Genomic DNA, 72,089 nt, shown 5'->3' with positions numbered 1-72,089 from the left:
TACCATTAAGGAGGTGCGAAGAGTTAAGTTTTGAGAATCAAGGAGTCTTGGGAGGCGAACAGTGGCGACAGGGCCGGAGCTAACGAAAGTGCAACTGCATCTAAGGTAACCAGCGCTGATGATTTGGAGTGCTGATACAACTGGCGCCGACCTTGAAGCAAAACAACCGACGCTAGGGGTTGGGCACGAAACCGACATTGGCCTCTGGAGGACCCAGCTGGCGCTGACTTCAATCGGTGTTGATCAGCGCATGAGGCTTATCACGATGCGAAGAATGACACTCGCATGTGTCAGTAAGTCATGTGCGGGGTTCACGGCGCTCGGTGATGAGCTACGTACGACGATGTTCATGGGCTGAAAAAGAGTGGCAAAGGATGGGGCAAGGCTTGTGGAACCTTTTGGAAGCCAAATCCTCCAAATTGTGGAAGGGCATCCACTGTGAACAGGGCATGCTTTTCGTCATAGGCCAGCTCCTTGCCAAGGCAGCCCCTTTTATATGTTTGATATACGCGTTGAATGGATCCTACGTCGTATGTTTGACATACATGTCAGATGAGGTATCTGGCTTGTATGTTTGACATACACGTCAGATGGATTGAGGCTAACATCTTGGAGTGGCTCTGCTTTGTCTTCTGGCCTGTAACCATCCTCTTACTCGTCAAATGAATTAAAGGTAACGCTCCAAGTGGTTTCACTTCTTCTTCATGAGGAGGTCCTTCCTTTTGTGGGTTTACTTCTTCCTCATGGGACAGGCATTTGTTTGGCCTGTAACCGTCCTCTTACTCTCAAATGCAAGAGCAAGAGTACAAGTTTTGATTTGTAACCGTCCTCTTATCCTCAGATGCAAGAGGCTTGTAACTTCCCTAGTAATGGGTTACTCATTTTTACTACAATATGAATTAAAAGAGTTAGCGTTTTGTTTGGACTCTCTTGCTTGTTTTTAGGTTTGAGTCCCTTTCTTTTGAATATAGATCATTTATAATACTTCTTTAGGTATCGCCCATTAATAGGGGGACATTACCTCTTCCCCATCAGGATGTGCCGATATGTAGGCTCTGTTGGGTGAGACCTTTTCTACTGTAAAGGGACCTTCCCACTTAGGCTCAAACTTCCCTTTGCGCCAGCCGTTCATGACAATAGGCCTCTTGACAACTAAGACTAGATCACCGCGGGCAAATGAGTGGATCTTGACAGACTTGTCAAAACCCTCTTCATTCTCCCTTGGTTGATTTCAAGGTTCTGTAGAGCCTATAGCCTCTTTCCCTTGAGTTCATCCAATTCTTGATACCGGAGCTTGATTCTCTCATCTTTGGTTATCCCTTGGTGAATAGCGACTCGGAGTGAAGGGCTTTGTATTTGGAGAGGCAAAACTGCTTCACCCCCATAGACCAGAGCATAAGAAGTGGAATTAGTAGAATTTGTTGTAGTGGTACGATAAGCCCGCCGTGCTTCAAGAAGCTTCTCATGCCAGTTCTTCCTTGTTTTTGATACCGACTTTCATAGAACATTGCACATAGTCTTATTGAAAGCCTCATCTAATCCATTTGCCCGAGGGTGGTACAAAGTCGAGTATCTCCACTCGAAACCGAACTGGTTAACTAAGAGATCAATGTGATGACTCCTAAATTTAGGGCTGTTGTCAGATATGATTTGGTTAGGCACTCCGAAGCGATATATGATATGATGTCGAACAAAGTAGGCCACTGCTATCCCAGGAACTTGCTTTAGGAGTACTGTTTCAGCCCATTTAGAGAAATAATCAGTTGCAGCTAGGATGAAAACATGGGCCATTGTGGAAGGAGGGTCAATAGGCTCTACGATGTCCATACCCCATTATGAGAAGGGCCATGATGCAACCGTAGGGTGTAAAGGCTCTGGAGACTGATGAACCAGGTTGGAATGTATTTAGCGTACATGGCACTTTTTAGCATAGCTTAAGGAATTGACTCTCATGGAAGGCTAATAGTATCCTTACCTGTGTATTCGTTCATAGAGCTTGGGATTCGATTGGTGTAGTCCACAGATGCCTGAGTGGACTTCTAACACCTCGCTTGCTCCTTGGATATCGACACATCTAAGAAGAATGACGTCAAATGACCGTCTGAAGAGAGCATCTCCTTCGAGGAGGGTATACTTGGTGGACATTTGACGTATGCTATTACGTTAGGCATGATCTTTCGGGAGCCTGCCATGTTTTAAGAAATTGGTGATGGGCTCTCTCCAATCTTCCACCCGCTCAATTTTGCGCACATTGGGTCAAAGAATTTTGGTCCCTGATATTGACCTTTACCTCCTTGACTATGTGCTATTGCATGTTCAGTTTTGATTACTTCTTTGGCTGATAAAAGTGCTCGAAATGGATAAGGGAGACACGCAGGGAAGATATTTCTCTCGTCATCTGCATCGACCTCAGTTCTTAGTTTGATGTGTCTCCATTTTGCCACCCAAACAAGCGTGGGCCCTGACGAGGACAACTGAATTGTAGCGTCGGGCTTTGCGAGTGCGTTGGCTTGTGAATTTAGCCTCCTGGGGATGTGACTCAGGGATACGTCTTCAAACTGGGCTATAGATGACTTTGCAGTATCATGATAAGGCTTGAGGTTATCTTTTCTCACATCATAGATCCCTTTGAGGTGCCGGATAACCAACTCAGATTGGCCATAGATCTTAAGATGCTCCAAGTTGAGATCGAAGGCTATCTCGAGTACGATTATGAGGGCTTGATATTTTGCTTCATTATGAGAACCGGCTTGAGCAAGAGAGAAAGATAGTGGTAGTACTCCTCTCGGAGTCAGGAATACTCTTCTGGTTCCTCCTCGATCTGATTGGAAAGCTCTGTTGAAGTATAATTCCCACTTATGAACAAGGTCAGCATAGAATACTTCTTCATCAGGGAGGTCACTTGATAAAGGAGATTCTTCTGGTATGGGGAGTGTAGAGAGAAAGGCCGTCATGGCCTGGCCCTTGATGGCCTTCTGCTGGACATACATGATATCGAACTTCATCAGCAATAATGTCCACTTTGCAAGGCGTCCCGACAAACATGGGCATGTCATGAGAAACTTTACAGGATCAGCTTTTGATATAAGTGTTACTTCATGACCAAGCACTTAATGTCAGAGTTTTTGTACTGTGAAAATTAGGGCTAAACACATCTTTTTTATTGGGGGATAATCCTTCTCGGCCCCTTGCATCCTGTGGCTGAGGTAATATAACGCAGTCTTTTTTCCCTCTTCATTGTTTTGTGCCAACAATGCTCCGAGTGACTCATCTAAAGCAGTCACATATAGAATGAGGGGATTTCCCAATACTAGTGTAGAGTACTGGAGGGTTGAGTAAATAATGCTTGATGTCATCAAGGGCTGCCTGACATGCTTCATCCCATATGAATGGTGTATCTTTCTTTAGCAAGTGTGCAAAGGGTTTACAACGACCTGATTGGTTCGAGATGAACCTGTGAATTTATGCCAGTTGCCCATGGAGGGAGCGCAGTTCTCGAAGTGAAGTCGGCGACAGCATTTCTTGGATTGCCTTGATCTTAACTGACTCAACTTCAAGCCCACGATGTCTGATGATGAACCCCAAGAATTTTCCCGAACACACGCCAAAAGCACATTTCAACGAGTTCATTTTTGGCTGATGGAGATGCAAGCACTTGAACAACTTTTCAAGATCTCTCATATGGGCATCCTTCTCTTCGGATTTTATCACCAAGTGATCCACATAACACTCCACCTCTTTTTGCATCATGTCTCGAAAAATGGCTCATTGCTCTTTGGTATGTGGCGTCGACATTCTTTAATCCAAAAGGTGTCATTGTGTAATGGAAGACCCCTTTCGGAGTTAAGAATGTTATGGCCTCTTGATCCTCATCCTTATCTGATTATACCCGGAGTATCCATCCATGAAGGAAAAGATTTGACAATGAGCTGTGGAGTCGACGAGCATCTTGGTGAATGGTAACGGGAAGTCACCCTTGGGAACAAGCGGTATTCAAATCGTGAAAGTCCATACAGACCCTGATTTGACCATTCTTCTTTTTAATCGGAACGACATTTGATAGCCATTTCGGGTACTTGACTTCACGTATGAAACCTACTTGTCTAAGTTTGGTTATCTTGGCATCTATTTGCATTTCGAGGTTAGCCCTAAACCTTTGTATGACCTCAAATGTAGAGACCCATGATCCTGATATCTCTGCCTCTGATAGAGGCCCAAAGTGGATTATAGTTTTTTCATCTTTCCCCATTTAAGGAAGGGAAGGGTCTTCCATAACATGGGTTGTTTCTCGGACTGCAGGAGTTCGTCTAAGAGATCGCAAGAAATTTGGGTTTCAACGATCGTAGTGCGAGAATATGCCAATTCAAATCACTTGGCCTTTGAGCAACTATCTGCAGTGTTTGGTCCACGCGAGTTGGTGTTTCACAGAATTGTACCATGTAGCAAGTTTCCTGAGAGTAGAAACTTTGCCCCCTCGACTCCCTTAATCTCTGCTCGAAGTTGGGCTCAAGGGGCCACTGGGGTTTCTTTGGCTTCGACTTCTTGCTCTTCTTTGTGGTAAGTGATTGTGCCTTAGCTTTAGCTGCTAGGGCATCATCAGTAGTTAAGAATTCTGCTGCTCGGGCCACGGTCTTTCTCAATCGCTTCCGCTGCGTATTACTTATATTGATTCCTTCGAATTCCTCGTCGAGAGCCTCAAAGTTTAGGCACAGTCATACCTACAGGAGACATAGACAAGGAAGAATGAGAAGCAAGAGAATAAGGAGGAGTAGGGTTAGAAGGTGGGGGACTTTTAAGGTCATTCTCCTCATCAGACCGATCTGAGCAGCTTTTTATGTCATCGCCAAAGTTGGACAGTTGCATGGGATCTTTTAGGTCTTTCCCTTGTTAGACCGTTGGGGAGTGCTGTTAATATCATTACCCTCATCAGAAGTGTGCAGGGGGTCTTTTAGGTCTTTCCCTTGCTTAGACCTTTGGGGCGTGCTTTTAACGTTGTCACCCTCATTGGACAAGTGCATGGGGTCTTTTAGGTCTTTCCCTTGCTTAAACCGTTGGAGAGTGCTTTTAACGTCGTCACCGTCATTGGATGTGTGCAAGGGGTCTTTTAAGTCTATCCCTTACTTAGACTGTTGGGGAGTGTTTTTAACGTTGTCACCCTCATTGGACATTTGTTGAGTGGAAAATGGCACGGGGACGTCTTCTTGACAGGATGAAGTCCAGCAAAGTTGACAATGGAGGAAGGGGCTTAAGAAATTCCTGCTTGACTATGGGCAGAGCGGTCTTGTTTCTTCGGCAAGCAGCCCTAGGTGCCCGTCTCTTTCTGGTTTTCTAAAGTGATGTCTGATTCGTCTCACTGGGATGGCAAACAGCTCTAGCTTTGCGAACCGCTTCTCGTCTTAAGGACTTGAGCCTGCTTCAGCCATGGTAGGTCATCCATGGCTGGGACGTTGAGGGTTCTGCAGAGTCTGGGTCATTGATTGGAAAGTCCTTCCTTGTAAGATCTTCTTGCCCCGATGAGGAAGTGATTTGGGGATCACTTATGGGGAGGTTGTAAACTTCTTGACACTTCTGTATCTTCTTTGCGAATATATCAAGGAAACATGTGCATTCTGACAAATAATGACCTCTTATCTGATGGAATGGGCACCAACGATCTTCAGTCCCCTTAGCAAGGTGACGAGGTTCCCTTGTCTGGTTTAGTGTGATTATGCCTTCCGGAAACATTATAATGAAGAGGCCTTAGAGGATACCTGACATTTCGTCCTCCTCTTGAGTTGTTACGGCATGGGAGGCCTCAGCTACCCCGAAGGCCTTCTTTAAATCTTCAAGCTCTATCTGACCTTTCAGAATCAGGACCTCAATGGTATCCTTCAGTGTGTTGCAGTCATCTTGGGGATGATTGATCCTCCAATGGTAAGCACAATAATTTGCTTGAGTACTAAGGCCAGATTGCTCAGGGAACATGGCTTCTGGAAGCTGGATCATATTCTGCTCCAATAATAACTGGAATAGCATAGGGACATATTCCTTCTCGAAGGGATAGACCTTATTCCTATGTCTGGTGAAATAATCACTCAGATCAAAGTTGGCTGGTGGAGGTACCCAATTGTACGATTGTTGTTGCTTGCCAGCCTAGGGTGTTACCTTCGTTGTGCTTACCTCTTTAGAGAGGTCCAAAGTTTGGGAAGGAGCCTTCTTTGAATCAGTGACCATAACGGCTGCACTAATTACCCCGTTATGTTGGCTGCCTTGTGTGTTATTCTGAGCGCTACCATTGCCCTTGTTGTTTGTTGAACTTGTAGATGGTTGTCGTGTTCCACCATGATGGCGTGACGAACTTTCTATGCGAACTGATTTAGAGATCAACTTTGACATGGAGGTTAGATTAGAGGCCTCGACATGCGGAGCGATTTCAGGTCGCATGTTCCACACGCAAGTTTGGACTGCTTCCTTTTTGAGAATAGGATTAGGATGGTGGGAAGCCAAGTTTCTCCATCTTGATATGAATTGAACTATGGCCTCATCAGGGTCTTGAGTCAAGGTGAGAAGCTTGATGGCTTGAACTTCTCTCTCGACGTCATAGAAGCATTGATAGAACATGTTCTTCATCTCCTCCCATGTATGCACCGAGTTTGGAGGAAGTCAGGCATACCATTGGAATGCTGGGCCATCAAGGTTCTCAACGAACTGGTGGAGAAGAAGTCTCCCATCAGCTGCTATTTCCCGACATGCTGCCTGGAAGTGGGTTATATGTTGGTTTGGGGAGGTGGTTCCGCAAAAGAGAGGAAACTTCTGTTTCTTATAGTCTGAGGGGAATGGGACCTGATCAATATAGGAAGGATATGGTCTTTGATAAGGCGTTGCACCCTGTACGCCTGGAATTTGTCTGTTCTTTAGGTTATGAGTGAGCATAGCATCAATATCTGACAGAGAAACCGGATGAGGGATAGAATTGTCCTGTGACGGAGGAAGCTGCCGTAGAGGTACACCATCAGAGTGATGGGAATTGGCCTCATGGTTAGCCGACTGGCTTGCAGCGCCAATACGATCGACCTTTTTCATCATCTCGCGCACCATATACTCGAACTTATTCATGCAATCCTCCTGCGCATCACCGGGCTAGCTTTCAACCATTACGCTGAACGTTTCTCTAGGGAGGTCAACGTTAGTGGCAGTTGAAGGCATGCGAGCTTGACGGGTCGTACGTGGTAGGTCAGTCAGGGGTTAGCATGCCTTGACTGAACTCGACTTTTGTACACATATCGCGTTTGGACCGGTTTTCGACGGTCTTGGGACCGTGACTGAGGAGCCGGTTCATGACGGTCTTAGGACCATGGCTGAGGAGCCGGTTCACGACGGTCTTGGGACCGTGGCTGTTGAGTGGCTGGGTCTTCTTCTGCGACAATAACCACAGCACACGGCTCATTGGGCTCTTCTTCAGCTCCATTGTCTAAAGGGGATAGAAGGGATTCAGGTGTGGCAATGGATGAGGGCCAGGAATTGGAGTCATCTTGGGCCGAGGAGGATGAAGGACTCGATCTTCCGTGGGGTCCATGCCTTGAGCTCTCATATGAGCTTCAGAGACATGACTAAAGTGTTGGGGCTAGTTCAGGATGTTACTCTCAGGAAAAACCTTCGAGTACCAAGGCTGAAGGTGCTTGTTCGATGAAGGAGGAGCAGACAGGAATAGGGTCGACTCATGTGGAGGCATGAGTTGAGGGCGAGGGGACACCTGAGATGGTGACGCATGTGGGCCCTTTGAAGAAGGATTACGGGAGACCTGAGGGTCAACCCTAGCTCGTGTAGGTAATCTGGCCTTAAGAGGTCGAGAACTATGAGCACGTACTTGTAAGAGAACAGGCGCAAGCTTGCCCCTTACAGGGTGCGCTTCTGTGTGCATAGGAGAAGGACGAGAAGGTCGTGTCCTACGTACTCGGGTTGGCACAATAACGGCTTTGCTTCGAGTAGTGAGATGCACATGAGTGGCGTGCGCAGTATCTGGCCTTGGAAGGTTCAATCTTGAATATGGACTCTAGGTAACAAAAGGGTTGCCTCGAGGGGTGACTCGAGTGGGTGACCCATGAACCTTGTGGTGTGTGCGAGGGATGGAGACCGTAGGGTTTCCTCCTCGATGCATTGAGCCTCTAGGGATAAAGACCAATGGTGTAGAAATGTGGGGGGTAGCCCTATGGAGATCCACATGAGCAATGGAAACTTGCATTCCTATTGTAGAAAGGGATTGGGCAGCCTTTCGGCGTACCTCAGGAACTCGACCGGCAAGTGACTTGCCGGTGGCTGGGTGCATACTGTGTGGGGAAACATAAGTGCAGCCTTGGTGGAGTTTCCGCCAGAGAGAAGAGATGGGGAGTGAGGGACCTTCAAGTCCCTCCTCACACCAATCCAGGTTAAAACCTGTGAGCTATATAAGGGGTCTTTGCTTAAGAGGATGGTCGGGAACGAAGTTGAAGGACCATGTTCCCTAGGGACACTCTCGAATAAGGGGATAAGAAAATCCTCGATCTGGATAAATGGGTTATAGAACCCAGCAGACATAAGTGAATGTGAAAAGAGAATGGAAGCAGATAAAGAAGAAACTAGCCAAACAAGAACGGTCCGACTAAGGGGTAGTAAGTCCCCGATGGAGTCGCCAAGCTGGTTAGGTGCCTCCATCTTGCCCTCCGAATCGCTGGAGGATCGGGCAGCATGCGACTTGGGTTTTGGGAGAGACCAGAGATATTTATCTGATCGCTCTCTCGGGAACCTCATTCGAAAGTGGGGGCTTGTGTTACCAACGGATGAGAGAGGAATTTAAAGGTGGATTCGGGACTTACACGGGCCGACTCACGTGGGTGCCCTCTAAAATCACGAAGAAAGCCTCCAGTGATGAAACTGGTTCGGAATCGCCTCCCTTGGTTCATTTTCTTCTTATTTTCTGCTTTCCTGCAATTACACACATATATGGCAAAGGTTATGGGACATGTAGGTCAGGCCTCACCCTTTTCCTCCTTGATGAATATACGCAAGCATGCGTATTGAAAAAGAATAAAGAAAGACGGGGGGGTGGGAAAAGAATTCGACCGAGTGAGAAGATCAGAGCAGTGACTAGGCTGGTGGATGATTTGTGTAATGTAGTGGCGAAACGGGCTCCATAACTGAGACCGGCTCATGGGATCGCTACTAAATGTTATTGCCAATATTGACTAGCTAAGCACGATGGTCGGTCTGGTGTGGCAGTAAAGTGGGCCAAGCGAACCTTGCACAACAACATTACGGTTAGACGACAGGACCTCCATGAGATGCTAACTTCAATCCCTCTTGGTCGAACAAAAGAGTAGCAGAGGAATGGTTAAAGTGAAGAAGGGAATAGACGGAAGGAGAGAGATGTAGGAAGAGAGGAGGGGGACCATTTGGCGCTAAGTCTCGCCAACTGACAGAAAAGAGAGGGAAAAACCAGTCGGCGCTAGGTCTTGCCGACTGATAGAAGAGGAGAGAGAAGACCAATCAAAGCTAAGTCTCACCGACTGATGGAAGAGAAAAAAGACCAACCGGTTGGTAACACCTACCCACGTTTTCGAATGAGGTTCCGAGAGTGCGATCTCAGAAGCGTCCCATGTCTTCCCTCAAAACTTGAGACGCATGCCGCTCAATCATCCAGGATCTAGAGGGAGAGATCGAGGCACCTAACCAGATATGAGGACCAGAGGTTCTCAGTTCCTGGAGGCAGGAATTTGGGCTGCCTTGTCGGCTTTAGGGTGATTTGTCCCTCTTCCAGCATTATGGAAAATAGTAGACGGAGGATAGCAGGTGCCCCATCATCTTCTTGTATTGTAACTATGTGAGTAGCCTCAGTTGCCCCGAATGCTTTCTTTAACTCTTCAAGCTTTATCTGACCCTTGTTAATAAGGGCTTCGATAGTATCGTTGAGCTTATAACAATCCGGAGTGGGGTGACCTACTTTCCTATGATAGTCATAATACCTCTTGGGTGTCTCATGTCTAGCTTGTTCTAGAGTGCTGACCTTTGGCAGCTGGATTATGTTTTTCTTCAGTAGTGGTCAAAGCAATGCAAGGACCCACTCCTTACCGAAAGGATAAACCTTGTTCTGGTGCTGCGTTTAGAAGTCACTTCAATTAATATTTTTGGAAGGCAGGGCCTTATTATAGGACTGCTGCTTGCCCTAGGCCTGAGGCGTTTGTGCCTTAGAGAGGTCCAAGGTTTGAGGGGCGACGTTCTTAGTGTCAGTCACAGTGGCAACCGCACTGATCATTGCTTTCTGCTGGTTGCCCCGATTGTTGGAGCGGGAGCTCGAACCTGAGGGTTGCTGATGAGATCCACCATGGTGTTTGGACAGACCCTCAATACGAACTGCTTTACATATGGGATCTGACATGGAGGGGGGATTGGAGGCCTCGACATGCAGGGTGATCTTGGGAAGCATGTTCCGTATATAGGTTTAGACAGCTTCTTTTTCAATCATGGGAGTAGCATGAAAAGTTGATAGCTCTCTCCATCAGGCTAGGAACTTGTCAACTGGTTCACCAGGGTCTTGAGTTAGAGTGAGGAGCTTGATGGTTTCCACGTTCCCTTGCACTTCGTAGAAGTATTGGTAAAACAATAGATCCATTTCCTGCCAAGTGTGCACCGAATTTGGAGGTAGCCGAGCATACCATTGGAAGGCTGGCCCTTCGAGAGTCTCGACGAATTGATGAAGGAGGAGTCTCCCGTCAATTGCCGTCTATCGATAGGCTGCTTGGAAGTAGGCAGTATGCTGGTGTGGGGACATAGTACCTTTGAACAGGGGGAGTTTCCCTTTTTGATTGTTTAGGGGAAATGACACTTGGTCGATGTAGGAGGGGTACAGCTTCTGGTAGAGCGGTGCCTCTTGCATGCCTGGGACCTTGTTCTTGGGGCTATGGGCCATCATGGCATCTATCAGTTTGGGAACCCCGCGAGAAGGAGAGCTATCTTGGGAGACCGGTGGGGGACTTTGCCTGGGAACTGTGCCTTTGCCTGGCGAAGAATCGATCTCATGGTGGGAAGAAGAGGACCTGGGGCTTCTAGACATTTCACCTTTTCGAGTATGGACTGCATCATTACCTCAAACGTGTTCATCCTCTCTTCTTAGGTGTCATCCAGCTCGTTAATGGAATAATGGATGGTCAGGGTTGGCGAGTCATGCATGGCAAGTCAGTCTGCAGGGGCTCAATATACCCCGACTAGACTCGAGCCTTGTATGCCGACCTTGTGAGGACCGGTTCTCGACAGTCTTGGGACCATGGCTTCTGGAAAGTGATCACGGAGTAGTATTCTTGGACTCGCTCAGGCTCAGGGATTCGCATGGGGAAGAAGGGATTATGAGGTAGGAGGTCACCGAAGGTGGTGACATCAACTACCTCGGGTTCTTCTTTAGTCAGGATCTACAAACCTTTCGTTTGCTTGATCTTGAGGCGGCTATGGACCTCACTCAAGAATTGAGCCTACGGCTTGGACTGCCCCACTTTTCTTGAGCATGCGGGGGCCGTGTCTATGAGCTGGAGGAGAGAATGGGGTCCAAGGACTGCGGGTAACCTTGGTCACTACCTTAGAGGCTGGAGGCCTTTGTCTGACATCATATCAGTTCCCCGAATTCCTTTGCGGGGCCCAAGTGCACGGCTGATCTGAGGCTGGCTCAAGATGGTGCACTTAGGGAAGACCTTTAAGTATTAGGTCTCGTGGTGCTTGCCTGGTGAGAGAGCAGTGATAGAAGAAGGAGCTGGTTCATGACTCCGCTTGAGCCGAGATCGGGGAGGAACCTACAAAGTTGGTGTGTGTGCACCTTTAGGCATAACCATCCTGGTGACTTGGCAGTCAGCCTGGGTTTGCTCAACTGGTTCGACCTTAGGAGGTTGAGACCCACAAGCTTGTGTCTGTGAGGGACCAGGTAGAATCCCATCTCTCACAGAGTGAAGCTATGTGTGGTGAGAGGGAGGATAAAGTGGTCGACCCTCATGTGCTCGAGCTGATGCAGAACTGGCACTACCCTGAGCTGTGTGGCACGCATAGGGTTTGGCCCGAGAGGGCTTAGCGCTTAACACGAGTTTGAGACAGCATGAAGGTTGCCCCGAGGTGTGGGTCGAGTGGTTCAACCATGAGCTTTTAGGTGTACGTGGGGTGGAGATCCAAGAGTTTTCGACTTCGTGTGCCGAGCCCCAGGTATAGAGTTTTGGGGTAGTGAAGGAGTTTGAGGCGTAGCCTTGCGGCGACCCTTAGAAGTGATGGCAACTTGATTACCGTTCACGAGAGTGGACAGGGCAGCCTTTCAGTATACCCTGCAATATGACTGGCAAGGGACTTGCCAGTAGCAGGGTGCATGCTGTGTGTGGTGGCACATGTGCTACCAATGCAAGGGCTTGATGGAGGGTCCACCAGGCCGAGGAAGCAGGGAGTCAGTGACCTTTAATTCACTTCTCGCACCAACTCAAGAAAGAACCTAGGAACAAGACTGTGAGTCCTGACTCAGAAGGCTTGTAGGGAAGGAAGCTTGAGTAGTTCGCTTCACTGGGACAGTTATGAGGGCAGGAATAAGAAAGTCCAAGACTCGGATGAATGGGTTGAATAACCCAAGTGCCATAGAAAGTAGTGCAGAAAGTAAAAGATGATACTGATCAAACAAGAGCGAACCGACGAAGGGGTAATAAGTCCCTAGTGGAGTCATCAAGCTGGTTAGGTGCCTCGATCTCGCCTCCCTGGATCTAGGTGATTGGGTGACGCGTGTCCTGGGTTTGGAAGATCAGGGACCTGAGATCGCTCTCTTGGGAACTTTGTTCAGGAATAAGGGTAGGTATCCAACTAGTGAGAGATCCAACTAGTGAGAGAGTAATTTTTGATGTGAGGTGGGGACCAACCTCACTTGGGTCCGTGACTTACTCGAGCTGACTTGCGTGGGCACCGATTACAATGGAAAGCCCCTCAACTGCTTCAGCTGGTTTGGAATGGCCACCCTTGACCTACAATCTCCTTGTTTTCTGCACAACAGTACTATGGTTAATTTGCAAGACAAGTGAGCCGAAAGGCCCACCCTTGTCTTAAGGTAACGCGCATTCGCATTGCTAAGAATGTAGGAAGTTAGGATGATGAAGTGGAAGGTTTGAATGAGAGGAGAAAAGAAAAGGGTACTCGACAAAAGGATGAGGCTAGCATGATAGCTGGACTAGTGCAATGACCGACCTGGTGTGGTAGCAAGATGGGCATGACACTATGGACCAGCACAACGACAATATTACTCGAAACCACGGTCGACATGACTGTCCTAATTTGGTATGATAGCAAGACGGGCATGGTAATTGGGACGAAGGAAGTTTGTAGACGACGATAGGCACCGTGTGTGTGAAGGAAGCTTGCAGATAGCGATAAGTGTTGTTACGACCTCCCGTGGGCGGCGATGTGCATCACCGTCTGCGATTGGTGTGCAACAGGGGGATACCCCTACGAGCGGCAATAAGTTTCACTGTCTATGTTCTTCACTGAGGCATCGAGGATACATCTGCAGAAGTTGATGGACAGCGCCGTCAGTAAGCCTCGCTGAGCGATAGAGGGGGAAAGGAGCTCGGGCATGGCACTGCCATCGCCATGCGTGACCTGTTAAACCACCAGAAGGGGAAAAAGAAAAGAAAGAGACATGCACGACATTGGCACTGCCGTGCATGGCGTCTGAGGGAGGCTCAGACGAAGAAGAAGAATACGAAAGAAGAGAGAGAAAATTTACCTTGAGCCTAGGGGTTCCCATCCAAAAGTTTCTCTCGCCTTGCTCTCTCTCTCCAAACGTGACTTCTATTAAGTAAAAATTATCATTTGTGAAGGGTTTCAAAGCCCTTATGTACAATGATGGTACGTGGTATATATAGAATTGTGCCCAAACATGGGTGGATTGATCAAAATTAAACCTAATTGGTGAAAATTAAGATTTAACTGAATTAAAAGAAATTAGAAAATAGGGTGTAAAATGAAAGATTTGCCCCTTCTTAACAAGTTGTGGAATTTCAAGACAGTCCCTGTGTTGCCCTAGAACGTGCATGATTTTTCATGGATGATCCGGGGTCGTTCTGGTGCCTGTTTGATCGAAAGATGGTCATTTTCTTGTAGGGCTCGGCATGGTGATTGATTTGATACTAACTTTGAGCTATGGATCGTGTTTTTAGGGCACGATCATGTGACTGGAAATTTGAATGCATCTTGATACTTTGGATGGACTGTGTGCTCGTTCCATAATGTTTTTCTGTGATTTCTTTGCTGGTTCACACTGAGCATGTCGTCACGATCATGGGGCAACAAACACAGCTCGATTCTGTGTCCAGATGAAGATTTTACAATTTTTAAGTTTTCATCGGAATATGGAATTCTGGCGACGAAATTTGCAGTCACTTCATCGACTTTGTGTGTGAAATGCGACCGTTCATCATGTGCGGGGTTCTGATTAGAGATAACCCTAGACCTTACGCACGAGGGAATTGGTTTCACGTCGATCTGGCTCGTGAGCTACGTGACTTAGCTGCTCGAGCGAGGCATGACGCTGCTGATTTTCGTGCACTTTCTTCAAGGATGAACAACATCTCTCTAGCTTTTCTTCATGCTCGATCATCGTCGCTGGGCGTGCCACATATCAAAACGCTCGTCTTGACGATTCAAACATGCTCCATCAAGTTTGAGCACGATCCAAACTTGGACAAGGGAGATATAATTTTCAAAAGTCACGGATCATGGCTGCCCCTTTAATGGAGTGAGTTGCAAGGTGGCCGCATGAGAATAGCCTGTGGCTCCTCCTGTTATGCTCTTTCACCTAGAAATTTTTCCTGGGATGTCCGATCAAGTTGAAATTTGACCCTTGGGGGTTTTCAACTGTGACAGATCCAATGGAAATAGTCCCATAGTAAATTGAGACACCAAAAATATAGCTCTAGTATAGGGTCCATTTCAGGGTGCTAGAGGCTAATTCTGTCGAAACTATTTCTCAGTTTGTGCTACCTTAGACATGTCAGAATGCGACGAAACTTGGCAAGAGACTTTTGAGAGTCCTTATGAAGATCTTGGCCATTTCAGAGGCTATTCTGAGATAGTTAGAATTTCCACTGTTTGTTAGGCTTTATTAACTGGGGACCAAGGTGCTGAAAAATGTCTTCAAACAACCCTGTTGGAGCATCTCCTCGAACATGGCTTGCACAGGGTCTAGCTCAGCACTTCCTCAGGCTTTTGTTGGGAGGTCTTGTTGCACTAGCAAAGCAGGGTCTTGAGGATACTTTTGGGCTATCATGAACTTCTTGATGCTACTGCATCTTCTTTGCCAATATCTCGTGGAAGCCAGTGCATTCACTCAGGTCATGGCCTCGTATCAGATGATACGGACACAAGAGATGCTCAGTTCCTAGGGGCAGGAACTTGGGCTGCCTTGTCATCTTTAGCGTGATAAGACCTTCTTCGAGCATCATCGAGAATAGTGCACAGAGGACAGCAGGCGCCTCGTTATCCTCTGGAATTGACACTATGTGGGAAGCCTCAGTTGCCCCGAATGGTTTCTTTACCTCTTCGAGCTTTATGCCTTTGTTAATAAGGGCTCTGATAATGTCTTTGAGAATATTGCACTTTTGAGTGGGGTGGCCTACTCTTTTATGATAGGCGCAGTACCTCTCATGTATCTCCGGTCCATCCTGTTCTGAGGTGTCCACCTCCGACAGCTGGATCATGTTTTTCTCTAGTAGTAATCGAAGCATCGCCAGAAGCCACTCCTTCTCAAAGGTTACACCTTGTTCTAGTTTTGGATGAAGTAATCACTTCAATTTATATTTTTAGGAGGAGGGACCTTGTTATAGGACTGCTGTTGCTTACCTCCAGCTTGTGCCTTGGTTGTCCCTTTAAAGAGGTCCAAGGTTTTCTTAGTGTCATCCATCGTGACGACCGCACTAATCACCTCTTTTTATTGTCCTGATTGTTAGAGTGAGGATTTCCATGGCCCCAGTTGTTTCCTGAGCTAGAGGGCTGCTAATGAGATCCACCATCGTGCTTGGACAGACTTTCTATACGAACTGCTTTAGAGATGAGCTCTGACATTGAGAGTGGATCGGAAGCCTCAACATGCAGGGCAATCTCAGACAACATATTTTGTATGCAGGCCTGAACTGCTTCTCTTTCAGTCATGGGAGTGTCATGATAGGTTGCCAGCTCACTCCATCGAGCGATGAACTTACCAACTGGCTTACCAGGGTCTTGAGTCAGAGTGAGGAGTTCGATGGTTTCCACATTTCTCTAGACTTCATAGAAGCACTGGTAAAATAATTGCTCCATTTGCTACCATGTGTGTACCGAGTTTGGCGGCAGCCGAGCATACCACTGAAAGGCTAGCGCTTCGAGAGTTTCGATGAACTGACAAAGGAGGAGTCGTCCATCAGTTGTCGTCTCTCGATAAGCAGCTTGGAAGTGAAAGGTATGCTGGTGTGGGGACGTAATACCATTGAATGAGGGGATTTTCCCTTTTTGTTAGTTCGGAGGAAATGACACCTGGTCGATATATGAGGGGTACGGCTTTTGGCTGCCCCTCTTGCTTTCCCAGGACCTTATTCTTGAGACTGTGGGTCACCATGGCATCTATGTCAGTTTGCGAAAGCATGTGGGGAGCAGAGATATCTTGGGAGGGTGGTGGGGGAGTTTACTCGAGAAAAGTGTCCCCTCTAGGCTGGGAGTTGCCCTCATAGTCAGGAGGAGAAACACGGGACTTGGACGCCTCCAAGCGATCCATCTTTTTGAGGATGGACTGCATCATCACGTCGAGCCTGTTCATCAACTCTTCTTGGGCGTCATCTGGCTCATTGATCACTATGATGTTGACTATTTCTTCTAGAGGGTCAGAGCCAGGTGGAGTAGTGGATTGCTGAGGTTGGAAATTCGTACGCGGCAAGTCAGTCTGTAGGGGCTCAACATGCCCCGACTGGACTCCAACCTTGTATGTTGATCATGTGAGGACCGGTTCTTAACGGTCTTGAGAGCGTGATTTCTTTGCAACTCGTTCTTTTGCTGTGACGGTGACCACCGAGAAATCTTGGACTTCTCGTTCAGGTTCGGGAACCCAAAGAGGGAAGAAGGGATTGTGAGACAAGACATCATCAAGAGTTGTAACCTCAACTTCCTTAGGAGTCTCTCTAGTCAGGAGCGGCATGCCCCTCTTTTGTTTGATCCTGAGACTGTAATAGATTTCAGTTCAAAATCAAGCCTGTGAATTGGACTGCCCCGTCTTTCTTGAGCATGTGAGGGCCGTGTCTAGCAGCAGAGGAAGAGAGTGCAGTCCAAGGATAGAAGGAAATCTGGGATGCTGCCTTAGGGGCTTTTATCTGCCATTAGACCCTTGGCCTGAGTTCCCTTGTGAGGTCCGGGTGTGATACTGACTTGAGCTGGCTGGCTCAAGATGTACTCTTAGGGAAAACCTTTGAGTACCAGGTCTCGATGGGCTTGCCAGACAAAGGAATGGTGGCAGAAAAAGGATCGAGCTCGTGACTCCGCCTGAATGGGAAGTGGGGAGGAACCTGCAAAGTCGGTGCATGTGAACCTTTAGAGTTAGTTGTCCAGGTGACTTTGGATTCAACCTGGGCTCGATCAGTCGGTTCGACCTTAGGAGGCCGATACCCATGAGCTCGTGTCTATGAGGGACCGAGTTGGGGCTCATCTCTCACAGGGTGAAGTCGTGTGTGTTGAGAGGGAGGACAAAGCGGTCGACCCTTGTGTGCTCGAGCTGGCGCAGGATTGGAGCTACCCCGAGTTGTGAAAAGAAGATGCATGGTGTGTGCAAGGTTCGGCCCAAGAAGGCCTAGCGTTGAACGTGAACTCAAGGCCACATGAAAGTTGCCCTGAGGTGTGGCTTGAGTGGTAGGACCACGAGTCATCAGATGTGTGCGAGGGGTGTAGGTCGTTGGATCTTCGCCTCTGTGTGTCGAGCCTCTAGGGGTAAAGGTTCGGGGTGGTGAAGGAGTATGAGGAGTGGCCTTGCGGCGACTCTCAGGAGCAATGGCAACCTGCATGCCTTTCGTGAAAGCAAATAGAGAAGACTTTCGGCGTACCTTTGCAATATGATCGGCAAGGGACTTGCTGTGGCAGGGTGCATGCTATGTGTGGTGGCATGTATGCCACCAATGCGAAGGGCCATGGTGGAGGTTCCACCTGGGCTATGAAGTGGGGAGCTAGGGACCTTCAAGTCCCTTTTCGCACCAACCTAAGAGAGAACTTAGGATCCGGACTGTGAGTCGTGACTCAAGAGGAGTGTAAGGAACGAGGCTTGAGAAGCTAGCTTCCCCGGGACGGTCACGAGTACAGGGATGAGAAAATCCCCAGGTCAGATGAACGGGTTGAATAATCCAGATGCCATGAAATATAGTGCAGAAAGTAAAAGGTGATGCTAATCAAGCAAGAACGAACCGACAAAGGCATAATAAGTCCCCAGTGGAGTGGCCAAGCTGGTTAGGTGCCTCGATCTCGTCTCCCTGGATCTAGGTGATCGGGTGACACGTGTCTCGGGTATGGAAGACCCAGGACCTGAGATCGCTCTCTTTAGAACCTCGTTCACAGAACTAGGAAAAGTGTCTAATTGGTGAGAGAGGAAGTTTGAATGTGAGGTGGGAACCAACCTCACCTGTGTCTGTGACTTACTCGGGCTGACTCTCATGGGCGCCCTCTTAGATCACAACATAAAGACCCGCAATCTCTTTTTTCTGCACAACACTATCATGGTTAACTTGCAAGACAAGTGCACCGAAAGACCCACCCTTATCTTAGGGCAAATGCACATTCGTGAGAAGTTAGGTTGATGAAGAAGAGAGTTTTAATAAAGAGAGAAAAGGGAAGAGGACTAAAATGAACGGACGTGACTAGCATGATAGCTGGACCAGTGACCGACTCAAAGTGGAAGCAAGATAAGCATGGTACTTAGGACCAGCACGACGACAATACTACTCAAAATCAAGGCTGATATGACTGTCTTAATCTGGTGTGGCCACAAGACGTGCATGGTACTCAGGACCAGTACAACGGCATTATTGCGCGACATCCAAACTGCTATGGTAGTGCTAGACTGAGTTTTGCCTTAGTCAAGTGAGAAGAGAATAGAATAAAGAGAAGGCACGACACTGTTGACTGAGGGTGAGCAGTGAACTACAGACGACGCTAGGCATCGCCATTGGCAACACAAAAAGGTAGCACACCCCTTCGAGGGTGGCAATGGCTCCTTGTGAAGCGCACGACGATAGCCTCTTGTAAAGCGTGCGGTGATAGTTCTTTGATGAAGCACATGGCATTAGGTGTGGGACCAAGAGAAGCCTTCGCTCGGTGATACGCACCGAGCGCATGAAGGAGGCTCGTGGACAGCGATAGGCATCGAGCGAACGAAGGAAGCTTACAGACGGATATAGGCACCGAGCATATGAAGGAATCTCGGAGACGGTGATAGGTATTGTCTTGACCCTTCGTAGGCAGCGATAGGCATCACCATCTGTGATAGGCACGCAATAGGGTGAGGCCCATGCGGGCGGCATTAGGCATCACGGTCTGCCTTCCGTGGGACGTCGAGGACACATTTTGCCGACGACGATGAGTAGCGCTGTTTGCGAACCTCACTGAGAGGTAGAGATGAACGAAAAGAAGGAGAAAGAGGCTCACGACATGTGAGACCACGGGAGAGGGAAGAGAGAGAGAGGCATGCACGACACTACCACTGTCGTGCATGGCCTTTGAGATAAGCTTAGATGAAAGAGAAAGAGAAGAAGAGAGAAAAAAGAAGAGAAGAAAGAAGAGAAAGAAGAAAAAAATTTACCTTAAGCTAAGGGGTACCATCCCAAAAGTTTCTCCCTCCTTCTCTCTCTCTCAAGCCACGACCCAACAATGAGAAAAGATGGAGATTTTACTAAGCAAAGTTCGGTCCATGCACAATGAGAGTACGTGATATATATAGAGTTTTTCCCAAACATAGGTGGATTGATCAAAATTAAACCTACTTGCTGAAAATTAAGATTTAATTGAATTAAATTAAATAGGAAAATAGGGTGCAAAATGACTGATTTGCCCCTTCTTAACAATTAGGAAAATTTCAAAACAGTCCCTACTGCTGCTCTAGAATATGTGTGATCTTTTATGGATGATCCGAGATTGCTCTGGCGCCCGTTTGACTGAAGGATGATTGTTTTCTTGTAGAGCTCGGCATAGCGATCGATTTGATACTAACTTCGAGCCACGGATCGTGTTTTTAAGCCACGATCATACAACTTGAAATTTGGATAAATCTCGCAAACTTCAGATCGATAATGTGCTCGTTCCTTGATGTTTTTCTGTGATCACTGAATCGCACTGAGCATTCCGTCACGCTCGCGTGGCAACAACCGCAATACGATTTCGTGCGCAGATGAAGATTTTGCAACTTTTGAGTTTTGGTCGGAATATGGAATTCTAATGTCAAAATTGACAGCCACTTCATCGGCTTCGTGTGCGAAATCTTGCCTTTTATCATGCGTAGGGTTTGGATCAGTGATAGCCATGGACCTTATACATGTGATGCAACTAGTTTTACGTCGATCGGGCTTGCGAACGTTGTGATTTGGCAGCCCGAGAGAGGTGTCTCGCTGCTGATTTTCCTGAAAATTGCTTCACGGATCGGCAACTTCTCTCTAGCTTTTCGTTGCACTCGGGCATTGTTGCGGGGCGTGCCATATATTAAAAGGCTCGTCTTGACGAGACAAATACGCTCAAAACAATTGTGTAAGATCCGACTTCAGATAGGTGAGATATGAGCGTCCCAAGTCACTATTCATGGCTACCTCTTTAATGGTGATTACTTGCAAGGTGGCCGCATGGGAATAGTTTGCGGTTCCTCCTATTTTGATCTTTTACCCACAAATTCTTCTTGGAGTGTCCGTTTCATCTAAAATTTGACTCTAGGGATTTTCAATTGTGCCAGATCCAATGGCAGTGGTTTCATAGCTGTTTGACACACCGAAAGTAGGGTTCCGGTTATAGGGGTCTGTGTCAGGGTGCTAGAGGTTGATTCTACAAAAACTGTTTCTCAGTCTGCATTGCCTTAGACATGTCAGAATGCTATGAAACTTGCCTTGAAAGTTTTGGAGTCCTTATGAAGATATTGACCAGTTCTGGGGCCATTTTGAGACTGTCCAAATTTCCATTGTTTGTTAGTATTTATTGACCGGCTTCTCTTTTTATTCCACATCGGGGATCCGTGGTGCTGAAAAATGTCTTCAAACAATGGATCCACCACCAATGAATTGTGGTCATAAGGATGCATGTAATATATTTTTATGACATGAGTAATGAAAGTACATGTGGTGTGGCAATCTCTTTATCCCTTGTTCACTGAAATTTCAGGCTTTTGTTCTATGTTGAATGTGGATGTTGAGAATGAATGTATGATTCATAATTCTGTAAGAAATACATGTTTATGTGTGCATATTGTGGGAAAACTGTGGCTTTCATGTTCTTTACCATGAGATTGAGGTTATGGAACATGTTCTTGAGGCATGTGTATCATCATTGTGAAATTCCAAGAATATACACATTTTTGTAAGGGCCTTTTGAATAGCCAAACGAGAGTTATGTTTCAAAATATATGTGTGTGTCATTGTTGATCTCTTTTCCTTGATTTATCACTTATACTACTATTGTCACTAATTTTAATTGACAAAACGAAGTCTATTTCTTGTCAAAACACACTCATTTGAAAGGTCTTTGAAAGGGCTAAAAATTGCATGGAGAGATTGTCTTGAAATTCTTCTTAGATTGAAAGTTATATATCATTTTGTGAAGATATGTCACTTTAGACAGTTTTGGTAAAACTAAGAACTATCATCTTATTTGGTACGGACCTTCGAACAACCAAATAGAGTCCAAATGGTTTCAAATTAGCCTTCTTAGAAAGATAAGTATCTTGGATTAAAGTTTGATTTTGAAATTGTCTCGAAATTATTCACGGATTGAAAGTTATCATGGTTTGAAGCAAGGTAAGTCGCTGTCTCCTGTACACAGCAGGAAACAGCTAGTAAACCCTCAACTTCTTGAACCTCTAAGGGGACAAATAGGGTCAAATGTCTTTAAGACACCTCTGTTTGAAACAACTGTGTATCTAGTACAAAAAATGGCTTTGGAACTGTCTTCAAATTCCAAATGGACTAAAAGTTACGACCCTATTTGCAAGCTCATGTCATTGCCTCTAATTGTAAGAAATTAAGATGAAATGCTTAGCTGTGATACTGCCACTATTACTGTGATATTATCACTATTAATGTGATGTTTCCACTGTTACTGTGATACTGTCACTATTACTAAGATGTTGCCACTATTACTGTGATATTGCTACTATTATTGTGATACCGTTATTAGTATTGTGTCATTGTTATTGATACTGTGATATTGGAAGCATGATAATGCAATACTGACCGCTACACAATGGGACACCCATTGGTAGTGGTACTGCTATACTGAGGAAGAACTGATATTGTAAGCCCTTATGCGCTTGACCACTACGTTATGAGACACCCATTAGTAGTGGGAACTATTGTACTATGACACACTGTGAGATATATCATGAGACTGACCACTATAAAATGGGGCGCACCCATTGGTAGTGACATTGTATATCGAGGAAAACACTGTGAAACTGACAAAGTATGATATACTGTAAGACTGACCACTATGCAATGGGTCACCCATTGGTAGTTGGATATTGTATACCGATAATTGTGAACTGTACCTCGACCCCAATGATAAGGCTGGGGTCGAGAAGGGGAACTGAGAAATTGGGTGGGTCTCACCGCTCAATTATTATGGGCACTACGCATTGGGTCACCCAATGGTAATGTAATGCTCTCTCGCCGGAAGGGCATATGAGAGAGTCGTGTCTTGTAAGGCCACTGCTTATCGAAAATCCCAAAGCACGTTGGGGATATGTGTGTGCGTGAGGAAATTATGAAGTGGGACACCCACTTGTCATTATCCTCCCTCTTGAATGAGAGTAGAGGTTTCAAGCTACAAGATTGACTTAGACCTGAGCAATGAAACTTCTATTTCAGGAATAGGCCTCTCTAGCTTTTGCAACTGTGATTTGTTATCCTTATTGCTCTACTGAAAGTGAAGTGACTTCTAATTTATGCACTGTGTATTAAACTATTTTTTTTGTTATGCTGTTAAATACTGAAAGGCTTTCTAGAGGGCTTCCACATGATGTTTTGTAAATAAGTGCGCACTGCTTACTGATTAGGTGCCTCTATCTCGCCATTAGGAACTAGATGATCTGGTGGCACGTACCTCGGGTTTCTGGTGAACTCGAGGTTTGAGATCGCTCTCTCAAAACCTTGCTCTAAAGCAAGGGCAAGTATACTAGCTGATGAGAGAGGAATTTTAGGTGGGTTCCGGACTTCCTCGGGCTGACTTGCATGGGCACCCTCTTAGATCATGAAGAAAACCCCTCAGCTGCTTTAGCTGGTTTGGAATCGCCTCCATTGACTTGTAATCCTCTTGTTTTCTGCACAACACTTCTACGATTAATTTGTAAGACAATTGGATCAAGGAGACCCACCCTTGGCTTAAGGCAATGTACGTTAAACGTAAAGTTTTAGATAAAGATAGAAAATAGAAGAAAACCTCGACGTAGAGGCAAAGATAGCATGACATCCGGACAATTATCGACTCGAAGTGGTAGCAAGACTAGCATGGTCCTCAGGACTAGCACGATGGCAATACTACTCAAAATCGAGACCAAGATAGCGGTGCTAAGCTAGATCTACCCTCAGCCAAGTTAGAAGAGAAAAGGATGAAGAGAAAAGAGAGAGAGATGGTAGAGGGAGGAAGAACTCAGACGGCAATGGGCATCGTCGTTGACAGCATGAGGAGGCAACATGTCCCTAGCGAACAGTGATGGCTCCTAATGTGGCGCACAACAATAAATTCTCATAAAGTCTCGTGGTGATTACTTCTCGTATGGCGCATGGCAATGGGGGCAAGGAAGCACGGAAGAAGCCAGCGTGCAGCGACAAGTATTGCCTCGATCCTTTGCAGACGACGATGGGCATTACCATCTGCAATGGTCACGCGACAGGGTGAAGCCCTTGCAGGTAGTGATACGCTTCGTTACCCATGTCCTTCGCTGAGGTGCTTAGGATATGTCTGCAGATGGCGATGAGCAGAGCCATCTGTAAACCTCGTGATAGAGATAAAACAGATGGAGAAAGAGACACATCCATGGAACTGCCATCACCATGCGCAACCTGTGAGGCTACCAGAGAGGCAAGCATTGCACTGCCACTGCCTTGCATGGCCTCTGAGGAGAGCTTAAATGGGGAAGAAGAAGAAGAAGGAGAAAAAGAGAGAAAAGAGGAGAGAGAGAATAAAAGAAAAAGAAGAGAGAGAAGGTTTACCTCGAACCTAGGGCTACCGGTCAAAAGTTTCCACTCACCTCACTCTCTCTCGCAAGCATGACGCTCTCAAGCGTGACACAACAGTGGGAAGAAAGATAAACTATATTCAGTAAAAATTCTCTCTTTCACAATGAGATGGATCCTATGTGTGTGTCCTTTTTTCTGCTTACAATGGTAGTACGTATATATAGAATTTGCCCCAAACATGGGTTGATGATCAAATCTAACCCTAATTGATGGAAATTAAGATTAAATTGAATTAAAATAAATTAAAAAATAGGGTGCAAAATGATAGATTTGCCATTTCTAAACAATTTGTAGAATTCCAAAACAGTCCCTGTGTTGCGCTAGAACTTGTTTAAACTTGCATAGATGATCCGAGGTCACTTGGTTGATCGTAAGATGATCGTTTTCTTGTAGGGCCAGACATGGCAATTGATTTGATACCAACTTCGAGCCATAGATCGTGTTTTTAATGCGTGATCATGTGACTTGAAATTTGAGTGAATCTTGAAACTTCAGATCGATAGTGTACTCGTTCCTTAATGTTTTTTGAAGATTTCTTTGCTGAAATACACTAAGCATGCCGTTACGATCGTGGGGCAACAAACGTAGCTCGATTCCGTGCACGAATGAAGATTTCGCAACTTTAGAATTTTGAGGGGAATCTAGAATTCTGACGACAGAATATGAAGTTTCTTCATCGACTTTATGTACAGAATCCGATCATTCATCATGTATGGGGTTCGAGACAGTGATAGCCTGAGACCTTACGCCTGCAATGGAATTGGTCTCGCGTCGATCGGGCTCACGAGCGGCGTGTTCTAGTCGCTTGAGCGATACACGATGCTGCTGAATTTCCTGCACTTTTTTCATGGATCAACAACTTCGCTCTAGCTTTTCTCGTGCTGGTTGTCGTCATGGGGTGTGCCACATATCAAATCGCTCGTCTTGACTAGATGAACATGATCAACAAATTTGAGCATGATCTGACTTGGGACAGGCGAGACATGAGCGTCCAAAGTCACTAGTCATGACTGTCCCTTCCATGGCGTAGAGTTGCATGGTGGCCACTTGGGAATAGCGTGCAGCCCCTCCTATTTCACTCCCTGATGAGCCATGTTGAAATGTGGGGGATCATATGAGGCTCTTGCCCCCTGATGAGCCATGATTGCTGGGAGATCTTATGCGGCCCTCACACCTTGATGAGCCACGTTGAAACGTCGGGCATCTTATTCTGCTCTCACCCCCTGATAAGCCATCTGATGATGCGATTAGATTTTGGCTTTTTAGGATTTTAGGCAGACGTCATTAACCAGGATCTTGACTGTTTGGAAACTGAACATCGGCAGCCATGCATCATCCTATCTTGTCGGTCCAAGCGCCCTTTTGGTGGTTTTCACCTGAACCAAGGAAGTGGCACTGTGAAGATGGTTTTTGCCAACTCCTGTTATTTATGGGCTCTTTTACCCATGACCTATGGTCATTTCCACCCTTTTCATCCATTTTTACACATGATGCCCTTAGGTTTTCATTGTACTTGGATTTTGTTTTTCACAGAACTCTCTTACTCATGATTTTGTGACCATGCCCATCCGTCATTTTTAGTCATGGTGTTCCCTTGTCTAGGTGTACACCATGCTCGTTTTCTTGAGAAGGCATGTTTAGGGTCACACATTTGAGACCTGTGTGAAGCCTTTTAACATCATGCGGTCAAGACGTGCACTATAGTTTAGGGTCATACAGCTAGACTGTAGTGGTGATAAATGGTAGTTTGTGGAGGCCATAGAGTGAGCTTGGTGATGACTTTTGACTCATTTGGGAAGATGGCATGAAGTTGCCTTGTGAAGAGTTGATGATTGCTGGATGGTGGGTGAGCAATGGTGACCCACTAGTTGACGGTAAGTATGGCTTGTAGAAGGGTTCACCTTTTGATGAGCATGGGTAAGGCTCTTTGGGAGAAAGGAGGGTAATGATGGTGAAGGTTGTGTGCACACACGAATGGGCTGGCTAAGGAAGGCAGTTGGAAGGTATTTTTCATCAACATGGGGCCCTTGCTCAATAAAGGCTGAGCAAGTAGCGGAAATTCCAATAGTCTCATAACAGCCCCAGAACTGGCCAAGATCTTCATGAGGACTGTCAAGAGTATCCTGCCAAGTTTCGTCACATCCTGAGATGTCTAAGGTAGTAAAAACTGAGAAATAGTTCCTATAGAATCGGCCTCTAGAACCCTTAAACAGACCCCTATAACTAGAGCTACATTTTCAGCATCTCAAATTGCTGTGGGACCACCACCGTTGGATTCGACATGGTTAAAAACCCCCAAGGGTCAAGTTTTAGCTCAAACAGATATTATAGGAAGACGTTGTAGGCGAAAGAGTGAAACAGGAGAAGCCGCATGTTATTCCCGTGCGGCCACCTTGTAACACAACACCATTGAATGGATAGTCACGACCAATGAATTTTGACGCTCATATCTCACCCGTCCTAAGTCAGATGGTGCTCAAATTTGGTGAGCATGTTCGTCTAGTCAAGACGAGCGATTCGATATGTGGCACGCTCTGTGACGATACCCGAGCACGAGAAAAGCTAGAGAGAAGTTGTTAATTCGTGAATAAAGTGCAGGAAATTCAACAGCATCGTGCCTCACTCGAGTGGCCAAATCATGCCGCTTGCAAGCCTATTCGACGCGAGACTAATTCCATTGCAGGCGTAGGGTCTCAAGCCATCTTTGACTCAAACGTCGTACATGATTAATGGTTGGATTCTGCACACAAAGCTGACGAACAACACGCAAATTTTGTCCCCAGAATCCTTGATTCCAACCAAAATTCCAAACTTGCAAAATCATCATTTGGCCACAGAATCCAGCTGCGTTTAGTGCCCCGTGATTGTAGTGGCATGCTCAGTGTGATTCAGCGAAGAAAACACAGAAAAACATCAACGAACGAACACACTATCGCTCCAAAGTTTCAAGATCTACTCAAATTTCAAGTCACATGATCGTGCACCAAAAACACGATCCATGGTTCGAAGTTGGTATCAAATCGATCGTCATGTCGAGCCCTACAAGAAAACAATCATGTTACGATCAACCAGGCATTAGAATGACTCCGGATCAGCCAAGCAAGATCACGCAAGTCCTAGAGCAACACAAGGGCTGTTTTAGAATTCCACAACTAGTTAGGAAGGGTTTTCACTTAATAAAGTTTCTCTTTCTTATCATTGTTGTGTCACACTTGAGAGAGGGAGTGAGGTGAGAGAAACTTGCGACTGGTACCCCTAGGTTTGAGGTAAACCTTCTCTCTCTTCTTTTTCTTTCCTCCTTCTCTCTCTTCTTTTTCTTTCCTTCTCTCTCTTCTCCCCTCTCTTCTCCTTCTTCTTCATCTGAGTTCCTCATAGGGGCCATGCACGGCAGTGGCAGTGCCGTGCATGCCTCTCTCTTGGTCTCACAGGGCACATATGGTGATGATAGTACCATGCGCGAGTCTCCTTCCCCTTCTACTCGTTTGTTTCTTCCTTCAAGTGAGGTCTGTAGACGGCGCTGCTCATCGCTGCTCACAGATGTAGCTTTGACGTCTCGATGAAGAACCCAGACGGCAAGGTTTGTTGCCGCCTGCAAGGGTCTCTCCTTGTCACGCGTCTAGTGTAGATGGTGATACTTATCACAGCCTGCTAGGAGCTTTGGAAACACATATCGCCATCCATGAGCCTCCTCTGCATGCCCGGTGCTCGTTATAGTTCTCCCTACGTCCAGCACCTATCACTGTGTGACCTAGGAGAAACTATTGTCGTATGCCTCATCAAAAGCTATCGTTGTCTACAAGGGATGCATCATCTCCTTGCATTGCCCACCGTGATGCTTATTGACATCCGAAGTTCCCCTTCTCTTTGCCATATCATTCTTTCCTCTTCCTCCTCTCACTTGATAGAGGGTAGACCTAGCCTATAACCGACACATTGACATCGGTTTTAAGTAGTATTGTCACCGTGCTGGTCCTGAGAATCGTGCCCATTTTGCTACCACTCCGAGTCAGTAATTTCTAGTTGTCATGCTAGTCTCACCCTTACGTCAAGCTCTCTTCTCTTTTCTATCTTTCACCGAACCTTGCACTTCATCTCCTTCTCATGGGAACGTGCGTTGCCCTAATACAAGGGTGGGTCCCTTCGCCCCACTTGTCTTACAAATTAACCATAGAAGTGTTGTGCAGAAAAATAAGAGGATTACAAGTCAAGGGTGGATTTCTTCGTGATCTAAAAGGGCGCCCACGCGAGCCAACTCGAGTAAGTCCCGAACCCACCTAAAATTTCTTTCTCATTGATTGGTATACCGTCCCTTGCCCTTGAGCAAGGTTCTAAGAGAGCAATCTTAAATCCTGGGTTCATTAGAAACTCGAGACACGTGCCACAAGATCACTTAGATTGAAGGGCGAGATCGAGAAACCTAACCAGCTTGGCCACTCCACTGGGGACTTACTACCCCGTTGTCGGTTCGCTCTTGTTTGACCAATTTCCTTTTTACTTTTTGCACCTATTTCTATGCCACTTGGGTTCTTCAACCCGTTCATCTAGGTCGGGGACTTCCTTATCCCTGCACTCATGATTATCCCAGGGAAGCGTGTCGCTCAAGCCTCCTTCCCTACTTGCCTTCCAAATCAGGACTCAAGATCTGTTCCCAGGTTCTCACCTGGATTAGTGTGAGAGGGGACTTAAAGGTCCCTTCCTCCCTACTTTCTCGCTCAGGTGGACTCTCCGCCGAGGCCCCTTACATGGGCAGCACTCCTGCTGCCGCACACCCTGCTACTGGCAAATATTTTGCCACTGATATTGTTGTGGTACACTGGAAGGCTGCTCCATCCATCACTACGAAAGGCAAGCAAACTGTCGTCGCTCCTGAGGTTCACTGCAAGGCAACCCCATGTGCTCCTTCACTACTCTGAGCCTCCACACCTGGCGGGTCGATACACAGAGGAGAATGTCTTGAGGTCTTCGCCCCTTGCACACACTCAAAGGCTCGTTGTCTATCCACTCGAGCCACACCTTGGGGCAACCCTCATGTTCCCTTGAGCTCACATTCAGGGTTATGCCTTCTGGGGCCAAACCCTACATGTGCCATGCATTCTCCTTCCACAGCTTGGGGTAGCGCTAACTCTACGCCACCTTGAGCACTTGAGGGTCGACCATTCTATCTTCCCTCCTGGCACACACGGCTTCACCTTATGAGAGACATGCTTCCGTCTCATCCCTCTCAAATACAAGCTCATGGGTCTCAGGTCGAACCCATTGATTGAGCCCGAGCTAACCCTCAAGTCACCTGGACGGCTAACCCTAAAGGTGTACACGCACCATCTTTCAGGTCCCTCTCAGATCTAGACTCAGGCGAAGTCACGAACCAGCTTCATCCTTTGCCGCTTCCCCGACGTCAGGCAAGTACCTCGAGCCCTGGTCCTCAAAGGTCTTCCCTAAGAGTACCATCTTGACCCATCCCCAGGTCAACCGAACACCTAGGCCTCACAAAGGAATTCGGGGCAATGGCTTGATGTCAGACAGAGGCCTTCAGCCTCCAGGACAAGAACCCAAGCTGCCCTCCATACTCGGGACCCACTCCCTACTCCAACTCATAGACCACTCCCTACTTCAACTCATAGACATCACCCTCGATTCTAGAATGAGGTCCATAGTGCCTCAGGATCAAGCAGAAAAGAGGTCTGCAGATCCTATCTAGGGAAACCTTCAAGGCAGTCGAGGTCACCACCCCTAACGACCTCCTACCTTGTAATCCCTTCTTCCCTCTTCAAACTCCAGAGTTTGAGCAAGTTCAGGAATATTGTTTGGTAATCACCACCCATAAGTCACGGTCCCAAGACTTTCAAGAACCGGTCCTCACAAGATCGACATACAAAGCCCGAGTCCAGTCGGGGCAAGCTAAGCCCCTCCAAACTGACTTACCATCCATGACTCGCCAGCCTCGGTAGTCCACTGCATCGCCTGACTCTGACCTCCTAAAAGAAACGGTCAGTTTCATGGTGATCAATGACCCGAACGACGCTCAGGAGGAGGTGATGAACAAATTCGAGGAAATGATGCAAGCCATCCTCGGAAAGATGGAGCTCCTAGAGGCCTTCAGGTCCCCTTCTTCGTCTGATTTCCCGATCGGTGAGGACACTGCTCCTAGGCAGACTCCTCCTCCGGTCTCCCAAGACAGTTCTACTTCTCATGGGGTCTCCCAAAGTGACATAGATGCTATGGTGGCCCATAGCCTCAAGAACTAGGTCCCGAGCATGCAAGAGACGCCACTCTACCCAAAGTCGTATCCTTCGTACATTGACCAGATGTCGTTTCCCCCAAACTACCAAAAAGAGAAACTCTCCCTGTTCAATGGTGCCACATCTCCTCACCAGCATACAGACCACTTCCAAGCGGCCTGCTGGGTGATGGCAACTGACGGACGTCTCCTCTTCTCCTAATTCGTCAAGACTCTCAAAGGACTAGCCTTCCAGTGGTATGCTTAGCTGCCGCCAAACTCGGTGCAAACTTGGCAAGAAATGGAGCAGTTGCTCTACCAACGCTTCTATGAAGTCCAAAGGAAGGTGGAAACCATCGAGCTCCTCACCTTGATGCAAGACCCTGGTGAGCCAGTTGACAAGTTCATCACCCGATGGAGAGATTTGGCGACCTTTCACGCCACTCCCATGATAGAGAAGGAAGCAGTCTAGACCTGCATATGAAACATGCTTTTCAAGATCGCCCTACATGTCGACGCATCCAATCCACCCTCCATGTCAGAGCTCATCTCTAAAGCAGTTCGTATCGAGGGATTTTCAAGCACCACGGCAGCCCTCGTCAGCAATCCTCTAACTCAAAATCTCGCTCCAGCAGTCGGGGGAATTGAAAGGCAGTGATTAGCGTGGTTGTCACGGCGACTGACACTAAAGGCGCAGCTTCCCAAATTCTCAACCTCTCTAAAGCACAGACGCCTCGGATCGGGGGCAAGCAGCAGTCCTACAATGTAGTCCTGCCCCCTAAAATAGTAAGCAGAACAACTACTTGACCTAGCACCAGAATATGGTTTACCCTTTGACACGGAGTGGAACCCTGCACTACTCCAACTGCTGTTAGAACAAAACATGATTCAGCTGCCAAAGGTCACCACTGTAGAGTCATCGGGGCAGGAGTCAAATGAGAAGTACTATGCCTATCATAGGAGAGTAGCCCACCCCATTCACAACTGCTACAAGCTCAATGACACCATCGAGGCCCTTATCAACATTGCTCATAAAACGACGAACCATTCCACAATCGATATTCGCCTTTAGCTAGTGGGCACCACTTTTCACCCACCGTTCATACATCACTCATCGTTCATAAGCAACCTCGTGCCATCTTCCCAAAGTGAGGCGTAACCATCACCACACTCACTCAATGGCCTCCACGGACTATCATTCATCACCATTACTGTTTAGCTCTATGACCCTAAACTATAGTGTATGTCCTGGCTGCATGATGTTAAAAAGCTTCGCACAAGTCTCGAAGGCATGACCCTAAACACACCTTCACAAAATAAATGGGCATGGTGTACACCTAAACAAGGGAATGCCATGAGTAAAAATGATAGACGAGCATGGTCACGAAACCATGAGTGAAAGAGTTTTGAGGAAAACAAAACCCAGGCATGGTGAAAACCCCAAAAAGGGCATCGTGAGAAAAAATGGATGAGAAGGGTGGACATGACCGCAAGGTCATGGGTAAAAAATCCCCAAAAATTAAGGAAGTCGGTGAAAACTGCCTCTACGGTACCACTTTCTTCTTCAAGTGATAACCCACAAAAGGGTGCTTGGACTGACAAAACAGGTTGACGCACTACCACTGCCTCGCCCCACACTCAATTTCTAAACAGTTACAATTCTGGCTAATGAGGTCCACCTAAAATCCTCCAATGCCAACATCCAATCACAACACCAAATGGCTTGCCAGGGAGTGAGAGCCGCAGAAGATCTCCCAATAGCAGCAACACCAAATGGCCCGTCAGGGAGTGAGAGCCGCATAACATCTCCCACATTTCAACAACACAAGAGTCCTTGAGGGTGAGGACGATGATCAAAAGATCCCTCCAGAATGTTAAAGACCATCATAAAGGTAAGAAACTGACGAAGCCAGGGCCTAACCTACTAGAGACTTCAAGGTATTCCTCGCCATCACCGAGATACCTAGAACATCAAAAGAAAACCTGGTGTAGAACAATGTCGACCAAAGTTTAATAGCATTTGGCCTTCAGATAAGCCTGATTCTGTTCGAGGAGGTCCCTACAAAGACCTCATGCTTCAGAATCGCAAATAGTCCCTTGAGGGTGAGGACTTCGACAGGATCCCTCAAAAGAGTTTCTCCCTCTAAAGTCTCCACGGATGGACCTGTACATTGTGTTCGAACATTCGAGCATCCTAGTCATGGCATTGCACGGACCTCCTCAGTGTTCGCGTCGTCCTTGACTAGCACGAGAGAAATTTCTCAAATGATTGCACTTCTCAATTCTCTCAAAGCATAACATTGGGCAGGGCATGCTATTGGAAGATATTTATCATCATCATGGGGCTCCCACTAAATAAAGCCTAGCAAACAGTGGAAATCTCGATCGTCTCAAAATAGCCCCAGAATTGACCAAGATCTTCATGATGTCCCTCTAAGGTATCTTACCAAGTTTTGTCACATTCCGACATGTTTAAGGCAGTGCAGATTGAGAAATAATTTTGACAAAATTGGCCTCTTGCACCCTGAAACGGACCCTATAACTAGAGCTACATTTTCGGTGTCTCAATTTGTTGTGGGACCACCGTCATTGGATCTGACACGATTGAAAACTATTTGGGGTCAAATTTCAGCTTGAACGGATAATCGATGAAGAAGTTCTAGGCAAAAGAGTTAAACAAGAGGAGCCACACGCTATTCCCTTGCGACCACTCTGCAACTCCACACCATTGAAGGGATAGTCATTACTAGTGACTTTTGACGCTTATATCTCACTCGTCTACGGCTAGATCAAGTTCAAATTTTATGAGCGTGTTCGTCTCATCAAGACAAGCGTTTCAATATGTGGCACACCTCGTGACGACGCTCGAGCGCGAAGAAAAGGTAGAGAGAAGTTGCCCATCAATGAAGAAAGTGCAGAAATTTAGCAGCATCGTACCTCGATCGAGAGGCCAAATCACGCCGCTCATGAGCCCGATCTACGTGAAACCAATTCCATCCCGTGCGTAAGGTCTCGGGCTATCTCTGACTTGAACCTCTTACATGATGAAGGGTCGCCGGAATTCCAGATTCTGCCCAAAATTTCAATGTTGTAAAATCTCCGTTCAAGATCGAGATGCGTTTCTTGCCCCGCGATCATAAATTATGCTCTGTGTGATCCAATAAAGAAATCACCGTAAAACATCAAGGAACGAGCACACTATCAATCCGAAGTTTCAAGATCCATTCAAATTTCAAGTCACATAATCATGCGCTAAAAACAATATCCATGGCTCGAAGTTGGTATCAAAACGATCGCCATGCCGATTCGTACAAGAAAACAATCCTCTTTCGATAAACAGGGCATCAGAACGACCCTGGATCATCCATGAAAAATCATGCACGTTCTAAAGCAACATAGGGACTATTCTGGAATTTAACAAATTGTTAGGAAGGGGAAAAGCTGTCATTTTGTACCCTATTTTATAATTTCTTTTAATTCAATTTAATATTAATTTCCAGAAATTAGGGTTACTTTTGACCATCCACCCATGTTTGGGGCTAATTCTATGTATACCACTTACCACCATTGTATGCAAAGAGGCAATACCCACACAGAATACACAAAGAGAGTGTTTTTACTGATTAAAGTTTCTCTTTCTTCTCATTGTTGGGTCACGTTTGGAGAGAGAGTAAGGTGAGAAAAACTTTTGGTCCGGTGCCCCTAGGCTCAAGGTAAACCCTCTCTCTCTTCTTTTTTTCTCTTCTTCCCTCTCTTCCTCTTCTCCGTCAAAGCTCCCCTCAAAGGTCATGCACCGCAGTGGCAGTGTCATGCAAGCCTCTCCTGTGGTCTCATAGGTCACGTATGGCGATGGCAGTGCCATGCGCAAGCCTCCTTCTCCTTATGTTCGTCCATTTCTACCTCCCGTCGAGGTTTGCAAGCAACGAGGCTCATTGCCGTCCGCGGACGCATCTTCGGTGCCTCAGTGAAGAGCGCAGACGGCGAAACTCATTGCCGGCCACAGGGGTCTTCCCTTCTTGCGCGCCTATCGCAGACGGCGATGCTTATCGTAGCCCGCGAGAGGCCTTGGCAATGCCTATCGCAGCCTGCAAGAGGCCTCGGAAATGTCTATCGCTACCATCGAGATTTCTTTGCATGCGGAGTGCTAATCATCATCCGCGAGCCTCCTCAGTGCATTCGGTGCTCATCACCGTTCCTCCTGTGTCCCACACCTACTATCATGCGGCTCATGGGAATTATTGTCACGCACTTCGTAAATGGATATTGCCATGTGCTTCACGAGAGGCTATCGCCGTCGGGGCAGCGGTTCACTGCCTTCTTCTATTGCCAGCGACATTGCCTAGTGCCATCCGTAGTTCCCTGCTTCCCCTCATGCCATGAGCAATAGTGTCTAGCATCGTCTAAGGGCCGTGACACTGCTACTCCACAGTCATGGGTGGCGATGCCTAACGTCGTCAGGACCATATCTCTCCAGCATCTCGTGCCTTCTCTTCATTCTCTCCTCTTTTTAATTGATTGAGGCTTGATCTAGCTTAGCACTGTCATATCGGCCTCAGTTTCGAGTAGTCTTGCCGCCGTGTTGGTCTTGAGTATCATGCCCATCTTGCTACCACTCCAAGTCAGTCACTATTCGACTATCAAGCTAGTCTCATCCCTTCATCAAGTTTTCTTATCTCTTCGACCTTTGTTCGAACCTTCCACTCCATCATCATAGCCTCTCACATTCTTAGCCACACGAACGTGCATTTCCCTAAGACAAGGGTGGGTCTCTTCGATCCACTAGTCTTGCAAATTAACCACATAAGTGTTGTGCCGAAAAACAAGGAGATTGCAGGTCAAGGGAGGTGATTCTGAACCAGCTAAAGCAGCTGGGGGACCTTTACGATGTGATCTAAGAGGGTACTCATGCGAGCCAGCCCGAGTATGTCCCGACCCAACCTTAAATTCCTCTCTCATCGGTTGGTATATCTTCCCTTGCTCTTGAACAAGGTTTCGAGAGAGCGATCTCAAATCATGGGTTCACTCAAAACCCGATGCTGCCTGATCATCTATATTCGGATAGTGAGATCGAGGCACCTAACCACTTATAACTACCTGCTGTGAAATCTGATAGCTTGAATGTGTCACAAATTTTGAAAAATTCCTTTTGAACTTCGAGCTTGGTGAATGCAATATATATAGCCACACCAATTTCAAATCCAATGGTCATGATGAATTGTGACAACCTTGTAACAATGGTACATGGTCTCATTGTATACTTTTCCTATACTTAGTGAGATAGCTCTTTGACTCTACGTAGACACCCTCATGAAATTCTGGCTAAGGGAACTCCTAAAAACCTCGATTTTGGTCCTAAAGGACCATACAAACCCTAGTAGACTATAGGAAACCATGACCCAATTTAATTGCTCCAAAACTACGCAAATCTTATCCCAACTTGAAGAAGAGCCTAAAATCTTTCCAATGGTCTAAGAATCGCCTCAATCGGACCTACGGATAAAAATAAGTAATAAATAACAATTTAGTCCTTGTAAGACCCAAGGGTAGGGCCACAGGCCAGTCTGTAACAAAATTAGAAAAATTACCGAAAAATACCCAAAATTAAGAAAAACCCTAACAAAATTCCAAAAAAATTAGGAAAAATCCCCAAAAATTAGAAAAAATATCTAAATTCATATTCAACATCTGGAGATCCCAAAAATCTTAGAAAACTTGTGACAACCCATACTTTTCTCAACCAAATAGAAGGTATGGCGGGATCGGGAGGCTGAAGTTGAGAGCCAGCACCGGGTGAGTTGAAGAAAAGGCCAGCGCTAATTGGAAGTGCTAGTGCTGGGTGAAGATACCAGTGCCGAGTGAGTTAGAGAAGAAGCCAGCGTCGGTTGGAAATGATAGCGCCAGGTGAAGTTACCAGCGCTGGGTGAGTTGGAGAAGAGGCCAATGCCGGTTAGAAGAGCCAGCGTCGGGTGGATTTGTGTGCAGCGTTGATTGTGTTTCTGACATGCAAGAGTTGTGTTTACCACTTGTCAAATGCATGCTGATTGAGTGCCACATGTCCAGATTTTACAGTGTTTTGGGGACACTTGGCCAGCCACCTCAACCCAAGAGTACTTAAAACCCCTTCCTCACCCGTGCCACTCATTCTTACCCCATTTCTCTCTCTAAGACACAAGGTGGAAAGAAGTGGCTTTTAATGGGCAGCCATTGTTAGGTGGGTGAGAGCTGTGAGAAGGGGAGTGGAGAAGACACCCTTGTTGTTTAGGTAAGTGGATCCATCACCATTTCATGATAGTTGCAAGGATACATGGAATTTATGCATGTAAAATGAGAGTGAAAGTGTATGTGATGTAAGAAAATCCTTACACCTTTTTATGTAGAAATTGGGGCTCTTGTCTTATGATAATGGTGAATGTCAAGAATGAATGCATGATTCTTAGATTATGTAAGAAATGCATGTTATGCCTGTTTATGTGTGTGTTCACATTGTGAGATAATGGTTGTTATTATGTTCCTCACAATGAAATGAAGATCATGGAATGTATGCCTGAGACATGTAGTATGCCACTGTGAAATTCCAGAAGTTTGCATGTTCTTATAGGCGGATTTTGAACAGCCAAATGGGGTCCAATTGACCTCAAACCATCCCAGTGGAAAGATATACAAATCTAGTAAAATTTTTGTTTTTGCCCATTTCTGAAATTATTTACAGAAATGAAGTTATGTTTCAAAAAGTGAAGGTATATTTTTATTGACTGTTTTCCTGGATTTTTCATTTATACCACTGTGGTCACTGATTTTAGCTCGCCAAACGAAGTTCATTTCCAGCCAAACCATAGCCATTTGAAATGTCTCTGAATTGCATAAAATTTGCATGGGAAACTATTTTGAAAAGCTTCCTAGATTGAAAGTTATGCTTTGTTTTATGAAAGTATGACATTGTGGGCAGTATTGATAAAAATCAGAACTAACGCCTCGTTTACCATGAATTTTCGAACCATCAAATGGAATCCAAATGCTTTTAAGTTCGGTTTGTTAGAAAGATATATGTCTTAAATTAAACTTTGATTTTGAAATCGTCACAAGTTGCTTTATGGTTTGAATGTTATAATGATTTGAAGCAGGGCACATTGCTGTCCACTGTACACAACAGGGGATAGTTAGTTAACCCTTATTTCCTTGAACCTTTAAGAGGCCAAATGAAATCATGTTGTCTTTAAACCACTCCCAAGTAAGGGATAAGTGTGTTTGGTAAGAAATTGATTTTGGAATTATCTTTAAACTCTAAATGGTTCAAATGTTAGGACCTCAGTTGTGAGTGCATGTACGCATGCATGATAATGAAGTTCTGCTTTGCTATGACATGGAAGCATGATTATGATGAATGCCCTATTGCGATATGAAGTTCATGATCTTAATGATGCTTATGCTATATGTGACTGGATACCTACTGTGTGAATAATGGTATCATAATGCTTATGCGATATGTGAATGGATACCTACTGTGTGAATGATGGTAACATAATGCTTATGATATATGTGAATGGATACCTACTGTATGAATGATGGTATTGTAATGCTTATGCTATATGTCAATGGATACCTACCTTGTGAATAATAGTATCATAATGCTTATGCTATATGTGAATGGATACCTACTGTGTGAATGATGGTATCATGATGCTTATGCAATATGTGAAACGACACCTTCTGTGTGAAGGATGGTGCTGGCAGCTGCGATTTTTCCCTGACTTCCCATGATAGGACAAGACTCAGGATGTGAGTAGTTGGGAGGGTCGCACCCCCCAGATCTATGTGGGTACTACACATTGGGTCACCTAATGGTAGTGTAATGCTCTCTCGCCAAAAGGGCACAACGAGAGGGTAGTGTCTTGTAAGGCATCTGCTTATCGAAAACCCCAAAGCGCACTGGGGATGTGTGTGTGTGTGTGAGGGCCTTAAAAGTGAGTCTTCCACTTATCATGGTCGAAGTCACAACTTTAGGATTGGCTTAGCCTGACCGATGTGGCTTCTACTTCAGAAGGAGATAGATCTGTTTGCTAGGCTTATTTACACTTTCTGCTCAACTGTAATTGTGATCTGCTGTCTTTATTACTCTACTTTAAGAAAGGTGGCTGTGACTTATGCATTATATATATTGAACTACCTTTCTCACATTTCTATTAGAGTGTTGAGAAGCATGTCGAGGGACTTCATGCCACCCCAGTTCCATACCATCAATCATAGGCGCCTTATTTGGCTCTTATTCTAACTCAGTGTCCCCCAAGTCAACCATATCAGTCGGCTCCATACCTTCTGGCTGTAATCCCGGCCTCTAGTCACCCATACCTCGGATATCCTGTGCACCAGGCCCCGACTGCCCATTTCCAGGCCTCGGCACCAGCTTATCAGCCTCCGGCTCCTCCAGTCCAGGTCGCTTCTCAAATCTACCTGTATTATCCCTTGACTCAAGCCCCTATGTCTGCACCACCTCTCTATCTAGATCCAGTCATCTTGCAAATCCAGCCTACCCAGAGTCCGGTGTAGTCCATATCAGCTACATCTCGTGCACAAAAAATTATACCATCAATTATGAGAAACCAACAGACCTCTGAGGTTAAACCCTTGACCCAGTTGAGCTCACACAGCTGAAAGGTGAATTAGCAACATTTAAAGAGACCTGATTGTGTTCCAAAAAATCCTCCGGATTTTGAATTCCCTCAGTTTGAAAACAAGTGCAACGGGAAAGGTGATTCTGAAAATCAAATCATTGGTTACGTATCGACTGTTGCTGCACTTGAAGAGAAACCTCGCCGTCTCAAGACCATGTTTCAGTACACTCTCTTCAGACAAACTTTAACATGATTCCGAGAGGTGTTATCAAAATACTCGAATCAAACTCCAGATGAGTTGTTTCAATGTTTTTTTGAGAAATATCACGGGACCAGAGAGAGATCAATAACCCTTGGAGATTTGGTTGCCACCAAACACAATCTAGGCAAGTTGTTTACATATTTTATCCGATGCTTAGAGAGGTTGTATCAAAAGTCATGGATTGCATGCTTTTTGAAGCATCTAAGATCGGTATAGCCATAGAGAATGCTTGCCCTGGGTACAAACTCTTTCTCAATAAAAGCATTCGACCTTTCTCTTTTGACTCAATACTAAAAATGGTTTTACATTACGAGAGAGCAAAGGAAAGGGCCTGAGAATAATCACTAGTTACACTAGCGCAAGAGCTTCGTGAAATTATAATGGGGCAAGAGTCAGATGAAGTCATGAAGGAACAAGAGCGTGACTACAATGAAGATTCATCTAAATGTAACTCTGAAGAGATAACAATTGAAGAATTTGACGACAATCGCAAATCAGAACCATCACTAGAATCATTTGAGGACATAAATGGGGCTTACTCAAAGCAAAGCCAAGTAATATCAAATGATAGGACTGATGACCATGAAGAAGTCCTAGCTGGTATCAACTTGATAAAGATTGACGAGTCGAAATCCTTAGTCAAGCTTGAAAAATCATTCAATATGGCCTTGGGGCACAGGAAGAAACCGCCCTGAAAATGAAGACCGTATCAACTTGATAAAGATTGACAAGTTGAAATCTATGCTCAAGACTGAAAATCATCCAATATGGCTTCGGGCCATACGAAGAAACCGCCCTAAAATTGAAAACCAAAATGGTAGAGTGACATATTTTACCAAGGAATTTCAGAAACCGAATGATAAGAATTACCTTAAGTTTGGATCTATTCCATGGGGAGCTCCTATAGAAGTAGAGAGGTTCAACCCACAAAAGGAGGAAACAATTTCAATAATCCCAATAAAAGTTGAGAATATGAAGACTATAGGGACCAAATTATCCACCCTATAAAAAAAATTCCAATTGAGAATAAGAATAATCAAAACCTTGTGGCTAGGGAGTTTCATAAAGAAAATACCAAGGATTGCCTTATCCCAAGGTCCATGATTCAAGAGAGAATGAAACAGCAAACTTCCACACAAAGAAGTTCCAATTGAAGTGAAAGGAATAAACTTGCAGAAGGCTCAAGACATCACTATTCTAGATAGCAGGGAAGGGGTAGATTATCCAAATCTTGAGGTTATAGATTCTCAAATTCAAATTGAGGAAAGTAATTTTAGCCATAATTTTGAAACTCAAGAAAATGAGGAACGTACAAGAAAAATCTTGATTCCAGTGGAAGAAACGAGCGTACAAAAAGATCAGGACATGCCTGTGATACATGTCACCACAAAAAAAATTGATCTCATCTTTCACATAAGTGCAGTTGATGACCCACAAGAGGCTCAAGTCATCAATAAGCTCAATAGAGATCCCGAAGCTAGGGACTCCCAAGACTACATTTGTGAGGAATTATTTAATCTCGATAGTGCATTCTACGAAGAAACAAAAGATTCAAGCCAAGAGGATTCTATTGAACTATCCCTTAATGTGAATCCAAAAGACGATCCATCCCCTCAAGAATGGATGAAAGAAATTGAACATCCAGAAATCGGCAAAACCACCTATTTGGGATGAAGAGCTAAGACTAAAGCAGTCAATTACATCAGTTATTATGATTGATCTAGCAATCAACACCGAAGATGCGAAAGATCCAAATTTGATCATTCTTGAAGATTCAACACCTTTGCAAGAGTTAAAAGAAACCAAACCTCTAGAAATTCCAAGGGGACTACTTGGGCCACTTTTATAAGATTTTCTGAATAACCCACCTATATGGGAAGAAGAACCAGGCATTAAAGATCAAATCATACTATTTTCTGAAGAGAAAGGATCCATAGAAATTGATAGCGCAGGGGCATGAATCCACTGCTTGGGGCACCCCACATTGAAAGAAGAAAAGAAGATCTAACAGGGGCAGTCTTATCCACCAGTTTGATTGGGATTGCCCCATTTGATGAAATTACTATAGAGGCGGTCCTATTCAAGATATTGATTGTCTCATCAAATGGAGAAGACTCTATAGGAGCATCCTTCCCAAACCACTTGATAAGGGTCCTCCTACTTGATGATTAAAATAAAGCAGGGGTAATCGGTGAGGCCCACACCTTATCTGACGACTCCCAAAATGCCTTGAGGCGATGTGCTACTCAAGAGCGACATGAAGTTTCAACTAAAAAGGATTAATGAAAAGGTGTGGGGTGATCACTTACTCCTCCCATTCAAATAAGCCAAGTTGGGCATCCATGCTCTGCTTAGGCATTCTACTCAGTGGCATTGATAACCTAAGGAGTCGAAAAGCTCATTTAAAAAACAAACAAAAAAAGAAAGGAAGAAGAAGAGAGAGCTCCATGGTAGCTTGAGCCTAAACTACTTACCAAAACTTGTTTTCAAAAACCTTAATTTCTTTGGTATAAACGTAGTCCGAAACTTTGTTTTTGTTTCAAAATTCAATCCATCTTCAAAACCTTCTAAAATGTTTTAAAAAATGGAGTTTTATGGAGGCTTAGATATGATGCATCCACCGCCACCAAATCCTGGATTGCCATGCTTACAAAGCCTTAGGAAAACAATAACCAACCCATAAGTTCCCATACCAAAAATCCTGAACCTATGGACCCCAAGAATCAGAATCAAAGGCTATTAAGAAGTTCAATTAGCCCAAAATTCATTATCCCATCATTTTTTCTAAATGAAAATCCCATTCGATTGGAGAATCAGATCCTAAGAAAGAGGTCTAAAGTCGAAGATGACTACAGTGACACTTTCTCAAGTAGCATTGGAGTGAGTACAACAAGGAGTGTCACCGGCTCAAAGATTGCACTGTTCCTGTTGACTGTCACTTCAGATCCCGATTGTCAGAGACCTCTCAAACACACTGACTCAAACGATAGCAGTCCCAGTTCGATGTCTTACAGATCAAAAGAATCCATTGGCATACCGCCTACCCAAAAGGGTACTGGTCATTCAAAATAATGATTGCTGAAAAACGGATTTTCCTTCCCACCTTGTCTTAAGTGCCTACTTATTTTCCATTCACTTGGTGCCCCAAGTGAATGCCAAAGAGGAGAAACTGTAGACACCCTCTTGAAATTTTGGCTAAGGGAACTCCGAAAACCCTCGATTCTGGTCCTAAATGACTACACAAACCCTAGTAGACCATAGGAAACCTAAACAAAATTTAACTGCACCAAAAATACCTAAATCCTTTCTCAACTTGAAGTAGAGCCCAAGATCTTTCTAACGGTTTAAGAATCACCTGAATTGGACCTACGGATAAAAAGATATAATAAAGAACAATTTAGTCCCTATATGACCCAAGTGTCGGGCTACGGGCTGGTTTGTAACGTGGCCCGGCAGGCCCATACACAGCTAGATGATGCAGATGCGGCCTGATGATACAGTCAACATGCTTTATGATGCAGTAAAAGCATTTTCTTGAATTAGATAAGGCTCGAACTCCAACATAAATACAAACAATTATGAAAAATTTTCAAAAAAATAAAAAACAAATCACCAATTGAATCTTATAAATACCCCCTCTCCCTAACCCAAAAAGAAGATGAAAAAGAGACCAAAAAAAAGAAAAAAATCCCTTAGAAATTTCCAAAATTATAAAATTGCTCAAAAATACCCAAAAATAGGAAAAGCCCTTAGAAAATTCCTAGAACATTTGAGAAAATCCCCAAAAATCAGATAAAATCTCTGAAATCATATTCAACCTCTGGAGATCCCAAAAACCTTAGAAAACTAAGAGAAATTCATTTCTTATACCAAGAAATACCAAGAAAAACTTAGGTAGACCCTACTTAAAATCCCCAGCTTTTCCCTTGCCTTAAGAACAGGTCAAAAGACGTTAGATCTATCAATTCCAGTAAGCAAAGGAATCAAAAAAAGGAGATGATGGTGCAAATTGGAAGAGCGGTCTGATCCAAGCTCGAAACTCCAGGTTTTAGGTCCCTAGAGGTAAGTATCAATTTTTTTGAGCCCATAATTCCAGCGACCGTACTCTCTCTATTTTTTCAAAAGTAACTCAGTTTTGCTAAGATTTGAGCAGATCTTATCCCAGAGATCGGCACAGATTGGAGCGTAAACACTCTTATTTATATAAGCAATTCAACGATCGATTTTCTATCCATGCCACAAGGGAAAGTACTTTTTAGGCTCGAATCTATGGAAAATATAGTTTTGGTTCCCCTAAATCTTGACTATATTTAGCCAGTCGGGGAATAATAAGATATAGGCCCACCAAAACATCACTAATAAATCAGTTTGATTTCACAAAGTCGAAGAAAAAATAGATTATCGCCAAAAAATAAGGTAAGTTATAGAATCAATAATATTTTGGATTTAGCTCAAAAAAAAAGAGTGAAAAATCATAGATATAAAGATGAGATAACATAGGATTATGATTTGCAGATATCATATAAATAATTAAAGCTATTGAACAATAATTTTGTGGCCTTACCTAGTGTCATTTAAGTAATATTTGACAATTTATAGTCTAAACTATCTATAAATCCTAAAACAATATTTATTCTATTGTCACAACACAAAACAAATCATATATTTATTGGGAACATAAAATGAAACAATAACAATAGCACTAAACACAAGAACAATATTACTATTCCACAAGAACTGTAAAACAAGGTATAAGACTAATGTTCAAAGAAAAAGACAAAAAATAAGATTAATGTTCCAAGAAAAAGACAAAAAATAAGATTAATGTTCAAAGAAAAAGACAAAAAAAAACCCTCAATACAAAATTGCACTTAACTAAAGAAAATAATAAAGACCCAAATGTGTAACATAGTGCTCCATCCAAAATTCTATGTTATATCACCAACAATATAAAAAATAAAAAAATGAAATTAACAATTACATAATCATTAATATTTCAGATTTGGCTCAACAAAACGGAGTGAAAAAATTAGATATGTAAATATGAGTTAAACACAAGATTATGATTAGCAGTTATTGTATAGATACATTAAAGACATTGAACAATAATTTGGCAGCCTCACCTAGTGTCATTAGTATAATACTTGACAATTTATAGTCTAAACTTTCTACAAATCCAACAAGGATGTGTATTTTTTTGTCACAGCACAAAACATATCATATATTTATTAGGAACTTAAAATGAAAAAAATAACAATAACACTAAACACGAGAAATACATTAGTAAATAACAAAAATTATACACCAAGGTATAAGATTATTGTTTACAGAAAGACAAAAGACGACCCTCAGTACAATATCGCATTTCGCTAAAACAAAACTATAAAGACCCAAATATAGAACATAACGGTCCATCCAAAATGCAATGTTGTATCACTGACAAAATTAAAAAAAAATAATAAAAGTATGAAATTAATCACACTATAGATAAACAAAGTAACAAATTTCTTAAACAAATACAAATCTCACACTCAATTCCTAGCTGCCTAAATCTTTAGTATCATTAAATCGCTCTCTTTCTTTTTATAAGAATGCTCTACGTTTAAAGAAAAAAAAAATCATTGGGTTTCTCTTATTCGAACTCTACCTATTATTTTAAAATATATGATTGTCATGATATCTTATTTTTTGAGGAATATATTGCCTATATTATTTCGTACAATTTTTTATAAAAGAACTTATTGGTGAAATTTTGATGGAATTTTTTGTTAAATCAAGATTCTTAACTTACTCACACTATTAATGTGCTTATCTTTAAATTAAATTAATATTAAGTTATTGAAGAAATAAAGTTATAGAGAAGAAGTTTTTTTTTTGTTGAAAAAAGATAAAACACATATTTATATCAATTTCATTAAAAAAAAGTAATTTTTTGAAGATGTCTTGAAAAACTTGGAGTTCTCAGTGGATTTCAAACAATCAAAATATTTTTTAAAAAAATCATATTTTAAATGGAGACTGGCTAAATATAATCTCTGACATCATAAATTCATGAATTGAAAACAATAGATTTTATTTTTTTGACAAGATCAAATTATTTTATTGATAATTAACATCAAGCAGGGAAATACAATGAATCAGTAAATTACAATGGAGAGATTATTCCATTAGAGACGATAATAAAAGAAAGGGAGCCTCCAGATTTTGCAAGATTGTTGGTGAAGCCACTCCCTTCCCTAATAATATGAGCAAAGGTAATTGAAAGGGGGCTAGAAGAACATATGTCGAGAATTTGTAGCCGGAGGGAACAAAGAAACCATGGAATAAATTGCAGGCGCTAGCACCAATTTATTGCATTAAGAGAATTACCTTCAATGCTTACTATGATCTTCAAGCCCTGAAAAGAGTTCAACATAGTTACCAGTGGCAATGCCTGAGGGACCAGCATATATAAAGATAATGTTCCTCGAATGGTGCCTTAGAACCCCACCAACACCAGGATTTTCAAATGAACTGACATAAAAGTTTAATTTGAAAGAACCCAATGGCGATGCCTTTTAATTAACGTGACGATTGAATTTAGGCGTATAACTAGAGGCGGGACTACTTAAATTGGCAACAATATCCACTCATAGAACTCCTTTGCCTTCTTTTGTTATAGAAAACCAACCCCAAAGATGATGATGAATGTTGTCCTTAATTGCATTCGGTTCCAGCGTAGCACCCTCAAAAGTACGTCAATTTCTTTTACATTAGATCTCCCAGAAGATCCCCCCCCCCCCCCCCCCTTGGAAGACCAGGCTGATTAAGATGGTTGATAGCATAAATTGGAAGCTCTAGTAGAAGAAGATAAAATCCCAATTTTTAGAAAGCCCATGCCCAAATATGTGAAGCAAGGTTGCAGTGAAGGAAAATGTGCTCCTCATCTTGTTTACACAATAAACACTCATTAGGAAGGATTTTCCTTCTTCAACGGAGATTATGAATGGTTAAGTATTTCCCTTGTAATGCTACACAAAGAAAAGCCCGGACCTTTGTAGGGATTTGCCACTTCAAAAGAGAGGAAAACACATTGAATTATCTTTTAATATTTTTTGGACAATTCATTTCCAGTATTCAAAGATCAACAAACTTTACGTTAGTTTTGGAGATTCAGATTTTATGATGAGGGCTGAAATAGATTTGTAGCCATTGTCAGTATAACCAACGCCATAATTGCAGGGCTTTGTGATGTTGCTTGATCGATTTTAGATAAGTCACAAATTGCACCTAGTACTTAAAAATTCCAATTTCAGTTTATTTTATTTGGCTTGCATCTTCTTTAAGGAAAAATTGAAGCTAATACAAAATCAAATTCGTAAGGTCAGTCTTTACTTTACAACGAAGACATGTATGGGCATGTCCGGTTTTGATGAGTACTCACTCATCTGTTAATGTGCATCATCCCTCCATACTGCATATTTTACGGACTTTGAATTCAACTATTGAGGGATCTTCTCTATCATGGGAATCATCAATATAATAGAATAAATAAATCATAAAATTTATAAAAGATATTTCTTGGAAAACTCTTTTAACCAATGGTTTAGAGGGTGCGAGTTGGTTCAAATAGAAGGTTAAAAAGCGGTAGGGGTAGGTCCAAAAAGACATGGTTGGAACTAGTGAGAAAATACATGGGGATTTATGGCCTCATTGATGCTATGGTTAGGGCTATAGCCTTTAATAGAGCAGAATGGCAAACCAGGATTCATGTAGCCTACCCCAATTAGTTGGGAAAAGGTTTTGACGAAAATGATGATGATGATGATATATATATATATATCGAAAAATATCATGTCACCACGCCATTATAATATAATGCAACCACACTTCTAGAAAACTATGTCTGAGGTATTTGTATGATCAAAATTTTATATACATGGTCTCTTCATCTCAATAATCAATCCAAAAAAATAAAATAAAAGTGGCACCCTATATTTGGTGAATTTCAAGATCTAGGACTTTTTTAATTCAAAATCAATTTTTTCTTTTCTAACATTGTTAATCTAATGTTATCAAAGTTATCTAAACAATTTGGAAGGGAACAAGATCATTCTAAGGCCTAGATCTAAGCATCTCACCAAAATGGACGGCCTATGTTAATTGAGCTAAAAAACATTTTCTAGATTGTGCTTTTAAGAATTTTCTTGTTGTAATTGTTCATTAGAATGAAAAGAGTGTATCTTTTAAAACTTAGGTCAAACAAATGGCTTTAACATGGTTTTTTAATATTGTTTCATTGTATGTGTGTGTGTGTGTGTATAGAAGTGATATGATGCAACCGTTGAATTATAGTAGAATGAGACGGAATGGTGGCTTCATCTCATTTGTTAGATTAATCTAAATTCAATGGTGAAATGTGGCTCAAATCTCTATAAGGGATGAACTAACCTACAAAGAGGGATTAAAAAAAAAGTGGGGGAAACAAAACGAAATATAACTCTGTCCATTTCCACCTGCCAAAGCTCTCTCCCAATGCAAAGGCTCCATCAGGCTCAAGCTAATCCTCAAAGGGGATTGCCTTCCACCAAAGAAAGTAAACCCTAACCGAAAAAACTAAGTACCTCTCTCTCTCTATATCAGTTACAACAAAAAATAGGTAACTCTTTCTCTCTCTCTATCTATTGTCTTTTGCAGTTCTATTATCAATGCTACTCTCACATTAATACCTGTTTTTGTCTCTCTCTCTCTCTCTCTCTCTCTCTCTCCTTTTGTCTTTACCATCCTTGTGGAATCCAACATGCAGAGATCATCAAACCATCCACACAAGACCACCATTTTTACAGATTGTTCCCATGGCATTTATGGCCCCTGTTTTTCCCTGCTTCCAAAACCTGCACTTATTCCCCTATCTTAAATGGGAATAACCAAAGTTTGGAGTTGGGAAGTTAGGCCAACTATATTGGAAAGTTAGGTTGAAATTTGATATTTGGTAGGTCAACATTTCTAAAGATTTGCACATTTCTGGACACAAAGATCTGTATCGGGCCCTTTTTAATCTCATTAAGTGTACCCTTTTATAGTTTCTTGTATTGCATCTTGGATTTAAGGTCTCAATGACACCCAAACAATCTCATTAAGCAAAGCTTGGGTTTTATTGCACCTTGGTTTTAAGGTCTTAAGGCTACCCAAAAAACTGACAATAATCTGTTCTCCAACGTAATGGTATAAATGCTCTCTTTCACCTCCTTGAACAGCATGGTTCTTTATATGCCATGTAATCCATGTGGTTGTTTTGCTATGTGGCTATTTTTCCTTGATTCCATTGCATAACCATTTTATTAGTAGGTAACTGAAAATTGAAAGGGAAGTGAAGAAATTAAGAAGAATGTTAATGGATCCAGTGTTTGATTAGTATATACTGTAAGGGTGCTAAATATAATGATCAAACTAACGAAATGGATTCAGCTTACCTGCATGGATAGCAGAGACCATTGCTTTCAGCATCATTTACTCTTTTATTGCTCAGATAATAAAAAAAAAGGAATTTTGGGATTGTGTTCAATTGCTTGTTTTTGAGATTCCTCTGCTTCAAAGACATTTTCTCCATGTAGTGATTCTTTATTCTATTACTTCCCCATGTAGTGATTTTTTGTTCTATTACTTCCCACGGGAAAAAATCATGGCAATTGCATTTGATTTATGTACGAATTCTCTTGATTACTAGAGGCTTTATTGTCTAATTGTAGATTTTTCATATTGGTTCTTATTGCATCTTCTACTTATGTTCTCAAATTCATTGTTAATTTTTAAATTAGTGTTTGACTATGTTCATCCTCATTTTCATGACTTTTGCGTTGTGAAGAAAACAACAACATACCTATTTGAAAACTAGATGGTGCAAAATAAGGTTAGCTTACGGTAACATGAAGAACCAACTAATCTTTTGTAAGCAATGTAGGTCAGTTGTCTTAAGATTTTGTGCTTTATACGATGAATTGTATTAGAAGATCCTTTTGTTGGCTTCCTTTAGCTCATGGTGATTTTGCTTTATACTTCGGTATTATAGTGCTTGTGATGGACTGCTTTTCTATATAAAGATTTTCATGTTTCCCTTCACTTTTATATTTTTTTGAAATCCATGTCAAGTTGATATTCTCTTTAAACTTATTATCTCTCTCTACAATCTCTAATCTTATTGTGTTCGGATATTGTTAAAATTGCAAAGTTCTCATGGGAATGTTGTTTCCTTCACAGTTTATTATTGAATACATATTGTCATGGATGTTAATGAAGATCAAGGTCATGCCCTCACCAATGATGTGAGTTACGGTAGGATGGATTCTTGGGATATTACTCCTATTGCATGTGAGGATGAGTATACAATGGAAGATTAGGTTGTAGTCTCCTTATGTCAATAATGATGCTAGAATGCTAGAAAATCCTATGGTAAAAGTTGCAATTGAATCTAATGAAAATTTGAAGTTTGAAACATATGAAGGAATAGAATTTGAATCTGAGGGATCTACGAAGGAGTTCTATAATGAATATGCTAAGCGGGTAGGTTTCAGTATGTGTCTCAGTACCCTTTATTATACGCATGGTGAAACTGCTAATGCTAGAATATTCGCCTATTCCAAAAAAGCATTCCGAGAGAAGAAATATATGGACAATGAAAATAGAGTTAAAAGACCACATGCAATTACTCGGGAATGGTATAAGGCAATAATGATGGTGAAGAAAATTGATAGTGGAAATGAGTCATTAGGAAGTTTGTGAAAGATCACAACTATTTGTTAGCGAAGCTCAGAGAATTTCAATATCTACGATCAGATAAGAAGATGGCCATCATGGCACAACATATTATAGTCACAAACACCAGTGTAGACTACGTCTACACCTTATAATGTCTGTGCTTAGCCAAGAAGTGGGTGGAAGTGACAATCTTGCATTCACTCATCGTCATTGTCGAAATCACATTGTCAAAAGTCGACAAAAGAGATTTGAAAAAAGAGATGTTCAACTTGTCCTTGAATACTTTAGAAATATGCAATTTGATAGAAATATGCAATTTGAGAATCCTGTATTTTTCTATGCGATGCAAGTAGATGAGAATGGACATTTGACTAGATTATTTTGGGCCGACGCTAGATGAACTATCAATTTTTTGGGGATGCTTTTATGTTTGACAAAACCTATTTGACAAACAAGCATCGAGTGCCTTTTGTGCCATTTACAGGAGTGAACCACCATCGCCAATCTGTGTTACTTGGTTGTGCTTTACTAGTTGATGAAAGTGAAGAGTCATTTGTTTGGCTATTTAAGACACGGCTTCAAGCATTGTCTGGCCATCATCCAACTTCAATAATCACTGATCAAAATCTTTCCATGGAAGCAGCCATTAGATGAGTATTTCCAAATACTCTCCATCGCCTTTGCTTATGGCACATTTTGAAGAAAGTACCAGATAAGTTGTCTCATGTATATGCGGAACATGAAAAAAGATTAATGATAATTTTCACAAATGCATCCATTATTCTGAGACAATACATGAGTTTGAAACGCGTTGGCAAACCATCATTGACCGCTACAATTTAAGAGAGAATAAATGACTAATTAAAATGTATGGCATTTGTGAGCAATAGGTTTCAGCAGATGTACAACATTTTTTTTGTAGAGATGTCTACAACCCATCGGAGTGAGAGTATGAATTCATTTTTTGATGGCTATGTAAATGCAAAAAGAACTCTAAAACAATTTGTTGAGAATAATGCACTTGCATTAAATAGTTAGTTTAGAAAGAAGAGAGAAGCGAATTGTGAAACAGTTCACAAACATTGGGTTTTGAAGACTTATTTTCCAATGAAGAAAGAAGCAGCATGCATTTATACCAAAGCAATATTTGATAAATTCCAAGAGGAATTGTATCATAGTATTGAACATGTTGTGATAGAGTCTAAAAATGATGGGGAAATCATTGTATTTAAAGCCTCAAAATATGATGCAAAGAAGAGAGTATTCATTGTAATATTAAATGTACCTGAAATCAAAGCAACTTGCAGTTGCCAATTGTTTGAGTTCGCTGGATTACTTTGTAGACACATTTTAATTGCTTTCAGAATGAAAAATATTTTTAAAATCTCACCTTCTTACATCTTGAAGTGATGGACAAAAAATGCCAAGGAAGGGTGTGTAATAGATGAACATGGTCGTACAATGCAAGTTGATTTGTGTGAATCCTTGACTATGCGATACAATGAATTGCGTAGAAGGGTGATAAACTTTGCAGAGAATGGAGCTATGTAATATTTCAGGAAGCAATGTGGGTTCTTGATTAGGGCTTGAAGAGAGTTGAAATTGTCAAAGAAAATATCAATAAAACATGTCAACAAGGCAGCCTAGAAGATTCCCAACTTTTGTAATTAAATGTCAATGTAAGTGAAGAAGGGAATTTAATAAACAATAAAAGTGTGCTTCACCCCCTAACAATGAAGACGAAAGGGAAGCCTCCTAAGCATTGGTTAAAATCCTTCTTGGAGAATACACAAAAAAATGATTGGAAATGTACCATGTGTAAAGGTAGTAGTCATGATAAGAGGACTTGTCCAACTCTGAGTATACTGAATACCGAAGAATGCAAATCAAAAGTTTATTAAACCGACCCCTTTTTTAAATCCATCATTTTCAATTGTTAATGAATTTGTAATTGATATATATATCTCTCTCTCTAAATAGTAATACAATATAAAGTTTACTGCATTGAATGGTTTCTCTATGTTTCAATCATTTATTGACATTATTTTCAAGTATCGCTTTGATAATAAGCATGCATGGATTTGAACAATTGGGGTCTTTGATGATTGGCATGCACCATAAAGAGGGTGAGAAATGACAATTCTATTATACTGATCTTTGGATTGGGCGCTGAGTGGATCGATGAATTTAATGAACACCAGTCTATACAATTTTGAACACTTTTTTTCTCATTTTTTGGTCTTATTTTAGTTCCGCTAAAAATCTTGCTAGCTTGGTCGTAAAAGTTTTGTAAGTTAGTTACATTGAATCAATAGATGAGAAGCTCGCCATTTACTTTAAGTTGTGACTCAATAGAGTCAGATGATTTGCAACTCATTAAATTTATGATAAGATCTCTCTCTTCCTCTCTCTCTCTCTCTCTGTCTGTCTCTCTCTCTCTTCTCCTTGTTGTGCAGAGCATCATCCTGTTTTATGTCTAGAACAATCTTCTCTCTTTCTCTCTATTCATGTTATGTAGAGCATCATCCTATTTTATGTCTAGAACAAACACCCTAATTTCTTCAAACCATTAGCTAAATTTGATTTTCTTTATATTGAATTGAATGTAACATAACCCAACAGTATAATGAAATATGGTTTGTCACATGTAGGGACCACACAATGAATTTACATATCATGAATGGCATATTTGTTTTAATCCAAGCCATAAAGTACATAGTAGGAGAGAGAGGGGCTCATTATAGAAGCCATGTGAAATTCAAACTTGGATTGTCACATGTAGCACCACACAATTGCATGAATGAACTTCAAGTTGTGAAGAACTGAAAAATCTAAATGAAAATATATTGATATGAAAACTTCTTAACAATGAAGTACTTAAACATAATGTGGGCTGATTGCCTTCTAATTTGGATGAAATACAAGAAAAGAAAAGGTAAATTTTTAGTCATTTATCTCAAATGTTGCAAAAGTAGATTTTCAACACATGCTTCCTAGAATCCTCCAAGGGAGAAGCTTGTGTGCCTGTGACCTGTTTCCTTTTCTTCCTCGAAGAGAGAAGCATGAAACCAATTTAGCATCAATAAAACCCCTTATATAGCCTTGCTCTTATAATGACAAAATTCCTTAAGATACTTGCTTGATGGATTGGTTTGGAAGAGAACCAACCAGCTCATGATTGTCATATGTAACTAAAAAATTGTTATCATCATGAATGAACACCTGATAGCTTTTCTTATGTATTCTCTAATGCAACCAAAAAATTGTTATCATTGTGAAAGAACACCCGATAGCTTTTCTTAGGTTCCACCTTGATAACTTCCACGATAAGCAGATGCAAGTATTTGGTCTCTGTCCTTAGTTGCCACCTCCATATCTTCGCCATTCCTTACCACCATGAAAGGATATAAGTCAAATTTTGACATAAAATATTAGAATTGTTTTTTCATTCTTTTACATTTAGAATAGTTTTAGATCAAGCAAGAAAATTATTACCAAATATATGACCCAAAGAGGATGAATAATGAAATATCTCATGGTTTCAAAGGGCATGAAACTCAAAGCCACGCTACCAATCAAACTCACAGCTAATGGCAGCAACATATTATGCCCAATATCCCCTAACATTAGGAAAAATACAACATAACTTACTAATAGTTAAGGAAAAACTCTTATCTTCGCTCTGAGTTTATTCTCTACCTTCCATGACTGAACCAGACATTTTTTTTTCATATAAATGGTTGTTGAAGCTTTAATAAAATTTTGAGATAGAGAAGTTTAATGACAAATATCAATAAAAAATACTAAGATCATGAACCATAGTGTGGACATTCCTTACTGACTGTGAGAAAAATAACAGACACAATCATTACGGTGACATTAACGTACTCAAAGAAATTGGCCAAGCCAGCTTAATAATCCATTTTTCAATCATGTATTCATATTAAAATGGGTGTAGGATGAAATTCAATCACAAAGCCATTTCAGACTCTTGTTCTGCAATAAAATCGGTTATATCTTATTCAAGTTGCTTGATTCTTGGTTCAGTGTCCTTACCCCTCACAAACACACACTATTAACAAATATTGTGATTTGAACATATGCAACAAATATCAAGAAGAGTTATGATGAAGGTCTCAAATCTGTGCATTAATGAAATCCATAAAGAATTCCTTAAGAGATTATAAAGAATTTTGACCTATTCTTAAAACAAAGTTACAAAATACTAGTCAATGACTGTTTTTCGATCTGCAATAGTGCACACAAATTGCATATTGCGGAGGAATATTGCATAAACTCCAACTTCCCCGAAATTTCTGTAAGGACCAAGTCTAGCAATCAATTCCTCTAATCTATCTTCTCCAGTAACTATCTCTTTCTATTGTTAAGAAAATGATGTTAATAGAATCCCACCAAGAACCAATCAAACAAATTCAAAAGAAAAATATGCCTCTTACTGGAATACAAATGAAAAAGAAAAATCAAAACCATTGCCCCACCATGTCCTAGAATTTGTAATAGAAACTACCTGAAATCCCTACAATTTCGCATATATGAATTTGAACAGAGTAAAAAGTCATGCATGAAGATACAATTGTTGAAGGAATTCAAGCAAAAGAACTAGTCACCGACACCAACTAGCTGGGAAAAGGCTCTGAAGACGATGAAGCAAGAGAACTAGTCAAATCAATTAGGAAATCATTACCTTTTAACAGTTCAAAGGCCCATAACCAAAAAATTCATTAAAAAAAACTACAACCCATTCCACATTGTAAAAAAAGAGGTTTACACTTTGATAGCTCCCAAAAAAAACTTCTTCTTCTGACAAAAATCACATATATGTGATTTATGGATACATGGCTCATCCAAAAAGCTTTTCAAATTATTTTGGCCAAGAAGCTCATAGAATCCACACCCAAGTCATTGTAACCTTTTTTTTCTTTTTTCCATACTTATGCACTTTCCAAATCTTATTTTAGACCAAATACAAGAATTAAGGAACCATCTTAGAGCCTCGGCTTTGATACCATTTGTTGGTATTTAAGACCAAGTCCAAATGACTCAATTTAAATATTTTGTCATTGTGAAGCAAGGAGGTTTTAAAATACATAAATTCTTCATATAAATTTACAAATGTACATAAGTTCAAGCCACTGAGCTTGGATTTGCACTTATCACAAAAAAGAAAATCCAAATCTAATTGGTCCCTTTATAAATCTCAAACTTAAAATGCCACAAAATATAAGACAATGCTCAAATACTCAATTACTCATGTTTACAACACAATACAAGACATGTACTCAAAATTCTCATCACTTTTGAGTTAAATCAAACAGTTCATGACCAATATCCATATTCATCAAAAACACAAGATTACATATGTACAATTGACTGAAACATGGTGAGCTAAATATGAGTTCAATTTGCATGGTTTATGGCCAATATCTCATCATGTCGTTAAAGTATAGGCTATATAGACATAAAACAAACAAGTTCCATATATGACATTCTCAATGCCTTCATAGCACAAAACATTAAATATATGTAAATTATAAAAAATAAAGTTGCAAACACATTGAGGAGCCAAAAGTCGAACCCTTTGTGCTCGGATCACAAATCAGACCTTTTAGAGAATTAATTTTGTCTGATAGACGAGAGCATAGATGGTTTTAATACTCAAGGAGATCACTTCACTATAAGAATCTTATAATTGGATTTATACCAGTTTGATAGGGTCAGTTTGAGAGATATATGATGAGAATCAAGTATCAAAATGAGTTGAGAGATATCCAACTCAAAAGGCTTAAATAACAAGCATACTATATATTATGGAGCATAAGAACACGAGTCATTTTTCTCAACGAACATGGCTAACATAAACCCTATGCTTTTGAATATCAAATGTGAAAGAAAGCTCACTAATTTGATGTTTAAACTCACTTGTATACTCAAAAAATTCAGGTAATAAAAAACTATAGAAATCAATGCATGATGATAAAGATTCAAACTAGACTACACATAATTAAGGTATGGTACTTATAGTTCAATCTAAACATGAGAAATTATGGAAAACAAGGATAATAAGATGGAAACTTTTCTTTAAAATGAAATTTACAATAAGTTGTCAATGGAAAAAATATGATTTAATAGAAACCAAACTTTGACAAAGTGATTACTTTGGTTATAGAGATGATCCAATTGACCTTCAAGAGGAAGCTAACACATCATAGGACAATCGATCTCAAAACTTGAGGAGAAAATTTGAAGATCAATGGATAAGTGTGTGGAGGTATAATAGTCTCTCTCTAAGTCCACAGAATGATCTCTTAACTTAGGGTATAATGAACCTCATGTGGTATTTATATTAAGTGGAAGTTGTGAAGTAATATTAATCATTGGTGCTCTTTATCTATGGTACATGAGATGCCATGATCATAGCCACTCATCCCAATCCAACCACCAAGATGTAGGGATGAGATTATGACACCTTTATCACCCCTTAAACCTTAAGTTGAGCCTTTTACACTATGGTCCTTGTCCTATAGAAAAGTTCTACTTAATTCCATTGTAGAGATTCCATAAAAGCCCTTAGGTTTTAATAAAATCACTTAAGTACTATATAGACAAGGACATATCTTTTTTAGTAATTAGAAAACTCCACATGTGTGAAGAAAATATCTTATGATACTGCCAATGGAATTTCAACAATGTATTCCACATGGCTTAAGCCTATGGGACAAAGCCACATGAGAAATTCACACATGCCAAAATATCTCCTATGGATAAGGTTTTTAATTCAAAATACTTCTCAAATAATATTGGCATCACACATCTAAAGAGGGTCATGTATGACTGAAATAAGCATGTGAATAATTTAATTAAAAACCTTATAAAATCAATATTCAAAACTTTACATTAAACTACACATAGCTAAACTGACACAATTACCATAATACAAAATATGCGCCCAACGCCATTGGGATTGATATCAGAATGACATCAACCCTCAAGTGGTGTGTGGGGTTGCTGCGTGGCATCGTGTGGCTACTTGGGACTCATGTGGCATTCCCTAGAGATGTCTTTAAATTGTATTGTGTCCAAAAAAGTTTAAAAAGCTCATTTTTTGTGTATAACAAATTCTAGAAAAGTAAAAAGTTCTCCAAAAATATATAAATAACATTTAATCATAAACACATTTTTTCTCATCACAAATAAAATGGACCTAAAGGTAAAAGAGATCTCTAGGCTTAACACTAGGTATTGGAGTACTTCATTAGCCTAGTCCCGAATGGTGGTCTTCTTTATCTCAAAGTGAGCCAACTGACCTATGCTCTATAGTTTATGGCAGCGACACACAATTGACTACATTAAAATCACCCTAACTCTTTCCATCATCAGGTTTTCAATGGATTATAGGTACAACCCTGTGGGATATATAAGTTCTCTAATATAGGGGTCCTCTCAAGGCACATGTTGTAAGGACCGCGAACTTTCCCTGATATGAGATGCGCACAACATTAGAGTCCGATGAAGGAAAGTTGTTGCCACGCGTGTCGAAGTGTTAAAGCCATACATGGCAATTACCGCAAATGGGAAAAGAGGAGAGATAAAGAGGAGGCAGCGCCATGCATGAAGAAGGAGGGACAAACATCGTGCGTGAAGGCAGAGAAGAAGCAACGCTGCACGTAAAGGACTAACCGCACGTGTAAAGGACTAACACCGCGCATGTAAATGACTAACGCCGCGCTTGAAGGTAGAGAAGAAGCAACGCCGTGCGTAAAGGACTAACCACGCGTGTCTAGAACTAACACCGCACGTGTCGAAGAGGTAACGCCGCGCGTGAAGGCAAAAGAGAGGTAACGCTACGCGAGAAGAGAAGGCATGTGTAGTACCGTGAGTAAAAAGAGAAGATTTGACTGCTGCCGTACTTGTTAGCGTCGTGCACGGCAATGGTCAGCCATAGTGAATCCCACCTACCTTGGGTACATGAACCCCTCTTCCCTTCCTTTTCACTATCGTTTCCCTCTCTTGCTCTCATACTCTCTCTCTATAACCAAAGCGAGAGCCAACTGCTGCCCTTGGAGAAAGCCATTGCTTGCAGCGTGAGGTGGCCTACGAGCGGGAGGTTTGAAGGCACCGTGAACATCAGATAGGTACGTTTAGTATCTATGCATCACTTAATTTGGTAGTGATCAAATTTGAGTAATAAAGATAAGTAAAAAGATTGAATGAAGGATATGGGTGTGGTTGAGTTAAAATGAGTTTGAATGATTGATTGAGTATGGTAAATAAAATTGTTAGTTTTGGAAATTTGTAGAGCAGCTCACTTGCAAGGCTAGTTTAATATGAATAAGGTTTTGCATTAAAGTGTATGTTGGCTTGTGAGATGTCATGGGTTATTTGAAGCCTGCCAAAACTTGCAAAAAGGAATATCCAAGAATTGTGAGGGTTTTTATATTGAATGTTTTAGTAGCCAAACGGTGTCCAAATGGGCTCAAATCAGTCTTGAATGAAAGATATGTTGTCTAATACAATTTCGCTTTTTACATCATTTTCAAATTTTTTATAGGTTAAGAGTTATGCCCCAAAATGTGGAGGTATGTCACTGTCCACAGTTGCAAGAAATTCCAGCAACTATCACTCATTTTGAGTCGAGCTTTTGACCTATCAAAAAATGTCCAAATACCTTTAAACCACCACTATTGTAAATATTTATGAGTAAAATTAAAGTTGTATGGTTAAATCATTTTGAATCTCCCTCTAGCCCTTGAGAAGAAAGGTACGTCACTGTTACTAGCCACAAAACATTTCAGTTCTGTGCTCGCCTTGGAAATAAATTGTTTTGCACTCAAACTCTACCCAAATGTGTTCAAATCACTTTTATATGAACCATATATGAGTCTATTTCGAAATTTATGTTGGAACCATACTAAAACTCTCCACGGTTTGAGAATGGCGTTCCTTTCTCCATGAGGATGTCGTGATTATGGATGCGGTTTACGGAACTATGTTTTGATCAATTCAAGCGACAAGTGTTATGAGTGATAATTGATAAGTATAACGTTATGTGATAGCTTTACGATAAATGCTACATGATAAATGACGTAGTACTAATGTGATAAATTGTTATCAATGTTAATTGATAAGTGTAAGTGCCATGTGATAGCCCTCTCATAATGGATGTTTCATGTTAAGTGGCATTGTGTGAATGATAGCTGTATATTTCTGAACAAGACTCAGACTTTTTATAATGACGCTAGAATTATCTGTCATAAGGCACTGACCAAGAATGAGTAAATGTAATGCTTGATCTTATCACGATACTGTGATGATGACCACTACGTAATGGGACACCCATTGGTAGTGGGTATTTTTATGTTATGATAACTGTGATATTGACCACTGCGTGATGGGACACTCATCGATAGTTGATACTGTTATATTGATACTACCCACTACACGATAGGACACTCATCGGTGGTGGGTACTGTTATGCTGAGAAAAGTGATGCCGACAATGTTCCTAACACGCAGAATGATTGGATGAAGTTAGGTGAAAGTGAAATGGGAGGGTCGCACCCCCCTGAAATTCATATGATGAGACTAGTGAGTAATGCCTTGCAAGGTAAGTGCCTATCAAAAACCCCAAAGCGCACTAGGGTGTGTGAGTATAAGGTCATTACGAAGTGGATTTACCCACTTGTCATTTTCCTCCCTCCCGAGGAATGGTAGATGTCCTAAACAATAGGATTGACTTGGCCTGTTGAATAGGGCTTCTACTTCGGGAGTAGGTGAACTAACGAGTGAGTGGATGATGCTTGAATAATGCATGTGAATTTATGATAATTGTAATGATTGAATGATAACCATGAAATTTTAATATGACGCCTGTAATAAATGCATTGATGTGATTTCTAATTTATATGACGTTTGCACTATGATTTTTTATAATTGAAAGAATGGTTCATGACGCATGGATAGACTCAATAATGATGCATAGTACCAAGATCTATTTACTGGGCTTTATAGCTCATCCTACTATATCTCCCCTCTTGTAGATTGATAGCGACAGTTCAAGGGCCAAACGCACGTAATTGCAGTTGGGAGTCGAAGCCATATTCCTTTAAGAAGGAACTCAGATCTTGTATGTAGTTGGGCAGTGAAGCCCTAAAATTTGTTTATTTTGGGAATATGTAATATTGGGACCAGATGCCCTGAACTCAAGTGTAATATTTTGAAGGCAATTTTATTCAATGCATGTTAAGTAGTGTATGGAACTTTCCAAATCTTATATTCATATGCACTTTAGAATTATTGATGTAGTTATTTTCCATGGTTTGTCTTTGATCACCGATCCAAGGCGTTGAGTCCACTCCGACTTGAGTGACATACGCTACCTTGGGAACGCGAACCCACACTCGGTCACCCTCTGATGCTAACAGAAGGGTGGTTGGGGTGGGGTCATGACACATGTGCACTGATTCTTCTTAGTCAGATCATACTATAAAAGAGTTGCTTCCCCTGCGATTGTAAGTGCACATGCCAGAGTGGCCTTATTTTAGGGTACGGATTTATTTGTTATAAGTCATGATTGTTCCATACATGATGAATACTTAAAAAATACTCAAGTTCTATTATACTCATATGGTTCTTTTAACTCGGGCCAATCACACAAACCATGAGGCATGCTAATCAATATAACATTGACTCAGAGGTAACCCTCACTCATCCTTGAGAGATTACTCTTTCAAAGTGCACAATCACTACCTCATGTATTCGGGGTATATGAATCAGGATCCCAGTTTGCAAAGCACGCAGATTCAATTTTTCTCTTACTCCCACAGAGCAAAAGATCTTTTGTTTCAAGGCCTTGAAAGGTCATATATCCAACACTCATAACATATGCATAAATAGTTACAAAGCATGGGAAGCCGACTCTTCCAAGGATCCACTGGGAAGATGTATGCACATGTGTCACCCCATGCTTTGTGTGGGGGTCCCACCTAAAATCCAATAGTACTTGGGGATTCAAGGTCACTCACTAGTTTGACTTGGATAGGCTAATGTCATGAGCCTCTAATTGAACATTTGGTTCGTGAGTCTGTTGAGTCAAACTAAGAAGGTGGCTTTAGATTCTGGGTGTAGCCAGGTCGAGTGCTCCAATTCGTAATTCAACTCAAAGGATTTTAATTTCTCTTGAAAATATTTTTAAACAATTAAAAATAAATTCTTTAATGTAAAATCATTAAAATTATATTTGTGGATCTTCATAATTTTTTCTAGGATTTTTTGAGAAAGAAAATGCATTTTTCATAATTGTTTAGAAGTAATGACATAATAAGGACAATCCTTAGAACCCACACGAGACACCCAAATGGAATGTGGATGTTCACATGGTGGCTTGTTGGGGTTCCATGTCACTGCATGTGGAGGATGACGAGGGGATGATGTCAACCCCCTCAAGGGACCCCCATGTCATTATGCAGTTTTTTTTTTATGCTATGGGCATTGTTTATGGAAATTTATAAAATATTGAGATTTTGAGAAAATATTTTTAAGAGATATTTAATGCTTAAAGCAAGGGGTATGTGCACATGTGTGGTGGTTTTTAAAAGGGGTATAGGGTTTGTAGTTACAGGCCTAACCCTAACGGTATATAGTAAATATGCAATTAACTACCTGGCTTATAAGACATGATTTCATTATCCCCACATGCTATTATAAAATGAAGGGAACTTTTGAGATTTTTGTTTTCTGAAACATTTGACAAATTACTATAAGAGTATACCCTCTATCTTGTGTTTGGTTTTATTAAATGGTAAAAGCAGGGGTATTTTTATAATAAGAGAAATTGATGTGAACTAAAGGAGAATAAAATGCTTGATATGATGGTTGATGGTGGGATAGGATCAAGCCTCTCTTTATATCCATGTATGTTGCACTTCAAGGGCCAAGATTAAAGCATATCTAAAGCATCTCTATATTCAACCTATAAATACCCCTTAAATCTCTACACTTGAATATATGGGTTCATTCTCTCTCTCTCTCTCTCTCTCTCTCTCTCTCTCTCTCTCTACCCATCAAAGTGGCACACCCTTAAGCCTTCTTCTTCTCTTCTTCATTTCTCTCTTAAGAAAATTGCATCCAAGATGATGCGAGAAAAGATAAACTTTGAGGAAGTATAGATGGTAGAGAGATAAAAATAGAGAAATGGAATCTGTAGCCAATTCACATTAACAAGAATGAAACCCTAAAAGGGTTTATATATAATACATATTTAACATAGACCAAACTATCCATACACAAAATAAACAATGTAGTACAATACATTTTATTTATTATACGCGCATTATTACCCCCCTAAGTTGATGCGGACATGAGTAAAGCATGAGCTTGTCTACCATAAAATTATGGGATTTCCGAGTAACCGATTTTGTGAAATATCAGCCATTTGTATAGTAGAAGAAATATAAAGGAGAGAAAATGTTCCATCAAGATAGTGGTCACGAACATAATGACAATCTACATTACTATGCTTTGTTTTCTCATGAAGACTAGATTAGATGCAATTTTAATCGCACTTTGGTTATCTGCATATAATGGTGCAGGATAAGAAATCGTGATATCGGAGTCATTGAGAAGAGCACGAACCCAAATAATCTCACTAGCAATAGAGGGCATAGCATGATACTAAGCTTCAATGCTTGACTTGAAGATAGTGTCTTATTTCTTACTCTTCGATGATATTAAAGATGACCTAAAATTACACGATATCCTGTAGTAAAGCAACAAGTGTTTAGATCATTTGTCAATCTGCATCTGCATATGTACCTATCTAAAGCTGATGTGGAGGCAAAAAATAATCCACAACTAGAAGTGCCTCGAACATAGTGAAAAATTTGGTGAACCACTGATAGATGTGGTCTTCAATGTTCTAAAACAAACCGGCTCACAATATGGACAACATACGCAATATCTGGGCATGTCATAGTGCGATAGATGAGGGAGCCTACAAGTTTGTCATACATTATAGGCTAAAAAGGATGATCTCCAACATGTGCAGAAAGTTTAACATTAATCTCTATAAGTGTATCAGCAACCTTCACATCATTTAACCGGGCTCTAAACAAGATCAACTGCATACTTTTGTCGATGGATATAAATACCATGCTTAGAACAGGTGATCTCAAGGCCAAGGGCATAAGATACTCCCCTAAGATCCTTCATTTGAAAATTTTCTTGCAATCGTAGCTTCAACTCTTTGATGAAAGGGAAATCACATCCAGAGATGAAAATATCAACAATATATAGAAAGTAATACAAATTATGTCCTTTGTAGTATGAAAAAATATGGAGTGGTCATGTTTACTTTGAGTGAAACTTATTGACAGCATGACAGCCCAAAAACACTCAAACCACGCACAAGGAGCTTGTTTACTACCATAAATTGCCTTACGAAGTCGATAGACCAATGATGTATCTTGAGTAGCAAACCGAGGTCGCGGCCACATATAATCTTCTTCTTGAAGCTCTCCATTAAAAAAAGCATTTTTGACATCCATCTGTCATATAAACCAGTCACATATTGATGCTAGTGCAATAAGAGTACGGATTGCAGTCATCTTAACAACATGAGCAAACGTTTCTTCATAATAAATGCCATATTCTTGGACATAACCTTGTGAAACTAATCATGCTTAATGGAGGTCAAGTGCACCATCAGCTTGTAACTTAATATTGTAAACTCATTTACTACCAATGGCATGGTTGTTAGGGAGTAAGGAAATTAAATCCCAAGTATGGTTCACCTTTAAAACTGTGATTTCTTCACACATTGTCATGCGACAACATTGGAGTTTAGATGCCTGAGAATAAGAGGATGGATCATGAAAGAAAGGGTTAGTAGTAGTTGTTGAAAAATATGTATGGGATGAGCTAACCACTAGCAAGTTAAGACGTTCAAGAGGAACAAACTTACGAAGAGACCACCAATGTTGTTCGGGGACAATAGTGGGATCAACAACTGGTGGTGGTATATGATCAACATTAGGAAGGCAAGCTCATTGAAGTTACAAGCTTGAGGACTAAGAATGTTGAATACAGGGAGAATTGAAAAATTGGGTGCATGTGTGGGTGTAATAAGATGTAAATGGTGTTGATGAAAAAATTACTTTCAAAACAAGTAACATGTCGCGAGATTCTCACTCCATTAATTGTAGGATCAAAACAGCGATACTCCTTTTGATTAGTTACATAGTCCACAAACATACACTTAATAGACTTAGGTGAGAGTGTATCTCATGCAAGAGAGGGAAGAAGATCAAAACAATGCACCCAAACACACATAAGCGTGTAAGTAGTTAGGGGAATTTTTAAAAAGCTTATGAAAGGGTGAAACATTGTGCAGAACATGAGTAGGAAGAAGATTAACAAGATACACAGCAGTGGAGATTGCTTCAGCCCACATATTCTTTGGAGAATGAGAGCTTACAAAAAGTAAGAGATTAGTTTCAAGGATATGCCAATGTTTTCTTTTGATGACTCCATTCTATTCAGAGGCATGAAGGCATGAACATTGATGAACAATGTCATTTGTACGAAGATATGCCTGAAATTCATTATATAGGTTTCCCCTCCTGAATTTGACCTAAGGACTTTAATAGTTTTCTCAAATTGATTTTTAATCATACTATGGAAGTCTTTAAAGATACTAAACATACTTGATATGTGTTTGAGAAAATAAACTCATGTGTACTTAAAAAAATTATCAATAAATATCACATACTAGAAAAACCCACTTATCGAAGGAACATGAGCATGCTCTCATATATCAGAGTGCACTAACGAAAAAGGACTAGTACTTTTATTATTACTTTAGGGCAATGGTAGAGACAAGTGTTTTTCTAACTTGTAACTCTCATACAAAATATTTTTATCAATTTTTTTATTGAAAAAGACAACAGCTAAAAGTCTAGAATTTGAAAGGCATAACATTTTTTGATATTTTAGATGTCCTAACCTACAATATCAAACATACCAGAAAAGTTGATTGGCTTATTTCATGAGAAGCAGGGGAAATTTGCAACCGGTAGGGCATGTGAAAGGTGACAAGGAGACTAGTTGAAATAAACTATGAAGAGCCGATCCTTCTTAGTGCCTCCCCCAATCACCATCCCGGTTACTTAATTCTGCACCACACAACATTTATTAGAAAATGAGACAAGACACTTATTGTCAACTAATTGCCCAACAGATATCAAATTAAGAGAAAGGTTGGGAACATGATGGACCTCAAGTAACAAGGAATTATCATATGGACTAGCGATAATGGTATTACCAGAATGGGTAACATGATGAGGAGATCCACTAGTAGTAAAATAAATCAAATTATCAAAAGAAAGTGTCACAGAGGATAATTGAGAGCTTGTCAAATGGTTAGATTCTCTTGAGTTTATGGTTCAAGTATTTCAAAACGAATTTGAATTACTTGAGAAGCCCAAGGCAGCTAAGGCATGAAGTTGTTGAAGTGTATTTGAGTCAATAGAGGAAAAACCTTGAATGGGTAGATGAATTGCAGAAGATGTAGTTGTAGATGAAGAGTGGGAGTCAATAGAAACAACATCATCCATGGTGGTTGAACACAGGAATAGAGGCCAATTTAGCTAACTGAGTAGAACCACTTGTAGAAGCCTTTCCACTAGTGTTAGGGCTTTTTCGACAATAAGAAATTACATGGCCATACTTTTGGCAATAATTGCAAAAATGTTGCTTCTTACAATGAGCAACTATTTGTTCTTTTTGTCGACATATGTGGCATTGTATTTGGCCATAGTTCAAACCCTTGCTAGAGCCATTAGGTATAGGTAAAGGCACATCAGTGATGTCTGGTGAATTGGATTACAAATCCCAAGAGGGCCTAAGCGAGTCTCCTCAGTAAGGAGATCTGAGAGGGCATTATCTAGTGATGAAGCTGGAGTATGGTGAAGAATGGATGCTCTCATAATTTCAAATTTTGATTGCAAGCCCATTAGAAAATAAAATAAACGAGTCTGATTTCTTTCTTTAGTTATTTCCTCATTAGGTGACTACGTCTTCATCGAGACCATCTCATTCCATATGCCTGAGAGGGAATTGAAATAGTCTTGGAAAGAGGAATCTACTTGTTGCTTTCATGCTTTCTTTCTCAAGTGCATAGAGAAGGGCCATGTTTGTTTGAGAGTAAATCCTCTTCAAATAATCCTACGTGGCTTTGGCATTAGGTTGATATGTGAGGTTGCGCCGAGGTTGTGCCAAATTTTGTGCTCAATCGAATTCATGATCCATGTAACAATGCAACTATCAATAGCAAAACAATTATTGCTCCCATTCTCATCGGTAGGTTGGGGTATAGAACCATCAACATAACTCCATAACTTTCTTCCCATAAGAAAACGTCACATCTAGAAACACCACTAGCCTTAGTTCTTTCCATCAAGGCGCACAAAAATAATATCACTCTCTGTATTATTCTAGGATTCCATAACAGGAGAGCAAGAAAAGCAAAAGATTAAGAGGGTTGAGAGAAGCAGTAGCAATAGTCAACTAATGAATTTCCAATGATGCATGAATCAACAGAAATGAAAAGAGGTTCCAAAAAAAAAATCAAAAAGGTGGAGTTGAGAATGGACGTGAGAGAGAATTGAGGGAGACATAGAAAATAGAGGATTGAGAATGGACGTGAGAGAGATTTGAGAGAGAGGTGAGAAAAGTGGACTTGAAAAAAAAGAAAAACAAGATTCAAGATGCAAATCCTTTAATGTGAATGAGACGTGAGGGAGAGTTTGCAAAGGAAGGTGAATGAGACGAGAGATAAAGAGGGTGCAAGAAAAGACTAAAAAATTAAAGATTCAAAGGTAGGGCCACAATTACTAGTTTCTCTCTCTATACTTGAGAGAGAAAAAATGAAAGAAAAACTACTTGAAAAGAATACTTCTGGTTAGATGCCTCGATCTTGCCCTCTGGATCTAGATGATCAGGCAGCATGCGTCTCGGATTTCAGGGGAACTCGGGGCTTTGAGATCGCTCTCTCAGAAACCTCGCTCAGGAGCGAGGGCAAGTGTACAAACCGATGAGAGAGGAATTTTAGGTAGGTTGGAGACTTATTCGGGCTGGCTCATGTGGGTGCCCTCTTAGATCACAAAGAAATCCCCCCAGTCATAAAACTGGTTCAGAATTGTCTCCTTAGGCTTGTATTCTGATGTTATCTGGAATCACACACACGGTTAATTTTACAAGACAATTGGGCCAAAAAAGACCCCACCTTGTCTTTGAGCGAATGTGCACAGGTTTGCACATCCAAGAGAAGAAAGGGTACGAAAATAGATGAAAGCAGAGGAAAGGGGTTGGTCATAAGAGTTTGATTAGGTGATGAGTCTAACAGAGCAACTAGATCATCAAGTGGTTGACTTAGCATGGTAGCAAGATGGGCACAGTAACTAGACCGGCACAACATAAATACTACTACATGCCAGAACAATCATCGACCAGCTTGGCGTAATGGCTAGCGTATCGTGGCAGTAAAGCGGACACGGTGACTAAGACCAGCTCAATGGAAATACTGCTAAACAACAAGACTACTATGGCAATGTTTATCTTAGCCTCTCTTGGTCAAATGAGTAAGAAAAGAAAGAAAGGGAGACATGCACAATACTATTGATGTTGTGCATGGGAGAAGAAGAAGAGAAGAGAGAAGACATGAGTGGAAATTAGCCCCTGCCGCTTATGGTAGGGGAATCAGAAGAGGGGGAAACATGGGTGGTGATGTGCTTCCGCCGTCCATGTTAGAAGAAGAAGAAGAGAGAGAAGACATGGGCGGTGATGTACTTTCTCTATCCATGTCAGACGAATAAGAGGAGAGAGAAAACATGGGCCACAATGTGTTTTCGTTATCCGTGTCAAAAGAAGAAGAAGAGAGAGAAGACATGGGCGGCAATGTACTTCCACCGTCCATGTCAGACGAAGAAGAGCACCGGCAATGTACTTCCACCGCACGGGAATAACGTACAGCCTACTCTTTTTTGGTCTTTAACTTATAACTTTGTCCTGGAATGCCCGATTAAGCCGAAACATGACCTATAGGGGTTTTCGACCGTGTCGGATCCAATGGCAGTGGTCCCATAGCTGTTTAACACACCAAAAATAGAGTTCTAGTTATGAAGTTTTTTTCAGGGTGCTATAGGCTAATGTTTCTAAAATTGTTTCTTTGTGTCCATTGGTTTAAACATGTCTGATTGCAACGAAACTTGGCAGGTGGCTTTTTGGAGTGCTTATGAAGATCTTTACCAGTTTTGGGAAAATTCTAAGACTGTCGGGAATTTCATTGTATGTTTAAGGCTTTATTGACCTGCTTCCTCTTTATTCCACGTCAAGGACCAAGGTATTGAGAAATGTCTTCAAACAGCTTGCCACGCCGAACATTGCGCTTCGAGAGAAGTAAGAAGGCCAACATTCAGAAAATTTCCTTCGAATTTATTACTTTTTTCTTCTTAGCCACACGACCACGTGAATACCGAGGAGATTCACGCAGTGCTGCAACTAGGATGCTCAAAAATTTGGATGCAATGTACAGGTCCATCCGTGGAGACTTTAGGGGGAGAAGATACTTTTTGAGGGATCTTGTCGAAGTCCTCACCCTTAAGGGACTAATTGTGATTTTGAAGATGAAGATTTTGTACGAACCTTATTAATCAGACTCAATCCCGTCTGGCAATCGAGTGCAGTGTGTTGAAGGGCATTTTTCCCATTTGGTTTGGGTTTCTTGTTGGATAGACATCAAAAGAACCTTTGGTTGGCATTCGTCTGCATTGTGCACCAGATATTCCTTGACGAGCAGGGTACCTCAGTTTATCGAGGTGACCAGCTTTTATAACGTAATAGGTCTAAAGTCATGGCTGACTTAGCTTTCTTAGGTCGTCTTTGGTTTGTTGAAATGACTTTCTTGTTTGTTTGTTCTAGATGATCTGCTGAAGGGCCTTTTTTCGGTGCTAGTGTGCATTGTGCACCAGATATTCCTTGGTGAGCAGTGTACCTCAGTTTATCGAGGTGATCGGCCTTGGGTATAACCCCTACCTACTATTAGCAATTTTGCTTAACAGGTCCAAGGCCATGGCTGACTTAGCCTTCTTAGGGCGTCTTCGGCATCCTTGGAGTGCGTTTAGTGGCCTCTTGAGAGTGATGCTCTTCTTTATGAGACTTGTCTTACCTTCTTGAAGAATCTTCTATACTTCGAGTCCTTTTCGTAAATGGACTCAAATTGTCAGAATCTTTCTTAAAGATCATATTTTTGAGTTCTGGCATTGTCACACTCGGGATTTTTCTTATGTGGGCTGAAGCCACCTGTTGAGGCGAGGGTTACATCAACCTTATTATTGGTCCTAAGCGTCCTTTACGGATTTTCACTTGGACTTGGGAGGCGGTGCCTTAAAGATGGTTTTCGCCAACTTACTTTTTATTTGGGGCTCTTTTGCCCGTGACCTTTCCTTCATGTCCACCATTATTTTATATTTTTACTCACGGTGCCCTTTTAAGGATTTTACTGTGCCCGAGCTTTATTCACGAAACTCTTTTACTCATGGTTTTGTGACCATGCTCGTCCATCATTTTTACTCATTGCTTTCCCTTGTTCAGATATACACCATGCCCATGTTTTTTTTTTTCTCTTTTTGTGTAAAGGCGTGTTTAAGGTCATGCCTTTGGGACCTATGCGAAGCCTTTTAACGTCATGCATCTAAGACATGCACTCTAGTTTAAGGTCATACAGCTAGACCGTGGTAGTGATGGATGGCAGTCTATAGAGGCCATGGAGTGAGTATGGTGGTGGTTTTGGCTCACTTTGAGGAGATGGAGAGAGGCTACCGGTGAATGATTGATGATGTATGAATGGAGGGTGAAAAGTGGTGACCCCGTAGCTGAGGGCAAGTATGGATGACGGGATGGTTCGCCATTATGTAAGCGCAGGTAAGATTCACTAGGGAATGGTGAAGGATGGTGAAGTGAATGGACTCACAGGGGAGGTAACGAAAGTGGTGCGCGCACAAGAATGGGCTGGTTAGGGATGATGTGCGTGAAGATGCATGTAAAGGGCGTCTGCACGTATGTAGGGGCGTATTTAAGGTCATGCTGCCTGGACTTATGCAAAGCAGTTTATTGTCATGCGGCCAAGATGTGCACTATGGTTTAATGTCATATAGCTTGGACCGTGGTTATGCAGTTTAGAGTCATGCAACTAGGACCATGTAGTTTAAGGTCGTGTAACTAAACCTCCACTATAGTTTAAGGTCGTATAGTCCAGACCAAGGTGCTGACCTTTTTAACGTCATGTGACTAGAACATGTACTATGGTTTTAAGGTCATATAGTTTGGACCGTGGTGCTAAGCCTTTTAACGTCGTGCGGCTAGGACGTGCACTATGGTTTATGGTCATATAGTTTGGATCATGCAGTTTAAGGTCATGCAGTTAGACCTTCGCTACAGTTTATGGTCATATAGTTTGGACCATGCAGTTTTGGGTCATGCACCAAGACCAAGGCTGTTGGTCGCCATGTAGGTGAAAATGCATGGGAATGGGTCTTGTAGACTGCAATCAGACTCTTGAGGATAAAATGGCCAAGACCGGCAAGGGGTTCAGATGGGAATGCCAACTTCATTGGGGATTAGGGGATGAGTGTGTTTCTCTTAGAGGTGAAAAATAGTACTCTGTAGGGGATGAATTCATTAAAAATGAACCAACTCCTATAGGATAACTAGGTGTGAAGTAGACTCACTGAGGGTTGTGGTGATACGAATGACCCTAACTCCTTTGGGGATAAGGGACTACAACACGAGTATGACTCCTATTGGGGATGAGAAGTCATGGCCTAGGTGGAATGACCTGGGTACCACTCTATTGGGGATAATAGGTCACGGTCAGGTGCAACACCATTGGGGATGGCAGTAGAAGGACACACACGGCTTTATCATGGAGCATGCGAAAGTGAAACATTAAGGACACAGCCAGCGCTGGGTACTGTCAGCACTATTTCTCGAACACTCAGCCAACACTGAGTCTTTGAAAACACAACTGACGCTGAGGTTAGTCAATGTTACTTCTTGGACAATCAACCGACACTAGGTAGTTGAAACACGGCCGACATTGGGTAGAACGCAGTTGGCGCTGGGTAGTTGAAAACACAGCCGGCATTAGGTGGAACGTAGCCGGCATTAGATCAAGGACTCAAACAGCGGTAAGCATGAGTTACTGTTTGGGCCTTGACCCGAGCTTGATCGGACCCTACTTTCTGTTACATGGGATTTAATGGGCACCAGTAAAACTTCGCTCGGGCCTAAGGTCAGAGCCCTACCAGGTCCGACCCATCGTCGTTTGGACTTTTTGGACATGGCTGAGATTGTTGATTTGTAAGGGGCATTTGAGGGAAGCTTTGGCTTCAAAAAGCGGGTAAACCCCATTTTCACTGTTTCACGGAAAACTTAAGGTAAAAGTTTTTTGTTTAATAGGTAAGGTGAGGCTTTCGGTGAGAGCTTCAGCAAACACACAGGGGATTCCGGCAAGACTAGCGGAGGTTTTACCGATGGGCAAGGCAGGTTTCAGCTAGACAAGGAGACTCCATCAAGAAAGGAAGCAAGATTTGCAGAGATTGCAGGAGTTTATAGTAGGAAAAAGGGAGTTCACCGGGAAACAGGGAACTCAAGCTGTGGTTTTGAGGGCTCTGGCAAAGGAAAGAAGAGGTGGAAGTTGCAGTAGTGGGTTGTCCAGGGATTTCTGCTAGTTTTTTTGTGGTT

Source organism: Amborella trichopoda, chromosome 8 (genome assembly GCF_054954075.1).
Source record: "Amborella trichopoda isolate Santa Cruz 75 chromosome 8, AtrichopodaSantaCruz75HAP2 v2.0, whole genome shotgun sequence".
In the NCBI taxonomy this organism is placed as follows: Eukaryota; Viridiplantae; Streptophyta; class Magnoliopsida; order Amborellales; family Amborellaceae; genus Amborella; species Amborella trichopoda.
The sequence above is the reverse complement of the archived record's forward strand: the minus strand, read 5'-3'. Positions refer to the sequence as shown.